The sequence below is a fragment of the Salvelinus sp. IW2-2015 genome, linkage group LG30 (assembly GCF_002910315.2).
Source record: "Salvelinus sp. IW2-2015 linkage group LG30, ASM291031v2, whole genome shotgun sequence".
NCBI lineage: Eukaryota > Metazoa > Chordata > Actinopteri > Salmoniformes > Salmonidae > Salvelinus > Salvelinus sp. IW2-2015.
In genome coordinates this window covers 24,145,219-24,204,769 of record NC_036869.1, presented here as the reverse complement: position 1 = coordinate 24,204,769, position 59,551 = coordinate 24,145,219, and the positions used below count along the sequence as shown (strand labels likewise).

Sequence of the window (59,551 nt, the reverse complement as noted above, 5' to 3'; positions counted from 1 at the left end):
CCCCCCTGAAAACCTGATTCCAATAAGTGGGTGTGATTGCTTTCAAATTGCACATTGATATTCAAGCAGTAATTGCCACCATCGAAAACAGCAATTAGATGTCTGGCCCCTTTGAATGTGTCACACTGTTCTGTGTGGCAGATAAGAGAATCCTCGCTGCAGTAAACTTAGGATACGTCCTTAGCATGGTATGTCTATTTCCAGAGCTTGGCATGAACAGGATCATGGCCCACACAACTCTAAAGCATGTAGAAACATATATATGACAGCATGTTAGTTCGATATTCTTGAGAAGAAAAACTATGGTTCCACGGATCGGTCTTCAAGCACAACTCGCCGCTATATTTAACTTGTGTATTTGTCTGCTGTGACCCACTACTGCATATGACTCATTATGGCTTTTTTAGTTTCTCCAGAGAGAAGAATATCATCCTGATCATGGGAACAGAAAGTGACGAGCAATAGACTGTGGATTGCCAAAGAAGGTCTTATCATCTTCGACTTATATGAGGAAAATAGACAACTACACATAGCGCAGAATAGTGGACATCCTGAGAGTAGCATGCATATATTGAGATTTGTTTTTTTCATTCTTCCTAACAGTGCTGTGAGATGGCTGTCCTCTGGAGGAAGTTGAAAACAAACCACGCGTGAGTCCTAATTACCCATATTGGTCTAACTGCACTGAATATGCCTTTTGAAGGCCATTTTCAATAGGTGGCAAATACTCAGGTAAAAATGGATCACTCCACTATTGTGCCATCGATGCTTTCTATCATGCTCTCTAACTCTGTGTTAACACGCAATAGGCACTATTGGCCTACAGGACCCCACTTTTTAACGCTGAATTGAATAATCAACGCTATTTTGATTTGTGTGTAGACCACTTGCAGCCATGAAAAAAACAGTCGAGAAAAACTATTGGTTCAGTTGTGTCTAGACATTATGGTCAACTTGCAACACATCAAAGGTTGTGGGTTTCGATATCCCCAATCGCGGGAGAACCAGTACAAAACAAAATATTTGAAAATGTATGTCACTATACATTATGTGCAATGCTCTGGCATAAGAGTGTCTATGTAAATGAGTTCAAATCCATTATTTTCTGCCACCTACACTACTGTCAGGAAAGGATGTTTCTCGGAAACACTGATCACATTGTTACTTTTTATTGTTATTGGATTAAAACAAGGAAGACTACAAAGGATTTTTCTCTTTTATTTTTTACTATGTCTACATTAGCTCAGAATAAATAGCAGAAGACTGGATCTCTCCCAGAAAATTGACAAAGCACAACAAACTATTACCACAGAGTGAATCTATTCCAATTAAAAATATTGACTGGTTTCGGGCTTTCACTTTATCATGAGAACTTAGGAATCTACTCATTTTGTTTTTCAATAGGAAAATCGACACCATACACACCTCCATTGCTGTTGTCCAAAGAGGTATTATTCCTAAGAAGAGGGAGAGGAGGAGTGTCAGCATTCAGATGAAACCTGTCATCTCCACACAGTCCTCCAACCTCAACCAAATTGTAGATGGTTTTGGGGATGAGTTGGACCGCAGAGTGAAGGAAAAGCATCCAACAAGTGCTCAGAATATGTGGGAAACTCCTTCAAGATTGTTGGAAAAGCATTCCAGGTGAGCTGGTGTGTTGAGAAGAATTGAAAGAGTGTGCAAAGCTGTCATCAAAGGCCAAAGGGTGGCTATTGTGAGAGAATCTCAAATCTCAAATATATTTTTGATTTGTTTGAACACTTTTTTGGTCTGACCTGATGATTCCAATGTGTTATTTCATCATTTTGATATCTTCACTATTATTCTAACACTGTAGAAAATAGTAAAAATACCGAAAAACCTTGAATGAGTAGGTATTCCTGAAACTTTTGACCGGAAGTAGTGTATATAACTCCAACGTGCACAGGAATATGCTCTAATTCAGGGTAACACGAGGTTAATCAATGTTGCTTTCCATTTTTTTTATCTCCATTCAGTTAACGAGTTCTAACAGGTTCATAGCAAGATAGATTGGGGTGCCTACTTGGATTGATGATAGTCGAGCTTCCCATCACACTATCTTGGCTCTGTCCTTCCGTTCAAATGTCTTCATGACTGGCTTATCGTCGGATACACCAACATTGGTCAGCAAGACATTCATCAGACCTGCAGGATAGTCTATAGGAGGTCTGAGCAGGAGGAGCTATCCCTTGTAGGATTTGTTTACTATCTAAGTATAAAATGAATGACATTACAAGTCAAAGGGGCCACCGTAAACGCTTAACCCCTCCAGGCTCACCTCATCCTTATTGGTTGGGGGGAGAAAGAAGAGTCATGGTCCACGTGATGGAGTAAGAGGAAAGCCAATAATTGAACCAAGTGAGAGAGGGTAGGTGGAAGAGAGAGCTGAGATGAGGGTGCTTGAAAACCCAGAATCCATGTCTTCCCTTCGACCCTTAGAAAGAAAAGAGAAGATTGGAGGGATGGACCGGAGGCGCGCAGATGAGTGCTTTCCTTCACCTCTGTTTCGCTATTCCGTCTGCTGATAGCCGCTGTATCGCATGGCAGAGGGGAATTTATGGGAGACTATTTTGGTAAAGTCTATTCTACGGACAGAGACGACAATGCAAGTACCTGACTAGAGCTCATCTTGCATAGAATGATACTAATGTGCTGTTTTACAATTTGACACATCTATACCATCTAGAATAGATAATTGAGTGCCGTCGTAGTGATTCTGAACGCTGCGGACAATTTCATTAGTAGCAGTCTCAAGTGGACAACATGATTGCCTGCGAGGCAAGAACCGGTAAGTGTCCTCCTCTCTTCTGCTAAAGAAGTCGGCATTCCCCATGATTACCGCCACAGGTTGCAGGTCATTCTGACGCTCATTCCCCTAGAGATTGGTCACTGCTTCGCAGCCATTCCCTATAGTAAGTGCACTACCCTTTATCGAGCACGGATAGTGACACTATTAAAGAATCTGGTCACAAGTGGTGCACTATTAATTGAATAGGGTGCCATTTGGGACGTAAGCTCTGTCTGCTTAAACCACCCATCCCCAGGCAGTAGCATCTGCTGGTTTCCATGGCTAACATCCTTTAATTTAAGTGACAGCCCCCCGTATCCAGCCTAGGTGCTTACTTCATACTGGATCGGCCAAACTGGGCTCAGAGAGAGGTGTGGCTCGACATGGTTAGAATGCAGTCACAAGAACAGAGGAAACAGGAATATAGACTCCGATAACATGTGAAGAGAAGCGTCGCCGATTTCCGAGTGGCATTATAAAGAGACATAGTATAAAATACTGCCGCGAGAAGTTGCTGGCTCACTTGCTAACTTCGGAATGGCTCGATGACAAGATGATGTCGCGAGCTCAATCTTTGGATCCACACTCTGCTGAACTGCTATCCCACATTTTGGTTGATCGTTTTTGTTGTTGGGATGGGGGTCTGCAGAGACAGACGCAGTTTGTACTTAGATCGTTTTCGCAGGTCTACCCACAAGGAGGCATCCTATGGTGGCTTGACCATCATGAGATTTAGCTAGGGGAAATACTATAATGGCATAGAGGAACGGCCCGCGAATAAGCAATATCTTGATCAAGGAATTTCTTCAAAATGCAGAAAGTTAAAGGACTCCCTTGGCAGAACTTGGTTCTGAGTCAAAACTCGCACGTCCTAGTAGATATGCGTTATATTATATAGATATCAAATTGGAAATTATTACCAGGACATGTCTTTTAAAGAAATATATGGTAAATGACATCTCGTATAGCAAATAACCCTAGCCGTAACCTCTGACTACCGTGTACAGCCCTAAAGAGCTGGGAGAATCTCTTCTCTACTTATTTCTTAAATGTTGTCTATAACTTATTATCATTATCCCATGGTTTATATCCATAACCCAGAGTAGATCGTTAAATAAGTGCAATTTATTCCCATTAGCACCTCTTATTCATTTGATTATTCCACCCTTCTTCGTTATTACTGCATTTGTAAGTCATAGAGATTCCCACGAACGAAGAGAACAGGTCTTTGTTTACGATTGCTTTCGTTCCGTTATTGTTAGATATTGATACCGTTGGATTATGATTAATGACATTATTAATTCTGTATTTAGTGTTAATTGTTTTTAGCGATTCCGATTGGAGTTTATCTTACTACTGGTTGATTTACAGTTTTTTGCACTGTAACTGATCTATCATAAGGCTCAAATATTTGATTTGAAACCGGACTCGAAAGGTCGCAACAGCAGACGTTGGTATGGTGGAACCCGTAACATTTCGCTTTAAATAATGTTTCCCAAGTCCAATCAAAAGGCAAACTTAGGCAAAAGCGTTGCACCAAAACATAGTAATCGGATACACCACAGCACAGCGGTGGCACGAACGTAAAGCTTCGTCGTGCAAAACATGCAACAAACAAAGACAAGATCCCACAAAACCCAAACGGAAACTACAACTTATATCTGATTCCCAATCAGAGACAACGATAGACAGCTGCCTCCGATTGGGAATCAAACACACGCACATAGAAACAGAAAACCTAGATGCCCCACCCTAATCAACCCTGACCTAACAAATAGAGAAATAAAAAGGCTCTCTAAGGTCAGGGTGTGACACAGGTGTTGCCTTAAGGCAGGGGTTCCGGTCTGATTCCTGTCCTTAACCGAAACAAATTGCTCATTTGCATGGCTGAATGCCTATTACTTTAAGAGGGTCGCAATATCAGAAGACCTGTTTCAAATGGCAAATGGCTTTCCGTCTTTAATTCCGTCAGCGGAACAGGGCCCCTAAAGCAGAGAGCTCTCAACCAAACCAGCTACGCTTGCTCTCCAGATGACCTCGTGAAATGAGCAGTGCGGATAATGCCAATCTATTTCGGTCCTATGCAGAATTAGATGTGTTCAATTAAAATTCATGAACTCAGAATTTCAAGAATTCAGATATCAAACAACAATACTAGGTAAACTGAAAAGTCAATTTGGGTTGTTGGAGATGGGCTGTATTTTTTGAAAAGGTCCATATGCTATTTTGGCTTCTCCCGCATAATAATGTAGAGCTTCTCTTGTGTTGATTTTCATATTTCTGGATGGGTCACATCAACTTGGCACAAAGCTTTCTTCTCCTATGAAAATAGAACTATGGAGCGGCACACTTTTATCATCTTTGTAGATTTCCTTTTTACTGGGACTTGGTTCTATATTTAGGGACCAAATGATTATAAAAGCTATGCGACAAACGAAATGGCAATCCATTCTATTTAGTTCCCTTTCGAACTTATTCCACTATTGTCCTATTTCTAGAATATTACTTGAGCTGGTACTTGGGCGTATGTAGTAGTACCACATCAGTTACAATGAAGCTCAGCTCTACTTCAGCTTGAAGCGCCGTCACAGAACCATGGTGGATGATGGCCTGTGATATAAATAGTATGAACCAAATGGTGTGTTGGTTTTGTGGTTAACTAAAAAACTTCCATAACCTTCCAAATATCATATACAATGAGATATAGAGTTGAACCTATTTGGTAGTAGGGGTTTAGAGCTGGGATTGTATCATTCTATTAATCGATATGATAATTCAGTCAACATATCATACATGTATTTTTGTCCATATCACCCTGCTGTTTGTAGGGGTGAGTGAATGTACAGTACAGGTTAAGGGTTTGTGGAGTGTTCAGATCCAGCTCCATTTTATCCTGGTAAATAATTAAGACCGTGCCATTGCCAACATCATTTCAGGTAGTAACAAGGACAGCTCATATAGATATATTTTAATTTAATATTAGAACAACAAATCACATTCATTCTTGTGCTCTGAAACTGTACATTATCAACGAGAGAGAAACCTAAAAAGTTGTATTCTAACAAAAGAAAACGAAGGGGAAGTGTAGATACAAATGGGTATTTGATACAAGTAACTCCGGGGGGTATGTATGGGCGGCTATGGCTAGGAAGGAAGAAATAGGGACAGACAGGAACGATTTTGGGCACATACTGTAGGGTAATATGACAAGATGTCCAAAACACTATTACAGAGAACATTGAGGTTCAGTTACTCCACTGTGAGGTATGGAGTCAAAACAGTTATCCTGAAGCACAGTTTTTAGATATATTCTTATAGGCTATTATAATTCTATATACATCTGTTTTTTAGAATTAGCAATAATCTAACCAATCATAGACCTCCAAAATAATTTGTAGTCTTACACTTCCACTTGAACAACAACCAAACCTCTTTTTGAATGAATGAGTTTCATTACCTATACAGATTTGTTATAACATAAAGTATCTAATATGCTCTGTAAATAGGAGGACACGTTATAAAAAGAGTATTGAAACGTCTTAAGAAAATCGGCCCTTATAATCCTGATATCAGTCCTGCTTGAGCATCAAGCGCCATCATATTGCACTAGTTTCACACTGATGGTTTTAAAAACACAAAGATGTTGTGTTGAAGTTCTTTAGTAGCTGCACTGCGGAAGTGAAGTCATGTCGTTGGCAAGTGCCTGACAGCTTCGAGTCCTGGGGTTCTTTCTGCAAGGCTGCGTGCGTAGCAGGATGGAAACGAGATCTAATGGTGGGGCTCTTGTTTTATGATGAACGGAGGAGCCTGCATTCTGCCACCGCTGAGGAGGAGTGGTGGGAATCGAATGGTCTTTGTCCGGCACTTCCTGATGATGCCGCCCAGCAGTTCCAGAATGTACTGGCTATTCCTGTAAAAGAGCTCGTTGTTCTTCACAGGTGCCTGTCATGTGCTTGCGGGAGGCAGGATGCTGGCAGAACCAGGGTTGTGTTCCCACCGCCACGCTGGCTGGCCCAACGCTTTGCAGTCCTTTTGGGTTTCCAATTCAATCAAATATTTGAGCCTTAATGATAGATCAAGTACAGTGCAAAAAACTGTAAATTCAACACAGTAGTAAGATAAACTCAAATCGATGCTAAATAACATAAAACATAATACAGATAATAATCATAATCATGAATAAATAACAATGATAATAATACAATAATAATAAGAATAAAATGATAATCATAATACTATAACAACATGATAATGATAATAATAACAATAATAGAAGAAGAATTCTCAGCTCTGTAAGCATGATCAAGCTTTGATTGATAAACCCCGCGTTGAGTCAGACCAAAGTCTGAAGGGAGTCCAGACCCGCTCCTCTTTGCCTTTGTCCTAGCTTAACTTTGGAAGATGCCTTGGCCGCAAACACAGCGTACAAATGTTAGGTTTGGTTGGGCTCCGGGTAAAGTGGTCCCCGGCGTTTTAAAACGAGTCAAGGCATGTTGACTGCATTTTAACCATGTCGACCACACCTCTCCTGAGCCCAGTCGGTAAGACCTCTGCAGTGGTCGGGCTGCGAACAGAACCAGAACGCAGTCCTTGGAATAATGGAACGCATCCGTCATAACTGACACTAACCGCAGGTCAGAATCACAGCGCTTCTCTAATGTTGCTCATTATCAAGGTCCTGGCCTGGAAACAAAATCCCTACAGCACAACACAGTAGCCTCCTCTTCATCCCTTCCATCTTTCTCTCTTCTAAGGGTTCGAAGACATGGATTCTGGGTTCAGCAACTCTCTCAGCTCTCTCTTCCACCTCCTCTTCACTTGTTCATTATTGGCTTCCTCTACTCTAATCGCACGTGGATCATGGTCTTCTTCTCCCCAACCAATAGGATAGGTGACTGAGGTTGAATTATAAGGAACAATCTCAGGCTCCTCCTCTCAGACCTCCGTCTGCAGGTCGATGATGTCTTGGCGCGACCATTGGGATGGTGGCAAAATCCAGCCTTCTCCCACTCACCTGCTGCCATATGCGAGGGCGACGGGCCAGGGGCTCCAGGTCTTCGCACCCAGGCGGGGGGCGAGTGCTGGGTCCTCTGGACACACTTCCCAGGAGATCTCTTCCACCTGGGTGGCACGCTGCTTGTTCCTGAAGAGGTGAACATAAAGCCATGAGTATTGGTATTCACATAGACCCAAATTGGATTCGGGATAGTTCAATGAAATACAGCTGACCTATTTGTAATGAAAATGTGATTTGGTTGATACGGATGCCAAGATCAATGGTCATCATTGTAGTCTTCCTTGTTTAATCCAAACAGCTTGTCATCGACTCGCCATTTAACTACCTTTAAGGTAACCTTAAAAATCATAATAATTGGTGTAAATGTGGACAAACTGGTTCCTCTAATACTGGGGGGGGCTAGTGGCAGCATTGTCAATGCTGGAGTATGCCCTATTTTAAAAATGCCTTAGAACAATATTCCAGTCAGTTAGACCATATACTGGGTAATAGGACTTGCAACGCTGTGGTTTGTTTTGTCCACTTCTCCAGAGGCACACGCTTCCATCTCACAGATCTGTGTTAGGGAAGAAATGAAAAAAACAACCATAATTATTTAAAACAATTCTAAAAGATGTTAAATGCAATTTCAAAACAGCTGAGGTCAATGATGGTTTGCTGAGGTCAAGTTTTCTTTCCATGACAATACTCTGAATTTAATAAAGACTCAGCATTCTGTACGACAAAGATGATTGAAGAATGCGCATTGCTTGGAATGGTCTTCTCTCATTCTTATTTAATGTTGTCTAGCCTAGCACTACCCGTTTATTTTCCCTGTCGGTATTTACAAAAAGACAATAACTGTTATGTGGAATCTGTATGTTACACTGTAAAATGCGTTCTCTATAGGATTCTTTTACCTTGCTGTCTGAAGCAGGACCTTTCTGTCTTGTTTTCTCTCAGCCGTGATGGTATTTCCTTTGAGGTCTCCTGGACATGTTTTGGTGACTCTTTTTTTTTGTTTCCTTGTTGTGCATGATTTCTACAGGGACATGGGAATAAGAAATAGTAGGTTCATCAATGGCAGCAAAAATGAACACCATTTTTAGACAAATTGTAATTTCCCTAGCCTGATTAATTCCTATCCCATATTATTGGTTATATACAATATGCCTTGAGAATTGCTTCATTCATTCAGCTTCTTTGAAGTTATTACTTTTATTACAAGTTTAACAGATGTGCTATTACATGATATACGTATTTGTTTATATAACACGTTGTCTTTGGTACTTTGAGTACATCTCGAATCTAATTCCGTAACGGGACTTCTGTCTCTCCAGGGCTCATGGACAGTGTGGAGATGTCTCTCGCTCTTGGACAGATATGGAGTTTCAGAGAGTCGAAGGTGTCTCCAGGTGTGTGCTGTGGGTGAATGTGAGACATCGCTGGGACATGTTGTGGATGTTCTGGACGGGAAGTCCCTCTTCCCGAGTAGGGACACCGCTGCCCGGTCGGACGGTAGGGTCTTGAGATCCGAAGGCGGCCTGGGCTCAAGCGAAGGGGCCCATGAGATGAAACCAGCCTGGTCTGTGGAAGCCTGCTCCCGCTGATGTTGTACTTGGACGGGTCCTCTTTGGCCTTGCGAAGAGTGGGAAGGGGTGGTGGCAGAGCAAAATAGCCGCTTAACCGCGTCGGTGCATTAGCTCCCTCCGCCTGGCACGCGCCCAGGTTGGCGTCCCATCCCATATGCTTTGGGCTTAGTGGAACTATCATTTGTTTTTCAATAGGAAAATGACCCAACACACCTCCATGCTGTGTAAGGGCTATTTTACCAAGAAGGGGAGAGATGGAGTGTAGCATCAGATGACCTGTCCTCCACAGTCCTCCAACCTCAACCAAATTGAGATGGTTTGGGATGAGTTGGACCGCAGAGTGAAGGAAAAGCATCCAACAAGTGCTCAGAATATGTGGGAACTCCTTCAAGATTGTTGGAAAAGCATTCCAGGTGAAGCTGGTTGAGAGAATGCCAAGAGTGTGCAAAGCTGTCATCAAGGCAAAGGGTGGCTATTTGAAGAATCTCAAATCTCAAATATATTTTGATTTGTTGAACACTTTTTTGGTTACTGCATGATTCCATGTGTTATTTCATCATTTTGATATCTTCACTATTATTCTACACTGTAGAAAATAGTAAAAAATAACRAAAAACCCTTGAATGAGTAGGTATTCTGAAACTTTTGACCGGTAGTGTATATCTCCAACGTGCACAGGAATATGCTCTAATTCAGGGTAACACGAGGTTAATCAATGTTGCTTTCCATTTTTTTATTCTCCTCTCAAGTTTACAGAGTTCATCAATAATGGGCCACACTTTGTTGTCAGCTTCATAACATCTTCATTCTTTGTTCAATGTTTATGAGCCCCCCGTATCCAGCTAGGTGCTACTTCATACTGGATCGCACAAGAACAGAGGTAAGGAATGAACAGAAGAGTGGCATCCGAGGGCTTTAGGATGTTATTAGCAGTGGGGCATTGATGGTGATGACAAGCATGATGTCGCATCTGGATCTCATTGCTGTTGTCACTTGTTTTTGTTGTTGGGTGGGGTCTCAGAGACGAGAGACAACCAATCTACACGGAGTCCTATGGGGACATTGATGGAAATATTTTACAATAAGCAAACAAGGAATTTCTTCAAAATGCAGAAAGTTAAAGGGSGCACGCCTACGCACTCCTAATAAAACAATTTATAGATAATTTGGAATTTCCACATGTCTTTTAAAGAATATATGGTAAAATACCTGAGAAAAACCCTAGCCCTAACCTAACCGTAGCCCTAAACCTATCTTCATGTCCACAACCCTAACCCGAAGCGTATAGCATTCCTAGCACCATGCTCCAACTGTACCAATTGAGTCACACAGGAACAGGTTGTTACGGCTCTCGTTGGTAGAATGACCGGACCAAGGTGCAGCGTGGTAGGCGTACATTTYCTTTAATAATGTTCCACCAAAAACAATAAACAATACAACGAACGTAAAGCTTCGTCGTGCAAAACATGCAACAAACAAAGACAAGATCCCACAAAACCCAAACGGAAACTAACAACTTATATCTGATTCCCAATCAGAGACAACGATAGACAGCTGCCTCCGATTGGGAATCAAACACACCAACATAGAAACAGAAAACCTAGAATGCCCACCCTAATCACACCCTGACCTAACCAAATAGAGAAATAAAAAGGCTCKCTAAGGTCAGGGYGTGACACAGGTGTTGCCTTAAGGCAGGGGGTTCCGGTCCTGATTCCTGTCCTWACACCRAAACAAATTGCTCATWTGCATGGCTGAATGCCTATTACTTTAAGAGGGTCGCAATATCAGAAGACCCTGTTTCAAATGGCAAATGGCTTTCGTCTTTAATTCCGTCAGCGGAACAGGGCCCCTAAAGCAGAGAGCTCTCAACCAAACCAGCTACGCTTGCTCTCCAGATGACCTCGTGAAAATGAGCAGTGCGGATAATGCAAATCTATTCGGTCYTATGCAGAATTAGATGTGTTCAATTAAAATTCATGAACTCAGAATTCARGAATTCAGATATCAAACAACAATACTTAGGTAAACTGGAAAGTCAATTTGGGTTGTTGGAGATGGGCTGTATTTTTGAAAAAGGTCCATATGCTATTTTGGCTTCTCCCGCATAATAATGTAGAGCTTCTCTGTGTTGATTTTCAYATTTCTGGAATGGGTCACATCAACTTGGCACAAAGCTTTCTTCTCCTATGAAAATAGAACTATGGAGCGGCACACTTTTATCATCTTGTAGATTTCCTTTTTACCTGGGACTTGGTTCTATATTTAGGGACCCAAATGATTATAAAAGCTATGGGACAAAACGAAATCGGCATCCATTCTATTTAGTTCCCTTTCGAACTTATTCCACTATTGTCCTATTTCTAGAATATTACTTGAGCTGGTACTTGGCGTATGTAGTAGTACCACATCAGTTACAATGAAGCTCAGCTCTACTTCAGCTTGAAGCGCCGTCACAGAACATGGTGGATGATGGCCCTGTGATATAAATAGTATGACCAAATGGTGTGTTGGTTTTGTGGTTAACTAAAAAACTTCCATAACCTTCCAAATATCATATACAAATGAGATATAGAGTTGAACTATTTGGTAGTAGGGGTTAGAGCTGGGATGTGTATCATTCTATTAATCGATATGATAATTCAGTCAACATATCATAACATGTATTTTTGTCCATATCACCCTGCTGTTGTAGGGGTGAGTGAATGTACAGTACAGGTTAAGGGTTGTGGAGTGTCAGATCCAGCTCCATTTATCCTGGTAAATAATTAAGACCGTGCCATTGCCAACATCATTTCAGGTAGTAACAAGGACAGCTCATATAGATATATTTTAATTTTATTAGAACAAAAATCACATTCATCTTGTGCTCTGAAAACTGTACATTTACAACAAGAGAAACCTAAAAAGTTGTATTCTAACAAAAAAAAACGAAGGGGAAGTGTAGATACAAATGGGTATTTGATACAAGTAACTCGGGGGGTATGTATTGGGCGCTATGGCTAGGAAGGAAGAAATAGGGGACAGACAGGAACGATTTTGGGCACATACTGTAGGGTAATATGACAAGATGATCCAAAACACTATTACAGAAGACATGAGGTTCAGTTACTCCACTGTGAGGTATGGAGTCAAAACAGTTATCCTGAAGCACAGTTTTTAGATATATTCTTATAGGCTATTATTAATTCTATATAACATCTGTTTTTTAGAATTACAATAATCTACCAATCATAGACCTCCAAATAATTTGTAGTCTTACACTTCCACTYGGAACACAACCAAACCTCTTTTGAATGAATGAGTTTCATTACCTAATACAGATTTGTTATACAATAAAGTATCTATATGCTCTGTAAATAGGAGGAACACGTTATAAAAGAGTATTGAAACGTCTTAAGAAAAATCGGCCTTATAATCCTGATATCAGTCCTGCTTGAGCATCAAGCACCCATCATATTGCACTAGTTTCACACTGATGGTTTTAAAAACACAAAGATGTTGTGTTGAAGTCTTTAGTAGCTGGCACTGCGGAAGTGAAGTCATGTCGTTGGCAAGTGCCTGACAGCTTCGAGTCCTGGGGTTCTTTCTGCAAGGCTGCGTGCGTAGCAGGATGGAAACGAGATCTAATGGTGGGGCTCTTGTTTATGATGAACCGGAGGAGCCTGCATTCTGCCACCAGCTGAGGAGGAGTGGTGGGAATCGAATGGTCTTTGTCCGGCACTTCCTGATGATGCCGCCCAGCAGTTCCCAGAATGTACTGCTATTCCTGTAAAAAGAGCTCGTTGTTCTTCCAGGTGYCTGTCATGTGCTGCGGAGGCAGRATGCTGGCAGAACCAGGGTTGTGTTCCCACCACCACGCTGGCTGGCCCAACGCTTTGCAGTCCTTTTGGGTTTCCAATTCAAATCAAATATTTGAGCCTAATGATAGATCAAGTACAGTGCAAAAAACTGTAAATTCACCAGTAGTAAGATAAACTCAAATCGATGCTAAAACAATAAAACATAATACAGATAATAATCATAATCATAATAATATAACAACATGATAATGATAATAATAACAATAATAATAAGAATAAGAATGATAATCATAATACTATAACAACATGATAATGATAATAATAACAATAAGAAGAAGAAGAATTCTCAGCTCTGTAAGCATGATCAAGCTTTGATTGATAAACCACCGCGTTGAGTCAGACCAAGTCTGAAGGGAGTCCAGACCGCTCCTCTTGCCTTTGTCCTAGCTAACTTGGAAGATGCCTTGGCCGCAAACACAAGCGTACAAATGTTAGGTTTGGTTGGAGCTCCCGGGTAAAGTGAGACCCGGCGTTTTAAAACGAGTCAAAGGGGCATGTTGACTGCATTTTAACCATGTCGACCACACCTCTCCTGAGCCCAGTCGGTAAGAAACCTCTCAGTGGTCGGGCTGCGAACAGAACCAGAACCAGTCCTTGGAATCATGGAACCATCCATCACTAACTGACACTAACTGCAGGTCAGAATCACAGCGCTTCTCTAATGTTGCTCATTATCAAGTCCCTGCTGGAAAACAAAATCCCTACAGCACAACACAGTAGCCTCCCTCCTTCCATCYCTCCATCTTTCTCTTTCTAAGGGTTCGAAGACATGGATTCTGGGTTCAGCACTCTCTCAGCTCTCTCTTCCACCTCCTCTCTTCACTTGTTCATTATTGGCTTCCTCTACTCTATCCACGTGGATCCATGGCTCTTCTTCTCCCCCCAACCAATAGRATAGGTGACTGAGGTTGAATTATAAGGAACAATCTCAGGCTCCTCCTCTCAGACCTCCGTCTGCAGGTCGATGATGTCTTGGCTGACCATTGGGATGGTGGCACCAGCCTTCTCCCACTCCACCTGCTGCATATGCAGGGGCGACGCGGCCAGGGGCTCCAGGTCCTTCCGCACCCAGGCAGGGGGCGAGTGCTGGGTCCTCTGGACACCTTCCCAGGGTCTCTCCACCTGTGGCAGCTGCTTGTCCTGAAGAGGTGAACATAAAGGCCATGAGTATTGGTATCATCAATAGACCCAAATTGGATTCGGGATAGTTCAATGAAATAAAGCTGGACCTATATTGTAATGAAAATTGTGAATTTGGTTGATAGGCAGATCAATGGTCAGTCATTGTAGTCTTCCTTGTTTAATCCAAACAGCTGTCAATCGACTCGCCATTAACTACCTTTAAGGTAACTTAAAAATCATAATATAATTGTGTAATGTGGACAAACTGTTCCTCTAATACTGGGGGGCTAGTGGAGCATTGCAATGCTGAGTATGCCCTATTTAAAATGCCTTAAAAGGCAYATTCAGTCAGTTAGACCAATATGGGTAATAGGACTCACGCTGTGGTTTGTTTTGTCACTTCCTCCAGAGGACACGCTCCATCTCACAGACTGTTAGGAAGAATGAAAAAAAAAAACATAATTATTTAAACATTCTTAAAAGACTGTTAAATGCAATTTCAAAAACAGCTGAGGTCAATATGGTTTGCTGAGGTCAAGTTTTCTTCCAGAACAATACTCTGATGTAAATAAAGACTCAGCATGTCTGTACGACAAAGATGATTGAAGATGTCGCATTGCTTGGAATGGTCTCTCTCATTCTCTATTAATGTTGTCTAGCCTAGCACTACCCGTTTATTTTCTGCGGTATTTAAACAAAAAGACAAAATAACTGTATGTGAATCTGTATGTACACTGTAAAATAGATTTCTATAGGATTATTTTACCTTGCTGTCTGAAGCAGGGGACTCTCTGTCTTGTTTCTCAGCGTGATGTAATTTCCTGTTGAGGTCCTGGAACATGTTTTGGTGACGTTTCCTTGTGTGCATGATCTTCTACAGGACACATGGGAATAAGAATAGTAGGTCAGCAAATGGCACAAAATGACCCCATTTTAGACAAATGTAATTTCCTACTGATTAATTCTATCCATATTATTGGTTAATATACAAATATRCACTTGAGATTGCTTACATTCATTCAGCTCTTTGAAGTTATTACATTTTTATTACAAGTTTACAGATGTGCTATTAACATGATAATACAGTATTTGTTATATAACAACGTTGTCTTGGTTACATATTGATACATACCTCGAAATCTAATTCAGCGTAACGGGACTTCTGTCTCTCCAGGGAGCTCATGGACAGTGTGGAGATGGTCTCGCTCTTGGACATCATGGAGTTCAGAGAGTCGAAGGTGTCTCCCAGGCTGCTGTGGGTGATGTGAGACTCGCTGGACATGTTGTGGATGTTCTGGACGGGAGAGTCCCTCTCCGAGTAGGACACGCTGACCCGGTCGGACGGTAGSGTCTTGAGTCCGAAGGCGGCCTGGGGCTCAGCGAAGGGCCCACTGAGATGAACCAGCCTGGTCTGTGGAAGCTGCTCCACGCTGATGTTGTACTTGGACGGGTCCTCTTTGGCCTTGCGAAGAGTGGAGGTGGTGTTGGGCAGGAGCAAATAGCCGCTACCGTCGGGGCAGCTCCCCTCCGCCTGGCCACGCGCCAGGTTGGCGTCCAGCTGCTGGAAGAGCTCGCCTTCGCACACGTAGACGGGTTTCCCGCAGGAGGACGGGTCCATGCCRCCATGCAGCCTGCTCTTCTCCCTCTTCAGGGTGAGGGTGTGGCTGGAGTACTCGGGCACGGCCTGCATGTGGGCCTTGGTGGTGTGGGAGGGCAGGGTGTGGAAGTTGGAGCTCATGGGGAGGGGYAGCTGAGGTGGGAGGGGCATCTTCTCCTCACAGGAGGAGTTCATGCCACCTGGAATAGAGAGGAGGGGTCGGGGCAAATAGGTAAGAGAGTGCATTGACAGTACAAATATGCTGGACATGTCTGTTGATTCACATCGATTGAAAGGATGGTCAAACGTAAATAAYAGATTTAGAAGTAATCAAAGTGCTGAGATGTTTCCCTTAAGTAGCAGCATGCCTCTAAAATATCTTCGTTCTAAAATGGACAAAACAAATGACCTCAACGAATGAAAGGGCATTTAAGTGAGTGAATGGGAAAATGGTTAGGAGAGTAATAAAAGGAAAGAGGCTCACCGGGTCTGTTGGAGTCAGCGTCCTTTTCGAAATCAGACTGCAAAACAAAATACAAAGAGATGGTTCCATTAGTACTGATCGAAAGTGTATTTACACAACACTTTCACATTGAAGACACAAGTTTCAGTCATTCACAACGATGTTAYTCCGACATTATAAGCATAAGCAAAGACACTCACCATGAGCTGGGTGTGGTGGCTATTTTGGAGGGAACTGCCAGAATCTCCATTGCCATCGTCCTTACGGTCAACAACTCTGCATTTCACTGCATCTTGAACCTATTAAAATAGTGGCGAAATGACCAAATAGTCAGCTACATTCYGAAACAACCTTCGAATACAAAACAAAAACGTAGGAAAATAACGTCCGAGGTGAAAACGTTGCGCTTGCCTCTCTGCGCAGGATGCAGTGCACCATGACGATTATGAACCCTTCCAGGGAGTCAAAGACCGCGAAGAGGATCTGGAAGAGAGCGGAGCGGCGGTCGGTCATGGCCAGGACAGCGGACATCCAGGTGAGGGCCAGCAGGGGCAGGATCACACAGGAGCTCCACAGTGACGCTCCCGCTCGCTCCTTCAGTTTGACATCGGTGATGCCGTCCTTGGACACCAGCTTGTTGAAGACCAGGATGCCAATTACCATGTTCACCTGTTCAAAAGACGTTAAAGACATGATGAGTGAGACAATTGTAGTGAGCAATGGGTTTAACTATGGTTAACAATATGGTTAGCAATGGTTAGAAATTGGTTTAACTACTATATGTCATAAGAGAATGTATGGTAAAGCATTCATTAATAAGTATTTTTATGCATTTCAAAATAATTTGAGATATACAGGGATATATACCAGAACAACAGCAGCAGCGGGTCCAACGAACGAGTAGAGGAGTCCACCCTCCAGAGAGAGCCAGCAGCTACAGGGAACAGACAGAACAAGAGCAATTATTACATGAGCTGGAGAAAGGGAGTTAGAGAGAAAGAGAGCGGGGGAAGAAAGAGATAGAGAGAGGTGGGGAGGAAGAAACCGATTTAGGTTCAACTTACTAGTTGACGGTGCCATATCCCTTAGCCTTGGTAAATCCAACAGACACAGCCACCACCAGAGCAGGGAGTCCTATAAGAGAGAGGGGGAGAGAAGGAACAGAGTTAGGATTGAACAATAAATAAATGGCAGAAATACAGGGAAACATACAGCTAGAATGTCCAAAGATGTTTGGAAGAGGAAAGACAGACACATAGACACAGTAACAGAGTCATAAACAAATGATTACTTTATTTACACTTTGAATGGGGATGCCCATTCTAGCAATTATATTTCTATGGACAGAAATACAGACACAGTGACAGACAGACAGAAAACCATTTATTAGGGTTACGTACCCCAGCCCAAGCAGAGGAAACGCTTGCGGATGATGCGGTTGCGCAGACGGCCCGTGACAGCCATGTAGGACTGCCATGCTTCCGTCAGCACCCAGCAGAAAGATGAGAGGAAGAAGAAGTGAAGGAGGGCGGCCACCATCCACACACCACCTAAAGGAAGGAGGGAAAGAGAGAAAGAGAGTGAGAGAAAAACGGTGTCAGTGGTGCGGTTAATCTCCAAGGTCTCAAGCCATAGAGAAGGTCAAGCCATAGGAAGTCAAAGCCATAGAGAAGGTCAAAGCCATAGAGAAGGTCAAAGCCACCGAGAAGATCAACGCCAGAGAAAACAAAGCCATATAGAAGGTCAAATCCATAGAGAAGGTCAAGCCATAGAGAAGGTCAAAGCCATAGAGAAGGTCAAATACACGAGACGGTGAAATGCATAGAGAAGGTCAAATACATAGAGAAGGTCAAATGCATAGAGAAGGTCAAGCCATAGAGAAGAAGAAAAAGAAGAGAGGGGATTGGTAGAATTGTACCATACTTTGTTTGGGCGAGCCTGGGTTTGTCCAACCAGAATGAGGGCATTGGAGCAGATAATGGAGAGGCAGAAGTTGATGAGGATCACTGAGCGCTCCGAGCGGATATACCTGGAGGACAAAATGGAGAGAGTGAGGACGGTGGGGAAGACAAAGCGTGTTGCGCACACAAAGACATATGAAATTTGCAATAGTGGTTTTGCTTCCAGGGGGCACTTACTTCCAGACGGAGACATAGATGATGATGAGGAGCAGTAGGGTGAGAGAGGAGACCCCACAGCCTACGATGAGCGTCACAGAGGGAAGCAGATTCTTATCCATGTTCTGTAGAGAGGAGACAAGACAACACAATACATTCCCTTACTACGCTGCACACCAGCAAACACACACACATGAAAAAGGCTAACACATGAAAACACACACACACATGCACACGCACACACTCACACACACAGGCAGTGAGTCTACTCTCTGCTGCGCTATCTGCAACAGCAGACGGCTCCCTGTGGGCAGACAGCTGAATGGCACAATTAGGCCACGGCTAAGGCAAGGTGACCCCAAGGTGAACGTGTCAGAAAGATGGAGCGGCGAGCCAAAGACTCGGCCCGAGGTCACTGCGTTTYCCCATTGAGCTTTTGAACCAGCAAACGAGGCATGGAGGATACAGAACATATATCTCCCACTACTAAGCAGAGGGTGAGCGAGAAAGAGAGAGAGAGAGAGAGAAAGAGAGGGAGAACTATCCCGGGCGATTCAGCTTCTACGTATCACCAGCCATCCTTACAAGCTGATATCTGCATAGATGTAAACGCCGCGGTGCCTTTCTTTGAGGGGATTTTTACTGTGTCTGTGTGTGTGTGTGTGTGTCTGTGTGTCTGTGTGTGTGTGTGCCCAGTGTCTTGTTACCCCTCCCTGTAGGAGTGGACAGGTTATCACCTCCCACGCCTCTGACAGCAGCTTAGTGCCCTACTAGTGCCCGCCTGTGTCTCAGACCTGGCACACTGAACCCTTAGCAGCGGGCACACGGGAGAGGATGTCGCGCACCCTGTTAGCCCTGATGCTGACTGACCTGTGGGGCTACGAGGGCATCAATACTGATGAGAGGGACCCATTGCCCCCCACCCACTCCCACCAGCTAATTGGCTGGGGGCTTCGTCCCCGTGCTTTGATAGACTTTGGAGGGGTTGAGTTCATTTAACACCATAGATTAACCCGCGTCACTGTGGTGCAAATGAGACACGGACAAATCATGTTCAGGCGCCCGAATGTGGAAGCCTTCATAKGCGAAGAATCTAATTAGACATTTGGATAGGGGTTGGGAATTGTGGCACTTATAAAGAGGTGGGAAAGGCTAAGGAGCGAGCTAAATGCAGAGGAAGAAAAACAAAAGCAAAAGAACGCTTCAAATGTGATAAACCTGAGGTGCGAGGAAAATGAAATTGGCTACGCCCTCCATTGGATTTGTATGATAAACCCATCAAAATGTTGTGTCTGTAGCATAGGAAATACCACAAGAGCCACATCGCTTTGGCATTGCAGATAATGTCCGAGAGGCTAAAATGGGGATGAATGCGGTGCCTTGGAGGGCTGTCTATATCGCTCGCTGCTCTCTGCGTGGACATACCTCATATCACAGCACAGCTGGCAAACCCGGGCCTACGGCAGCCAAATACTAAATTAGCACAGCAAATTTGTTTAGAAATCGATCCAACTACATCAGAGGCTCCCAAACCAGATGGCAGATAGCGGAGGGGTGAGCTGAACTGCCATTTGCTAATGCCAGGGAGAAAAAGAACTGTGGCAGCAGTATGCTAGCTTCACTGCCTCCCTCCCTATATGTCTGTCTATCTGGGTTGATRCTGCCTTTCGCCATGGGCTACTGAGTGAAACTGTAATTCAGCGCGTTTGATCTAAACATGAGCCATGTCTTGCTTTTGCCCTTGAAGGAATCCCAATGTTCCCATTTTCTCCTAAACCTAAAATCAGGACAGGAGAAAAAAAAAAGTCCTTTATGGTGCCTATTAAGTGTGCATTTTCATTTGTGGTAAGGGTTGATTACCCAGTGCGCACCGCTCTAATTGGGGTCCATTGGACAAGGTTATCTTCACTGACTAACTAGGTGGGCCACTCCTGCCTCTTTGACCATGTGTCCAAGACACGTTCTCATTGGTGCAGGGTCCAGGAAGCAGACCTTATCAAATGAGAGCTGAAACACTGCAGTGTCTGGCTGTTCTCTCCTCTCCCATACAGCTGGCAGGCGGAGGGACAGTACTGAAAATGTCTACAGCACACATCAAAGGATGGTGGGGCGGGTGGAACCATCAATGCACAACCAGACATCCGCTTCTCATTGGCCAGAGTCGTTGGCATTTTTCAGAGAGACTTGATGTGACCCATAGGGATGGGGTGGAAGGGAGGAGGATGGGAGGGGGGGTGTAATAGAGGATTCAGAGGTATTGGCAGGCGAAATGATTGGCGCAGCTGGCCGTCGACTATGGGGGGCAGGTAGGGGTGGCTGGTTTTGTTGTCTTCTCACAAACACAGGGGGCGCTGTAGCTGCCTTTCTCTTTTCCAGACCGRGCAACAGAGACAAAACAAATCGATGACAACAGGTCTGGAGACAAACAAAGCCCAGATTGCATCTCTTATGTTCAGGCCAGATTGCACCTCTTATGTTCAGATTGGCAGCATCTTTTGCAAGATGCAATAGAATCATGCAGTCCAAGCATACTGACTGAGTGACTGCGCATTTGTATAGGCTTAGACATGCTGTATATCGATTCTGCTGAGCCCACTACAGGTTAGTATCTGATCTTTGCAGTGGAATGGAAGGTAATCCTATGTGCAATTAAACCGATCTGAGACAAACATGCATTTCTCTGAATTGTAATAGCCTGTCCTATCTGTTGATTGTCAGTGTGGTTTTGTTCATGGTGGGGGTGTTTTTCCTCAATATCTCAGTTAGCAAAAATCACACAGACCAAGCTTGCGCTGCAGAAGTCGTTACCAGGGCAACTAAAGAGTGAACCGCTATGGAGGCACAATCTAAACTGGGGTAAATTACACTTTGCCTTTGCGCAATRGAGCTCTTTGCGTATTGATAGGATGAATACACTAATCAAAGTATATGTTCCACCAAGTCAATGCATGCTGTGAAAACTATGCAATGCAACCCCCTATGAATTTGAATACCCAAAAAGCATGAATAAATAATCTTGATCAAATGGAAAAATAGACACATTTCTGAYATGTAGAACAAATTCTGATATGATTTTTCAAGTGACGCTTGTAGCTATTTACTCTATTTGTAGGTTACAATGAAACCATTTAGTTTTATGTTTTTAAACATGAATTTATCAATTTCATTCAATTGATAAAAATGACACAGAATTGTCTCCGATTATTAATGCACACACGGGAATGTTAWTTGCACATATTTGAATAAGACAATGAGTCTAATTGAAAACCATCATTAAAATGTAACGATTCGGGCTATTATTAGCCTACCATTAATCGATCGTTATTTTGATAGAAATGGCATTCCGTATCGAATATCGACATGTTTGTTGCACAGTTCTTTATCTGACCATTAAAATCACCAGTCTATCAAACCTATCTATGGTCAATGGCACCTGCACAGAGACAAAGAGGGGGAGGCTGGCAGCGCGAAACCGAGCCATTCGAAAAACAACGCCTACGTTTACATTTAATTCTTCCATCACACACACATAACGAACATTAACATTGAAGAAACACAAGGTAAATAAGCGCAACACTTACCATAGCAGGGTTCAGCCGCGCTAAAATGGCGAAGGTGGAGAGCCTGTCACACACGCATTTGGTTCTGAAAGAATCAACGGCGACCGCTCTGCAGCTACGCGCAGACCAAGATCCAAGCAGCGAAGAACTGCACAGGGCGAGAGTGAAAGGGAACAGCGGGTTATGAGAGAGGAAACATTACCTGAGAAATGTCTCAAATAAACCATCCATCCCMAAAAAAGTCATTGTAGCCTAGTCTATAATAAGACCACATAAAATATGCCCAGCATATTTGTAATAGCAAATCACAGGTCTTYCAGTTTTGCATGGTAATTTGAAATGCAGAGGAATTCAYATATCTGATATGTGATTGATAAGATATGTGGTATGTGTGTGAGTTTTTATCCAAATCTAAGKTCTTATTACACAGAAATKATATTGMAATTAACCTGTTGCTTTCACAAGAAAAACAGTTTAACTATGAGTGTAATTGTAGTTCTAACACCTGAAATGGCAGCCCTGCTATGGGATGAACACTTGGGATGAAGTGCTATGGGATGAACACTATTGCTGCTAATACTTTACCAAAAACATAAACAAGAATCTGTCTAATTTATATTCTTGACCATCTTCCCCAAGAGGCATTAGATATGAGATGGTGGACACTGGTGATTCCCAACAAGCCTATAGTCAATATACTGAAAGAGGAGGTTGTACATGAGAATACATTTTTTCTTGCACCCTTTCTCAAAAGTATGAGTAAAATAAGAAATATGATGGAATTCACTGGTGCCCTTCTGCTAAACCATGCCTTATGGTGTGGGCATGGGAATCACWTCACCGCATGACCTCTAAGACTGCCATAGGGTATTCTCTAAACCATTTGAATATCTACTGTGTATCATTTTAACTCTCAGTTAAGATGGCCACTATGGATTTTCATCCCAGAATATCCAGTTGTAGGTATTGAGACAAAGGGCAAAGTCTTGTCATCAATGACCATTAAAAGACATTGTAATCAACAATCTTAGACAGCAACARTCCCTTTTCCTCATCATGAGTGAGTGATTATACAGTAGAGCGCTACATTTAGTTCTGGGACATCGTCCCTATTATGACACATGGGGATAAAGTTATCTGGCTGCACTGTGCGGCAGCAGATGCTGTCACCTCGCAGTGTTTCACATGACGCGAGTGTCAGGGGGGGGAGAGAAAAGGGAGCGAGAAAGGCAGCGAGGCATTGAACCGTGGCCCTGGGCACAAACTGGTGAGCCTGCCTGAGCAAAAGACTGTGATTACCACCACCAGCCAGCCCCCCTACCCAGACATTAGTCCACACACTGTCAAGCATCGCAGGGAGACTATGAGGAAATAGCAGTAGTCACTGCAGTCAACAGCAAAGTCAACTTGGAGAGGAGGCTTTGCTCTGCTGCCAGTACAGTTTAACGCCTGCTCGCCTGCTCGATTCCTCAGATCACTCAGATGGGTTAGAAGTTGCGAGGTGACGTGGAGGGTAGACTAGGCATTGCTCCTTGGTATGGTTTGTGTAACTATGTAATATCTGACTGTGTAGCTTTGAAAAGGGATCGGACAGAGCATGTTAGCTTGGAATGAGTCTAATGTCTAATATCTAATACTAATAGCATGTCACTGAGAGATGGACACTGACCCTAGAATAGCCTAGTTTAGCACTTGGCCTCAATCTGTGTGTCTGTAGCATAGCATAGCATAGCATAGCATAGACAGTTGGGCTTGAATGGACATGTAGAATAATGGCATTTCCCCAGTGAGCCTACCTAAAAACCAAACAAGTGCTGCTCCACAAAGTCAACTTTGACCCAAAACTCTGAYCCAGGGCTTCTCCCTCTCTACCATTTCCCCCTATCCTCCCTCCATCGAGGCATTAATCACATCGGCTGCCTAAAATGAAACTAATTTGGCTGGAGGCACGTATCCCCCTCCCTTCTCCTACCCCCCTCCCTTCTGAAAGTGTAGGAGTTAATTACAYTTTCWCCTCTTCCTCTTTTTWTCTTCTCTTTCGACTYGGGCTGCTTTTCTCAGGTGRGAAGGGAAGGGATGCRGATGTGRACGGGSCCTCAGCTGAATGCATTGCAGTGCTTATCTGAGCTCCACAAGTGTACAAATCTATCTAAATGCAAATGGCCCACCTGTGCTTCAGGAGGGCACAGTACGGCTGCCTCCAAAATGGCAACCTATTCCCTATGGGGCTCTGGTCAAAAGTAGTGTGCGATATAGGGGATAGGGTGCCATTTAGGATCCACCCAAAGYCCCACGGTGATAGATCCAGAGCTGGGGGTAAGTTGAACAGCGGGGGGTATTCATGATGCATTAAAATGCATCTAAACATCTTTTAAAAAGTCCATGTGTCACTTCCTGTTAACCTCTATTCACCTCTAAAATGACAAAATGGACACGGGAGAGATGGGAGAAGAAGAGTTGCCATTGTCTTTGGATGATTAGCTATACTCGGAATTAAACGTGACATAAATGTTGCCTCTGTGTTGTGTCCCTGTCTAGTTAGTGGGGTATGGATGGATCCAGATGACTTGTTGATCAGTGAAAGGTGTCACAGGGGGCTCTGAGGATAAGAGCGGCTGTTACCCTTAAAGCCCAGAGAGATGGGTCACGTCAACATGGTCTATTGATGCTCTGTCCCTGCTTGTCCAGATGATTGAAATTACAAGAGTTGCAACAATACTGCATCACAGTGACTTATATAGCTAGGGCGAATGCTCATATCAAGTGATAGAAGCAGTAGTGAATGGCCTTTGAGCTTTCTGGAATAATCAACTATCACCAAATGGGTTGACAGAATTATGAGAATATGGATATTTATGAATGGAAATACACAAACGGGATGTAAACAACATTAGTCACCACTTACGTTTCACTCTCATCCCAGGAGATGCAAGTTTCATTGATGGTGTCCTGGAAAAAATAGAAAAGGCGGGGTAAGGATCTAAGGAAAAGGAAATGMGTGGGATGCCCAATTGGACAATCTATTATCACACGCGTGAGACGCAACAGCATGGCGCTAACCACCATCCAACGTTTCTTTCACCCCAACCTCACCTACTGCACTAAAAACGTCCACTTCCCATTACCATAATGCTGCAGGTTTATTCATGCGACTTAACGTACTGCTACTTGTTTAAAACAACACCCTTAGGGGACTTGTAGTTCTAAAGGGCCATTAGGTGGGTATCCAATGGGAACTTACATTATGGAGGTGGGGGAACTCGATTTCCACTGGGGTGGAGAGCAGACCTGGGGTGGGCTTGACCACAACCGTAACTACCTTAGAGTTGAGTACGCTGCTGTTACTGAGGAGAGAAGAGACAGGACATTTGGTCAAACAAAAGCACAGTATTGGTCATGTGCTGTTGGAGCATTTCCAGTATTTGACGGGATAAATTGGCAATCAATGGCGAATACTTCAGGGGAATGCTAAAATGGTTTTAATGGGGTTTGTACAGTGAGTAACTATATGCCTGTAAATCAGTCCCGTGCCTGCCGGGTTTCAATGGAGGAAAGTCTACCTTCCCCAAGGTGTATCAAGAGGGCACTGTGAAAGTGTGCTAGTATAGAGTATGAGTCATTCAGTAGGAAAGTCTTACCTTTGGAAGGATAGGATAGAGCTGAGGTTTCTGTACAGAATGATCCCGGTCACAAATGCAGTGGTGCCCTCTGTAACAGACAAAATACACAATTATTATTATTATTCACTAGGAGAGAAGAAAATAGTGGGTGTCAACAAGAACAGACGAGAGCTTCAAGGTGTTTCGAGACTCCGTAGAATTGTTTGTTTTACTGTCTTCTATCGGTTTCTTCATACAAATACATACATGCATGTGTATCTGTAGGCTATCTGTACAATGTATGCATCGGTGGTTGTGAACGTACACTATTTAAATACAGTATGYATGCCATTCTCACCAGACTGGTCGATGGACAGAGCGTCGCGGGAGACAGTGATCTTCTCCTCTGAGGTCCTGACCCAGTCCATCATGCCTCTCCATCCTTTCACTGGGAAGGTGAAGTCGGTTGTCATGGCTGTGGGGCGCTTATGGATGCTCAACACTGGAAAGGAGTAAAAGAGATGGAAGGTGTTGCGTCAAAGAGTGTCCCTGGAATACATGGTGTGTATAGGACACTGCGACTCCCTTATGGTCTGGTAAGTGAAGAGCCAAGGACAGCTACGGTTTCATGCGTCACGCATCATTTCTTTAACTGTCTGGAGGAGTTGCTGCTGAATCCTGTGTGAACTGGGATTGTGAATGTCAGCTTTGCTATAGTCAAGACGGCATGGCAAGTAATAAGTGTGAGTTCTACAGTTTGGACAGTATGTGCCTTCTCTGAGAGCTTATGTGAAACCCAATCTGATTCTAGCTTCCTCCCACGTAATTGGTAACATGCAGGATGGGGTTTATCTTTGTATCTTTGCATCTAGCTCATCGACTCGGTATTGGTACTCCCTGTTGACAGCCATGTTATTTTCTGCTCCCAAATGTAGCCATGTTATTTTACTCATTCTTTTATTAGTTATTCACTGTATATTTATTCCTCGTGTCACTTTTTMATTTTTTTMATTTTTWAAAAATCTTTAATTCTGCTTTGTTGGAAAAGGACCCCTAAGTAAGCATTTCACTATTAGCCAACACCTGTTGTCTAAGCATGTGACAAATAAAATTGTATTTGATTTGATTTGACATATTTCCGCTGCTATAGTTTTGTGCTATCTTGAAGATGGATAGCTACTAACGGGCCTGCCAAAATGTCACAGTGATAACAGATACATTTTTTCCCTTGTTAATCTAGAACTTCTCTTCAGTGACATGATGAAGATCGATGCACTCTGTGGCCGGATAAAGGTAAAGACAAATCACCGTGGGATGTAAGAGCGGAGAGCTGCTGCCAGGAAAAATTAGGGGGCTCACCTAAATTCTCTGTGACTTCATAAATGTCCTGGAAGTCCTTCATCTGCATACCGATCATGTCCACAAAGTCCTCGACGAGCTGCAAGAACTCCTTGACATTAGCGCCCATCTAGAGAAGACATAAGTGGAGGGAGCGAGAAGGAAGAAAAGAGGAGGGGAGACCATACATTTATATAAAGGAAAATCAGAAACATCCAGGGATGGTTTCAAGTTGGTTGAATGAACGTCGTTACAACGAATTTACAACCAGAACTTGTTGTTTTCCGGTTGAAATTGCGTCATTATTACAATGGCGGTTTTGCACTATTTGTTTTTCATAGCATTGCTTATCTATGCTGGGCATAAAGAGGAACAATGGACGTATAGGCCTTATACCGCACTGTATATGTAATGCCTTTCATATTGTATCTTATTCTTTCACAATACTAATGTTCCTGAGCAGTGAAAAGCACTATCATCGACTGTGGAGCCTCCTAACTTCCGGAGGGACATATATGGGCATCAGGCAAGCAGGCTGTTGATTCACTCTCCTCTTTTTCTCGCTGTTCGATTCACTCTCCTCTTTCTCTCTCTGTTCTCTGTGGAYGGGAGGGAGAGCTCTTGCGTCTCTCTGACGCAGAACTGTAGCGATGTGGGCGAAAGGTGTGTGTATATCTGTGTAATACATATTGTACAGTGTCTGTGTATGTGTCCCTTCTTTACAACGACCATGGTCTGTGGGTTGGTATGGAGACGCACAGATTGGAGAGTGGGCGCTGTGATTCTCCCTGTCTGCCTTGCTCTTTCTCTCTGCTCCGAACTGGCACACGGCTAATTCATAATCAGTTMATCTCCAATTTGACAAGCAAATGGTTATTCCCTGAATGTGGCGCCTTTTGATTTGTGACTTGAGTTTTCCATACTAATATATGCGTTACTTTTATCGAACCAAGTAGGCTATTGAGAACACAATATCTATTACAATAATACCCGGACTAATCCTATCCATGAGGCTGGAGGTCAAAGTTAACTTGAACAGGTGTTCAAAGTAACAAAATCAACATGTAGCAAAATGTCATGACAAAWGAGATAAAACGCCAAGAGTCTTCTTTACAATTCTCAAGAGGCTCATCTGATTCAGAGCATAACATGTTAAAAACGAGTCACATGGATTTCTACTTATCTCTATGTGTAATAGTCCCTGTGAGGCACACATGAGACAGAGAGTACGGTGGTGTGCTATCCTAATTCGATTGAAAAAACATGCTCCTAACACCATCTTCAGTATGGGGCGGTGTGAGGGAAGTCAAGGGGTGAGGATTGAAATGAGACACGTTCTGTTCCTTTCTTAATCAATACTCTCACATTTTTGCCCATTCTTTCTCTGAGTGTCCTGTTTTTACTATGGAGTCTATTATTTCCATGGTAGGGAACTGAATGTTTTTTGTGGGGGAGTGATAATGAGTACCACCAGTTACCACTCACCCCCCCCCCCCACCCCCCCCCCACCCCCCCCCCCCCCATTCGCTCTCACACTTACAACACAGACCGCACTTTCCTCCTCCACTCCATCTCTCACACAAACCTGACAAAGGAAGAAAAACTTTCTCCGCCACTCTTTTTCCTCAGTGACACAGTCGTCCACTCACACCTATTAGTAGGTTGCGTAAGTCCACTGCTCTCAGAACTTGTCACTCACCAGCTGTGCCTCCTCCCATTKGTCATGATGTTCCTCCTTCAGTAAGTTGCTGATTGTCTGGGCATAGTTCTGCAGAAGAGGAGATATGAGCGACAGTGTTAGACTTGATCAAATAAAGCCCAAATCATACTTTGCTGGAGGAGTGTCAGAGCACACACATGGCAAAAGGAATAGCTTTACCATGTGTGAGTGACAATACACATTGCCATTTTATTTTCAATGCTTCATTCAAAAGCAACACAGTATCTCTGACTGACCTCCACATCAGCRTTGCTCAGGCTGTATCCAGCTCCTTTGTAGATCTCAGTGGTGTTCCTGAGGACATCCATGATGGACAGTAGGTCTCCGCTGTACTTGGTCCCCTCATCAGAGGTGGCCCTCAGTCGGGAGATCACCTCAGAAATCCCATCAGCCATCAAGCCCTTCTTAGCCTTATCAACACCATCCTGGGCCTATAGGACGGGAGGGTAAGTGGAGAGGTCACACTCTAGGTCAAGAGCATTCAACTCCTACCCTACGAGGTCCGGAGCATGCTGGTTTTCTGTTCTACCTGATATTTAATTGCAAGCACCTGGTGTCCCAGGTCTATATCAGTCCCTGGTTAGAGGGGAACTATGAAAAAATGCAGTGGAACTCGCTTTGAGTTCCAGAGTTGAGTTTGATACAACGTAGCTTGAGTACACTGCCGGGAAATCATAGGTTGTGGAGGTGTGTTTTCAACTATCTTCATATTAGGTATCTATCATTGTAGTGAGCCCCATCTTAAAGTATGACTTTAAGGGCAGCATCTTCAGAGTTTAAAGGATTGACTACTAATTGTGTGAGACAACAATAGACGATCATAACTAGCAGGGTTGTTGGAAGATACATCTCCAGACACTCCTTTCTGGTCTAGTCAACTTACCAATGTGGAAATATCCTGGTAGTCCTTGGAGATGCACTTGATGTAGGTCGGATTCTCCCAATAAGCAAGGCCTACAGCGCCAAGGGTGCATCGGCGCAAGGTCAAGCCTGTGTGTACGACAGAGTACTGGAGGTCAGCATGATCATACACAGGGATGATTACATTACTTAAACATGTGAAGTACATGTGTATATTTTCAGAAAAATGGGCAACATGTGTTAATGTACTGAACCTGTTGAATCTGTAGGGCAGGTCACGGCCGCCATATCTCCTGCTGGGGTTCTCTTCCACACAACATCACCGTCGGTCTCCTCCTGACAGATCTCATGGGGTTCTGAAGAGAAGAGAAGGAGACTTGGTTGCATATTTGGTTGCATTGAATCAAAGTATTGCTTGGTTGTCTTTGGTCAAGTTGTATTAGAAAACTTTTGTTTTGTGTTGAACCACTGAATTTGATTTCATCCCACATCAGCCATGTTGTTTCGACTCACTGACCTGGGCATCTTTTCTCGTTGCAGCGTCTCAGCTCTCCTCTCTCTCCAGGGCAAGGCTCCCCACCAAAGTAAGGTCCTTCACACATCCTCTGYCTCTGCTGGCTTCCTCCCCCACAGGTCTTACTGCAGCTTCCCCATGAGCTCCATGATAACCAGCGTCCATCAACTACAGAGAGAGACAAACAAACGTTATTCCCTGACCTTCAACAGACTGACCAGTAGCCATAGTACCCAGTACTGGCCTTTTACATGTAGACTACGCCTGGAACAGGGTACTTGACAAGTTATTATGACAAAAGAGGTCTCCATTACAAACTTGGTGGTGCTAGCTATCTACCTGGGCAATCTTTCAGGAAGCAGTTGTTGGTCTCGCGCCAGTCACCACGGCACTCCGAGCCTCCGTAGGACGGTCCGTTGCATTCACGTGTCCTCTGCTTGGTGCCATTGGAGCAAGAGGCGGAGCAGGTGGTCCAACCGGACCATTCGTTCCAGGCACCGTCCACTAGAGGGAACCAGAGAGGGAGGTGGAGAATTAKGACACCGTCAAGCCTCGGGCCAGTAATCATCATGGCACAGAGATGATATTAACATTTCAACATGTCCTACTTTGAGACCGAGTAGCAGTGAGAGCCCAAATTCTGTTCTCGTTTGTCCTTCATGCACCACTGCAGGTGTCTCTAACTCTAAATGCCTCCCCAACCAATTGCCTTCCTCAAACGACACACAAAACCCTCCAGTCGTTGGAGAGCCTCATCAAGTGTACTCTATTTAAAGGGAGAAAAATGTCTGCTCGCTCATTGGAGGTCAACATACGCCTACAACTATGTGTCGTATGGGAAGAAAGATGATGGGCCTATTTTTCGAATGGTTGCGTCTCAACTGGCACCTTATTCCCGACATAGTGCACTACTTTTGACCAGAGCCCTATAGCTATCCTATGGGCTCTGGTCAAAAGTAGTGCACTATATAGGGAATAGGGTGCCATTTAAGATAGCGGTCAATGTTTCCCAACACGGGATGGCAGGCCTAATTAGGAGTCTCTGGAGGACATCGGATTCCATCGCTCCCCGAGTTTCACCTCATTAAGGGATCCCTTCAGCCTACATGGATGAAGTAGTAGCCTTTTTTTCTCACTACCAAGTCCAGTGTTAGAAATGTGATTTTCCCAAAGTAATGACAGTCATTTACAGCGGTCATCTCTTGGTGGTGCATATTGCCATCTGCTGTCCACAGTATGAAACTACATGGCCAGGCAGATAGAATGAATTAACTGAGTAGTATTGAGGAACGGCAGAAAATCAGTTACGGGCTAAGTGAATAACGGAATTGCAAATATAAAGCCATAGTTATTATAGTTAAAAAACGTCTAAGTATCAGACTGACTAAACATTCAGGTGAGAGAGAAGAGGACTAACCATTCACTGCCAGTGGGCGGTGTGTATGTATCATGTATCACGGTGTGTGTGTGTGTGTGTGTGTGAGAGAGTGAGAGTGGTGAGGATGACCATGAGGAGTGTATGACTCACTGCCTGTATAGCCCATGACTAAGCCCTGCAGGCATTTGTTCTGCAGATACAGTACGTCAGATGTGATGCCAAACCTGCACTTTACTCCCCACGATAACCACCATTACTAACGGATTTTAGAGTTAGAACGGGTAGGAAGTCAGGAAGGAGGAAGGAGGAAAGAGAAAAGCCTTGAAAGTGAACGTATCTTAGTCAGTCAGAGTTCTTCCCACAGGGGTCAGTGACRAAGCCAACCCATTGACAAAGACATGCTCATTAAGATGAGTGAGTAAGTGGTCCTGTGTGGCTGAGTTAGGGTTGTGAGTTCAATTCCCGCTAGGTTCACATATACTTAAATGTATGCACTCACTGTTGTAAGTTGCTTTGGATAAAAGAGTCAGCTAAGTGGCATATATCATAATTAAGTAAGCAATAAGGCTAACCTGGGCAGACTGCGATGTTGCAGAACTTGGTCTGTTTGATGGGTCCCTTGCAGGGTTCTCCTCCGTTCTGGGGCTGCTTGCAGGTGCGGATGCGGTCACGGTAACCACGGCCGCAGGTGGACGAGCACAGGCTCCATGGGGACCACTCGTCCCAAGCTCCATCAACTGAAAACAAGAGGAAAAATTCAGACCATGTCACCAAACATACCTTTTTACATGATGGTTTTGCCCTCAAAAGTAATATGATTTATTCATAGGTAACYGAGTTGGAGGGTCTTTGGATATTGACGGTGAGTTCAAGGAGGGGACCATTTCATGAGCTATCCACTAGGTGGAGTTGTGATTTTTACACACACCCTAAACACCACCCCAAACACGGCCCCCGGTAAATGAGCCACCACTTACCGGGGCAGACCATGGTGTTGTTGCAGGGCCGGTTCTCGCGGAGGGGGCCGGTGCATTGGGTGCTGTAGGAGGAGGTAACACAGAAACGGGAGCGGGCCTGCCAGCCCTCTCCACAGCTCACTGAACACACACTCCAGGGGGACCACTCATCTGCAACCGCAGCAGCGTCCACTACAAAAAGTCAGGGGTCAAAGAGTCAGCGCTAAAGGTCTGGCAGCCGTAACACGACTTATATGGTAGAGCTAAGCTGTACATGACATACAGCAAATGATCTACCGGTCTCTTAAATGTATTATACTATTGTAAACACCTCTCCAACTATATCCAAAAATTGATTTTTTTATCCTTTATCACCAAAATGTGTGTCTCACCTGTTTGAGGGGCCACGACTCCAGTACTAGCAACATCAACGTTCTCTCTTTTCAGGCCAACAATGGAAGCTAGGGCTTGGCTACGGCTGCGCACTTGACCTGTGGAGGTAAAGGATGGTTAGTGAGCTGAAACTCAAGCTGCTTCCAAACAGATCAACACAAAGRCAGACAGTAGGTTAGACATTACAGACTTCCAAGAAAACAGAGAGACAGCTCGATTGACAGGTAGACTCACCAATGCAGGGCTGAGGGTTGCAGGCCCGCCCCTCTTCGACCACGCCTTCACACACACTATCCTCTGGATGACAGGCTCGGCTGCGCACCTGGACTCCACCCCCGCACTCCATACTGCACTCAGACCAGCGGCCCCACCCATTCCAGCCCTCTGCAGAAGAGAAAAACAAGAGACACATTGGCATGACACACAAGTCCAGAGACATCCTTCTTGAAGATGGTATATAGATGTGGATGGAGCTTAACTCTTTCTTAAAAAGCCCTACCGCTCAGAAATGTAAATATAGAAATTGCTACAGTTCAGTAAGAATGTAAATGTTTTTTCAGGTAGTGTTCTCAAGGATTTCGATGTAAAAAAATGTAACTGGCAGTTACTGTGCCTGTCAGGGAGCTAAGGAGAAACGCACAAGGACAGCTCTTTGTGAGAAACCATACTAGATAAAAGTTTTTCATTTGAAATGATTGTTTGCTTTCCAGCGCCCTGGAAAGCACGGTGTGCAAGGCTGGCGTGTTGCTATGGTTACTGCAACTGATTGGCTTCGATTTCCTRTGCCAGCTAACTGTGAGGGCTTTGTGTACACTGTGTGTGTGCCTTTTGCATCCCTCAATCCCCCAGCAAAGAGCCAGCAAACATGTCCGCCTTCCATGAAAACAAAATGGCGAGCTAACACTCTGTGCAGTGGGAGCAATCTGACCACTTAGACCTTAAGGAGGCACACAGTCTCTTCCTAACACCCTTCATTTATGCCTTATGATACTGGGGCAGCAAAGGRCACATCTTCATCAGAACCTCACGTTCTCTATACCTCTAGAATTTAGATCATTAACGGGGGGGGGGAGGGTTGATTAGTTTGAGTCAGCATGGGGAGGCTGTGCTTCCAAGGGAACATGATTCCTATCAGTCAGACAGAGATCTAGTCTAGACTCTATTGGATGGGATAACAAAAACAGACAAGTGGATTCGTGGACATTGAGCATTACACAGTAAGCCAGTTAGGTGGTGGTAACTCTACTCACTTATGATTTCGATGTCACGTACAATGTCACGTCCAATGTCTCGGGGGGTTGGGATGCACTGTTCCAGGTAGACGCCTCCACGGTAGCAGCCGCCGGGCTTCCTGACGGGGGTCTCCCAGCACTGGCAGGGGGTGTTCATGATGCCGCAGGGGTTGGGATGGGTGCTGGTGGACAAACAATTCTCCAGCCACTGGCACAGCTTCTGACAGGCTGGCATACTGGGGTTCCTCTTGCCCACCACCAGGAACTCGGCCTTGAACTCACCGCTGCTCTCTCCCTCCACAATCTCCAGGCCGYGTCTTGGYGCCACCTTGCGKAGCTGCAGGAACTGCTTGCTGGACTCCAGGTAGGTKACAGAYGTTGAAGCRTCGCACAATCKGACGACTTCATCAAAGCTCTCCATACCCAGGTAGGTGCGAGAGGTCTCGATGAAGGAGTCGAACTGGAAGGTCTTGACCTGGCGGGGCAGGCAGGAGTCGGTGGGCTTGGTGATCTTCATGTAGACGGTGTAGCGGCGAGGGTCTGGGTTCTGCAGKGTCCAGGAGCACGGCGTGGAGGGCAGGTTGGCGGTCGAAGAGAACAGCCCGAAGAAGCGGCTCTGCTCCAGGGTGGCGCAGGTATCAGAGGCCGGGCCAGACGGGATGCTGGAAGTCAAACCGAGGAAAAGGAGGGCCACAAGGGCCACTAAGGGCCCCGACCGGGAAGGTGACCACGCCATTCTGTGGTCGCTTCGAGAGGACGTTTCAARGGGACTCAAATCGATTTCACTCTTTTCTCTCTCCTCTATTTATGTAATTTGTTGCGATGTGACTTCAGTTGCTTGGAACTTGYTGGTTTGCTCTCTGAGGAACGGGATGGGGTTYAAAGGCTTCMGTGGGACAGACAGACAGCCATATGTCAAAGATGTGTCTGTTGGATAAAGGGAAGAGAAAAAAACGAAACATGACAGGTCACTAAGTGTAACAATTCTCTGATCAGAACCAACCAAGAGGTACCTCGGCCCTATGGTGAATTCAGGAATTCTTCAGAACTAACTTATAATATACATATACGCATTGCAACCTGCACAGGTCATCATTGTTAGTCAGAATTTGGTCTTAATTGAGGTAATTGACATACCTGTATAAATAAAGGTGAAAAATAATTCCCAGTCTCCTGATTACATCTATCTCCACTTGAGTGTTGAGCCTGTGATTAGCAATACTGTGCAGCAGCAGATCTCTCCAGTGAACAAATGCACTGAGGGTCCAGAGTATAATAACAGTGTGTGGACCTGCAATTACAGTCCTTTGCAGCCGGCTAGCYTCCGCTCTCTCTCAATTTCTCTCTCTTTCTTTCTCTCTCGCTCTTTCCTCCCACACACGGGAATGTGCCGCTAAATGCTAACCGAAGTGCGTCAGGCTGACGTCTGTGCTGGCGCGTTGCCAGTGTGAACCGCAGACAACCCTTATAGTCAATTACACTCTACAATGCCCAGGAATCTGAGAAGCAAGGGCAACATGGTAAAGTTAAGTCATCGATCTCACTTACAGCTCCACAAGTTGCATGAACTTTGTTTGACCCTTGCCTATTACGTTCCCTCAAAAATGAAGAAGCCTTGGTTATCAGGAGCCCCATTCAGGGCAGACTGAAGGGAGGGTCTATTTGATTGCCAGTTCCCACACTAGAATATGCAGCTGTGGGGTGCATTGGGATGACACTCATGCAACATTGCTTTTCGCACCCTAAATGTGTTTAGATGTAAACCAACATATACAGTATGTAGTTGCTGYACTACAATGCCCTGTGGAGATAGGTACAGATGCAAGATCTGAATTKGATCACATTTAAAACTTGTAGTGTATTTGAGGTTTGTTATTCTCATTTAATAGCTTCAGACTTTATTTTCTTTTACGAAAAATGTATCAACCCCTACAAAAATCTCCATTAATTATCATCCACATAATAATAATAAAATTAAAATGRCATGTTGCTGCAGGATTATTTTCCTGCAGTAGCAAACTGGCTCAAATGAAGATCCTACATCTGTATCTGTCAAGTCATATATATGAATAACCCTATCTGGCCCTGGAACAAAGAGCACACAAGATCAGTAGCCCTGTACTGGACTCTCCATTTGGCACCTTATACTTGATGAGGTTGCACATTGTCTAGGTGTTATGGTRACTTAGGTTCGGGGGCGTTCCCTGGGCCTGAGGGGGAATAAGGAGAGAAGAAGACTGTTGCTCAGCAACAACTTTCTCATGCATGCAGGGCAAGGCTATTCTTCCTGCTACATGTCCCTATGGCAGCCCAGTCTTCTTGAGCTAGTGACTAATGTCGGAAGAAGCCCTAAAACACTATTAACCCACCAACTGATGCCGAGTAATTCACAAATAATTAAACATTACAATTAAGTCTGTAAAGGGATTCAAAGCCTTGGCTAAGTTATTGGGTGAGTGGAGTAGCAGGAGGTACAACCAGGTGCAGAATGATATACAAAAAAAAACTTGAAATACAACTTCAGCGTTGCCTCCTCCTTCCTTCTCTCAGCAGCGGTGCACCTGCATCCTTCAAAGCGAGACCATATCATTAATTTGCCCATCCCGAGCTCTGCACCAGCCTCCTTCCTATACTCTCCYTCTGAGGTAGACCTATGCTTGTGTGGGAGTATGTCTCTCACTCTCTCTTCTCCCTCCGCCACCCAGTAACCAKCCGGAAGCTCCATAAATGGGCTTTAAATGGGGTGAGGACTGAGGAGAGATTTTTTTTTATGGCTGTCACATTTACAGCCCCTTTCTCCCTCCCTCCTCCCTCTCTCTCTCTCTGTCTTCATCGCTCCATCTCTACCTCTCTCCCTCTCCCTAGCTCGCTGTCGTCAACAACATTTCGACAAAAGCAGGCAGCCTACGCGTAATCAGTTGGTAGTTATGGAAACAGCTGTTATGAATTTTTTGTGCAGATTGGTGTAAAATTCAGAAGAGGGGAAAGAGCTAAATTACCATCAGGTGCTCTCTGTCTGTTTGTGCTGTGATGCACAGCTTTCAAGTGGCATTTGTCATCAGAGAGCTAATGCTGTGCTTTGCATAACACCACGCACCCATCAGCACTAACACCCCGGTAAACAAACACTCCTGTTTCTCTCCGGCGATGTGGACTTAGGAATGTGTACAACATATCTATGTTGAAGTAMAATGATTCAAGACTTCACAGGAGATCTGCAGAGATAGAAGAATCGCTTTAAGCCAGAAGGGCCATGGGTTTGCATGACTAATGAAAATGGAGAGCTGTGAGAAAGTACTGGGTGTGTGTGCGGGGTGAGTTCTATTGCTGCCACAGAAACCATTACCCCTTGTACGTATGTGGTTGTTTTGAAGGCAATCACAGATCAGTTGACAAGTATTCTGCCAGCAGGATATATATATTCCTGTGGCTGTCAAGTCCTGACTACTCTAATCAGAGTCAAATCATAGTACATTGCCACACAGCTCGCTCTATTCTACACTGCCTGTAATATGTATATGAAGTGTTTGAACACAGAAAAGATCACATGCAGCAAATTAAGTCCACAGCTGTCGCAGGTGACCAAACAAATCTCCAGATCTTCTATCACTGTGTATCTTTTTGTGCAGAGGTTGGAGAAGGGAGAGATGAGAGTAAGCAAGCGGCAACTGAACCATCTGTGATGGAAACACTAGGGGGGGGGGGGGGGGGGGGGGGGGGAAGGAGGGGGGGAGGTCATTTCTACTTCGCGTCCCCATTTTCCCTTTCTCTGCAAGATTGCTCTCTTTCTGCTGACTTTCACAGCAAAAGCAAAAACATGAAAAAGAAAAAATAACACTTTCTCGGCAGCCATCAAGTCAAATAAATGGCTCAAGCTGTTTCTTTTCATTTGCGTGCCATGTGCAAGCCAAGACAGCTTTTGGCAACCTTTAATTAAATATGCTTGTTTCATTCCAAGTTTACACCCTTTGTGGCTTTCTATGAGATCTGACTTGTTTGTTAGCACTGAAACAAAACCGTCCTAATTATTCACATTATAAAAGCACTACTGCCTCTAACAGCCCCCCTTTGTTTTGGAGACCTGTGGTAAGAGTCAGATCAGTTGCTGTGGCAACTGTGTGCGCGTGTTTTCCAAATGCACTTTTGGTGAATGTTGTGCAATGGCAGCAGGCAGCAAGTTAGCAACTTAAAATCTTGTTTTGAAAACAAGTCGACCGTATGTGCTCCTGTGTCTTAAGTCCCGAAGCACTGAGTCAAACACTGAGTCAAAGAACACTGAGTCAAAGAAATGCCAAAACAACATACATGCACTGATATCATGCATTAGGAAGGTCATCAAAGCMGGGAAGACACTTTCTGATGACTATTAAGTGTTTTTCTAGTTTCGTAGTCATAGAATAAACTAAAACTGAAATGGTAAACATGAAACCATTGGTATGTGCTATTCTCTATTTAAGCAATATGAATAGCAAATGTTGCATGATCAAATAATAGGTTCTTAACAGACGTTATTAAATCAAATCAAATTCAGAGATTAATCAGAGTTCAGCAGGGTATAATTGTGATAGTCGGGAATATTGGACAGTTAAAAGAAACCATCACTGCACACTGAGAAACTTCGGCAGAGCAACCTGTTGATGAATGCGATGCATGCGTATTTCTGCTGCTTTTCCATGTGACAATATATCACCAGTCCCACGGCAGAAATGTTCATAACATTCRTTATAAACATGATGAAAATTCACGCTGTCATCAAAATCACTTCCAATTTACAAGCTCATTGCAACACGGTTTCTTATGATGTCTGTCTGTGTCCGTGTCTGTATGAAATTACATATAGCGCACAGGGACATTGAAAAATATTGCCYGGCTGAGTGCAAACTTACAAAAGAGTCATCAAGTTGATATCTCCAAGGGTAAAGCAATTGCATCATATCATTAATACGTGGACGATTTTTCCGCGATCAGACAATGCAACATATACCGTTCAGATCCGTGTAGCCCAAATGGATCTGGACGGCTATTCTCAAGGTGGAATGATAGTTCCTTTGCTCCCACAAAATACCTTAAAGGCGATTTGGAGGGAGAGAAGGAACATGTGGAGCAGTACGTGAGAGACCTGTTGAAGTGATTTGCATTTGCATGCTTGATCCACATGCATAAAGCTTGTCATTTCGTGTGGTGTTGTTGCGGGCTAATCGTGAATCCCTTGTGCAGGTTGCGGCAATAATGTTCTCTGAAGTCACAATATTGCAACAATAAGACGATTGCAAACAAACGGAAATACTTTGACAGGGTTTTGGACAGCGACTGAACCCGACTCTCATTGTTCAGCACCGTGGACAGCGACCGAGTCAGAATGTCGTTGTTCAGCACCATGGACAGCGACCGAGTCAGAATGTCGTTGTTCAGCACCATGTATAGCGACTGAGTCTTAACGCGTGCTCCGTTACACTGACTGTAGTCATGCTAAGATTCCAGTACCTAAACTCTCCAAAAGTCTGGCAGGTTTTTCACATACGAAGAGACAACTTTCTCACATAAGCTTCCATGTAAACACATCAAGAAAAAAAAAAAAAACATTGCAATACCAACTATTTGACCAAGCACTACTAGGACAAAGCACACGATTGAACTGTCAAAAAGACAAAGCAACAAAACACGTAAAACATGAATCAACCAATTGAATCGGATACTACTGTACCTTGAGAATGTTTTTTTAGTGTACACTCTCCATCCAAAAGTCCACAATTCTTCGAGCTGGATTCAGGAAGCAACTTTCGGAGTCTTCACGTTGTCATCGCAGAATGTTCGGACATAAACGTTCAGCAAGGGGCGACGGCAGAAACTGTAAATKGCAAGTCCAGACACGACTGTATCGGATCGATCCCAAGTTCTAGAGCAGTGTCCACTTCCACAAGCAAAAGTCAAATAAAACGACTCTGACCAAACTCCAAAGAGTGTACTACCAACTTTTCTTGGTTGCTATATCCAGGTAAACTGACTATAGCCAAATATCGAATTGATTGTATATCGGAGCTTCAAAAAGTCCTAAAAGCAAAAGATGTGTTCTTGTCTTTTCTTTATGAGCTCCAATATATCGTTGGTACTTTTACTCCCGGCTTCGGAGTCCTGCTTGTGGGTCTTGCACTGCAAAGTGGGTTTCAGTCTCAGTGTGCCTTGTGGCCTCTTCTCAATAGTATTTATCCTACCCCGCCCCCCCCTGCTCTGAGTCGGAGTCTCTGCGTGGATAACACATTGAAGTGAGTGAGACAACGCAAAGGTGGGGGGGGGGGGGCGGGGCGGGGGAGAAGTATGTACATGTGCGTGTGAGTGTGTAGAAGGGAGGGCGGGAGAGACAGGAGAAGGAGGGAGAGAGATAGACGATGTGAGCACCAAACTACGCAGAGATGGACGCAGGAGCATGGGCACCGGAAAGGGGAGCTGTCGTCTACATAGCCTATGTCTATACTGCAGGCTATCATCAGTGCTTGACTTGGTGRCTTGGATTGAAATAGGTGCCGGTACTCATTTTGGGTGCCGGTACAGYTACTATTTAGGTGCAGGAGCTCCACAATACTTTTGAGCTAATATTCTGAAAGAGGAACAAGAGCTCAAGCAGTAGAACAGTTGAGRTGCCGGTACTCAACTCTGGAGAACTCCTGCACCAAGTCAAGCATTGGCTATCATTGGAAATAATGGTATAAGCGCCTTAAGTTAACATAATATTATGACACACACCATATCTGCGAAGTAGCCTATAGGGCAGGCTAATATGTGATGCACCATTGTACAAGATGCGATAATTACATGATAAATACCTTGAAGAATAAAAAAATCTTCATAATTTGGGGATATTATATGGTTATGGGCTACAGGTGCATGCAATAAAGCTTCTATTGACAGAGCAGCTGCTAGTTACTTGGCAGTTGAAGTTTCATGGGCAGAGATTAATAAAAGCTTTAGTAGGGGATTTTTAGATGCCAACCTGGTCTCAGAGCATTTCGTATTCTTCTGTACATAAATCTGGGATTTTYCATTTATTATGATATGTTATGTTTGGTATGGTTACATAAGACAGATGGCAGATGGCAAAAACTAATTGATGGTGGGTGGATGGGCGTATATTGCGAATGCAGAATCTGATCATGGTCACTTTTCAACTACTTACWMATTTTTAGCTACTGTACTTTGCGACTATTTAGCATGTTAGCTAATTTTCCCCCTAACGCTAACCTTAACCCTTTTAGCGAACCCTTCCCCTAACCTAAACCTTAACCATTTAACCTAACTCCTAAACGTAACCCTAAACCTAACCCCTAACCCCTAGCCTAGCTAATGTTATTGAGCTAGCTAACGTTAGCACCTAGCCTTCTAGCTAGAATTCATAACATATCATATGTTTAGCAAATTTATAACATATTGTACTCTTTGGAAATTCATAACATATTGTACATTTAGCAAATTCATAACATATAWTATTAATTGTAATTTGTAACATATCRTACTAAATRGRGTATCCTCGGATTTACGTACAGAATAATACGAAATGCTCTGAGACCAGGTTGTGGATGCAGTGAAAAGAAAACCCAGTTCAATATGCTGTGTAGTCTAATAGTGAATGCATGACTTTTCCAATGATTCTGATATGGCGCAGCAAAATCTGAAACACGTCAATCAAAAACTGTGGTAGGGATAGACTGAAGCAATGTCGTAATTAATGTCGGAAAGAGGGAAAACACGTTGCMGCAGCCCATACACTCCCCCGCTTCTGGGGAGTAGATGACTCTGAATGGGCTTTYGGAATGCGAGCGTCCCTCCATGTGAGCTGCTGGGAAGGAGAGCACCAATGGGGGCGTCAGGTTGGTGGATTTATTGGCTCCAACTGCGCTATAGGCAAGCCTACCTACAACTATTTAAGAGGGCGACTGTGCGTGATTTAGACCCAAAACTCGGACAACATGACTCAGCATTATATAAACAACAAGAAACACGAGTTGTAGCTCCTAACTGATCCTACCTTTTTCTTAATGCATATGCTTTAATGGCAACATCATGATGTCCCCAAAAGGACAGACACGTGGCTGAATGCTCATAGGGGAGYAGTAAAGAGTCGTAGAAGATTGGGGGCTTAAAGCCCACGTGCACTATGGAAGTAATGATGTCATACAGTATGTGGCATGTGTGGTATCCCCTGGAGAAAGAGGCAAAMATACAGTAATGAAGTGCAGACCTACTCACTAGTGGCAGTGGCGACCCTAGAGCACACAACATGGTCTGTAAGTATTACTACAACAGACTCACTTGAGTTGAGGGATGAGATKAGTCATGGCATCTGAGCATTGCAGCACTGACATCCTTTATGAGGTCTGAAATGCACCTTAAGGACAATTAAGGGGCATGCAGGCAATGACATAGAGGTATGCTCTTACACAACCCGGTCTCAGGGCATTTCAAAATGATTCTGTAYGTAAATCTCAGATGTAAATCTGCGACACTCCATTTAATATGATATGTTACGTTTGTAGATGCCTATCATCCTATGTTGTGAATTTACAAAACATACAATATATTACGAATTAGAAAAACTTACAATATGTTACAAGTTTGCTAAACAAATTATATATTGCGAATTCCAATTTGTTGTGGCTAATGTTAGCTAGGGGTTAGGGTTAAGGTTAGGGTTAAGGTTAGGAGTTAGGTTAAAGGGTTAAGGTTAGGGTTAGGGTTAGGGGAATGGTTAGCTAAAAGTGTTAAGGTAAGGGTTAGGGTTAGAGGAAGGGTTAGCTAACATGCTAAGTAGTTGCAAAGTAGCTAAAAAGTAGTAAGTAGTTGAAATGTTGCTAATTAGATTTTTWWWWAAGTTGTCTGTGATGAGATTCGAACACGCAATCATTGGGTTGCTAGACGTTCACGTTATAAACCCAACCAGGGCCCAGACTTGACTTTGACCAGGGCCCAGACTTGACTTGGTATACCAGTGGGCCCTGATCAAAAGTAGTGCACTATATAGGGAATAGGGTGCCATTTGGGACACAGCCTTCGAGTTACATTCATTTACAGAACTCATGGAGATACCAAGTCAAGTCCACTAATTGTGTAATCAGATCAGTCATTAGACACTCAGCAGTGGAGAGCGGATTTCACCCGCTGTTCAGGAAAACAGGGCAGACAGAGGAAACCTGAGGAGAGCTCTAACACTGTTAATTTGGATCTAAGAAGGCAAGAGGAGCACGAGCCACCAATGTCTGCTGAGGGATGATAGCTGGGCACCATACAGTTACAAAAGCAAACCATCCAACTGACATACTAGCATGTCAATCAATCCAAGATGGCATAGCAGTAAGACGTGTTTGTTTTTGTCCCGTGTAAATATTCATTTTTTTTCTCGTTTTTTTTTTATTTTTTATATACACTTCAATATATTTCAATCTCTTTTTTCCATTTTCTGATTAAATATACCTTCCTGCAACCTGCCTCACCCACTGTGGTATGGATCTGCTATTTATTTAGACCTTAAAACTGGAACCTCCATCAGAAGCTAGCCATCAGAAGCTAGCCAGATAATTAGCTACTAGCTATTTAGTCATTGTTAGCCACTGCTAGCGGTCTTTACCTTTAGCTCAAACACCAGCCGCTTTAGCCCGGATAGCCCGGATAATACCTGCCAGTCTGCACAGCGCGATATCAGCCCTGAGCATATCGGACTGCTTTTTTCCACTACATTACCGGATTCCTGCCGCAAGCTCTGGGGCATCACACCGGATCATCGCAGCTAGCTAGCTGTTACCGATKGGCTATTGTGACTAACACCCTTGTCCAGAAGCAAGCACCAGTTAACCTCGAGCTAGCCTCGAGCTAGGCCCATCTCCCGGCTAGCAAACGAAGAACACCAACTACAATACCTCTCTTGCCAATTGGCCTGGACCATTTGTTGACACGGARCCCCGCCRATCCATCATGACTGGTCTGCTGGTCTGCTGACGTAATTTGTCCRATGTGCTCTCAACCGGCCTCTGCGTCGTGGATGTCGGTGAAGACCCATCTGCTAGTCCCGGCCCGCTTACTTTCTGAACGCCGTGTCTCCCGCTCGCCTAKYGTAGTAATGACGACCGAACGGCTCCCTATTTCATCTATTGCTGCTCATTGGACTCTATGATCACTCAGCTACACAGCTGATGCCTGCTGGACTGTTCATTAACACGGTACTTCATTTTGTTTATCTGCCGGCCCCAGCCTCGAACTCAGACTCTGTGTGTAGCTAGCTGACCCTCTCTGCCCATTCATCGCCATTTACCCGTTGTTGTTGTTGTCTTAGCTGTTAACCCATTATTGTCTTACCCGTTGTTGTCTTAGCTCTCCCAATCAACACCTGTGATTGCTTTATGCCTCTCTCTAATGTCAATATGCCTTGTATACTGTTGTTAAGGGTAGCTCTCATTGTTTTATTTTACTGCGGAGCCCCTAGTCCCGCTCAACATGCCTCAGATAGCTCCTTTGTCCCACCCCCCCACACATGCGGAGACCGCACCTAGCTTAACTGGCACCTCCAGAGATGCAATCTCTCTCGTCACTCAATGCCAAGGTTTACCTCCACTGTACTTGCACCCTACCATACCCTTGTCTGTACATTATTCCCTGAATCTATCCTACCACGCCCAGAAATCTGCTCCTTTTATTCTCTTTTCCSAACGCACTAGACGACCAGTTCTTATAGCCTTTAGCCGTACCCTCATCCTACTCCTCCTCTGTTCCTCTGGTGATGTAGAGGTTAACCCAGGCCCTGTGTGTCCACAGGCGCTCTCATTTGTTGACTTCTGTAAAAAAAAAAAAAGCCTTGGGTTCATGCATGTTAACATCAGAAACCTTCTCCCTAAGTTTGCTTTATTCACTGCTTTAACACACTCCGCCAACCCTGATGTCCTAGCCGTGTCTGAATCCTGGCTTAGGAAGGCCACCAAAAATGATGACATTTCCATTCCTAATTACAATATTTTCCCTCAAGATAGAACTGCTAAAGGGGGCGGAGTTGCAATCTACTGAACAAACAGATCACCGACCATTTTGAATCCCACTGTACCTTCTCAACTATGCAATCCGGTTTCCGAGCTGGTCACGGGTGTACCTCAGTCACGCTCAAGGTCCTAAACGATATCATAACCGCCATAGATAAAAGACAGTACTGTGCAGCCGTCTTCATCGACCTGTCCACGGCTTTTGACTCTGTCAATCACCCTATTCTTATCGGCAGACTCAACAGCCTTGGTTTCTCTAGTGAACCAGGCGAGGCAGTCATTAACTACTTCTCAGATAGAGTTCAGTGTGTCAAATCGGAGGGCCTGTTGTCCGGACCTCTGGCAGTCTCTATGGGGGTGCCACAGGGTTCAATTCTGGGGGCGACTCTTTTCTCTTGTATTATGATCAATGATGTCGCTCTTGCTGCGGGTGATTCTTTGATTCACCTCTACGCAGACGACACCATTCTGTATACTTCTGGCCCTTCTTGGACACTGTGTTAACAAACCTCCAAACGAGCTTAAGTGCCATACAACACTTCCTTCCGTGGCCTCCACTGCTCAAATGCTAGTAAAATGAAATCGCCTTCCAGACTCATATTAGCATCTCCAATCCAAAATTAATATTAGAATCGGCTTCCTATTTCGCAACAAAGCCTCCTTCACTCATGCTGCCAAACTACCCTCGTAAACTGACTACCTACTGTGCCTGAACTTCGGCGATGGCATCTACAAATAGCCTTCACACTCTACTCAGCAATTGGATGCAGTCTATACCAGTGCATCCGTTTTGGCACCTTCTAACTACCCACCATTGCGACCTGTAGTTCCTTGCTACATATTCGTCGCCAACCCACTGGCTCCAGGTCATCTTAAGTCTTTGCTAGGTAAAGCTCCGCCTATTCTCAGCTCACTGGTCACCCATAGCACACCACCCGTGCACGTGCTCCAGCAGTATACTTTCACTGGTCATCCCAAAGCCAACACGTCCTTTTGGCGCCTTTCCTTCCAGTTCTCTGCTGCTAATGACGGACGATTGCAAAAATCACTGAAGTTGGATCTTATATCTCCCTCTCACAACATTAAGCATCAGCTGTCCAGAAGCAGCTTACCGATCGCTGCAGCTGTACAACAGCCAGACCAATCAACTACCTACCTCATCCCATATTTGTTTTGTTCTGTTGCACACCGTATTTTCTACTGTGCACATCCTCATTTGCACATCTATCACTCTGGTGTTAATTGCTAAATTGTAATTACTTCACCACTATGGCCTATTTATTGCCTTACCTCCTTACTTCTTTTGCTCACACTGTATATAGATTTTTCTATTGTGTTATTGACTGTACGTTTGTTTGTCCCATGCGTAACTCTGTGTTGTTGTTTTTGTCGCACTGCTTTGCTTTATCTTGGCCAGGTCGCAGTTGCAAATGAGAACTCGTTCTCAACTGGCCTACCTGGTTAAATAAAGGTGAAATAAAAAAAATGACAAAATTAACTGTGTATTYTTCTGGGCGTTTACAACTTCCAATATCCTGTATGCCCAAACATCATCCTACTGCTACCGGTGTGTACACAGATGCCCATAACAGTGGGAGGGGAAAGTTGTGAGGAATCACCACCACTGCAACCACTGCTGCCTCCGCATAAGCCATCCCACATGGCCCGGGCCAGCCCTTAACTATGCTATTTCAGAGTCTGCTTGAAACACTTCCACCCGGTAGCAGAGTCAGCGTCGTGTCCAAACAGAGGCAACCCCTGCATCATTGACAATAGCAAGCTACACATACCATGCACTACAATGTAACAATGTACTAGTAGTATACAGAGAGAGCATGCTGCATGTAGACATGTTAACCGTGACAATAATCTGGGTCTGTGGGAAACTATGATGGTTACTACAATATAGTTGTTTAACTAAATAGTGCTTCATCTACTACTGCTGCTACTACTAGTACTACTGCTACTACTACTGCTACTACTACTACTACTACAACTATCTTTATCATCAGCATGAGCAACATTGTTGGCAATATCATTCATCATCATACCGCCCTGCTCCCACTGCTGGCTTGGTTCTGAAGCTAAACAGGGTCGGTCCTGTTCGGTCCCTGGATCATGAGACCCAGGCTGTATCACAACCGGCCATGATTGGGGTTTGGTCGGTGTTGGCCATCGTTGTAAATAAGAATATGTACTTAACTAACTTGCCAAGTTAAATAGAGGTTAAATAAAAAATAAATGAGAGACCAGATGCTGCTGGAAGTGTTGTTGGAGGTCCAGTAGGGGACACTCGTCCCATTGACCCAGGGCAGTGAAGGGAACATTGCCCTGCATAGGGTTCTGACACTCTGCGGTCGCTAAAGATCCCATGGCACTTATCATAAAAGTAGGAGTGTCAAATTCACAATCTGGACCTCATACCATCATGGCCCCCTAATCATCCCCAGCTTCCAATTGGCTCATTCATCCCCTCTCCTTCCCCCTGTAACTCTTCCCCAGGTCGTTGATGTAAAATATAATATGTTCTCAGTAGTCTTACCTGTTAAAATAAGGGCCAATAAATAAGCAGCCTCCATGGGTAATTGTTTTACTTAGAGTTTGCACTTTATGTCTAAATGAACTCCATCAGTCACAATACTTGTCACAACCTGCTAGATGTGCAGCACTTGCTCTTATTTCTCTCAGCAGCAGGCTGCATCTCGGGCTTCTCTCCTGCTCAAGTGGTTGTGATGCGATCTCTACTCTAGAGGGCGCTGCTTTCTATAGTCCATGGACAAGAGACCTCACAGTGAAGAGAGGTGGTGTGTATGCTAAAACTCAGAAAGCTCTGGAAACTGTGTAATGGCTGATGAGAAAYGTGTTTTTGATGTTTTTCTTTGATCTGTAAAGTGTAGCAAATGAAGACAACGTGGGACATATACAGGTGTGCCATATCACGTTGATGCTTAATGTTGGAGAGATACACAGATAGTTAAAATCCCACTGGCTCTAATGTACATCTGTTTTTTTAGCACGTCATCTTCAAGAGGTGTAAAGTCCACACCTGCTCTTTCGATGACAAATTCAATTTAATTGGTAACATGCGCCGAATACAACAGGTGTAGACTTTACAGTGAAATGCTTGCTTAAGAGCCCATTCCCAACAATGCAGAGTTAAACAAGACAAATATTAGCTAAATAAAAAAGGAAATAGTAACACAATTAAAAACAATAACGAGGCGATATACTAGGAGTACCAACACCGAGTCAATGTGTAGGGGTACGAGGTCGTTGAGGTAATTGATGTAACACAGTGTGTGCATGTGGGTCGGGGTAAAAGTGACTAGGCAATCAGGATATATAACAAACAGAGTAGCAGCAGCGTACATGATGTGTGCAATTGTGTCTATGTGTAAGTGTGTGTGGCGTCCATATGCATGTGTGTGTGTGTTTTGTCTGTGTGAGCATAGGTAGTGTGTGTGTGTGTGTGGGTAGAGTCTAGTGAGTATGCGTAGAGTCAGTGCTAAACAATTAAGATACATACATGATAATAAAGGAAGTCAATGTAAATTGTCCATTTGATGAACTGTTCAGCAGTCTTATGGCTTGGGGGTAGGAGCTGTTCAGGAGCTTTTTGGTAAATGAAAGGCGAGCCGCACACTCTAGGAGCTCGGATGCAATCGTTGAATAACCTAATAACCAACATTTCAACAGACAAGCTGTCTTCATCAGGGTATAATGACAAACACTACGGGGTGACGACTTTATATAGTGACAAAGGACACACACMGGTGTCTGTAATCATGGCCGGGTGTGGCCTGATATCATTGGTTAATTCTCAGATATAAAAAGAACATACCAAAAACATGAATGAGAGCATACGATCATGGATACAATTTGGCTACATAGGCCTACGATGAATATCAAAATCACAAGAATGGCTTCAGATAAAAGTCTATGTTGAGTTTGAAGGGAGCAAGGGTCTTTAAATTAACTTTTAACAATAAATTGTCGAGGTCACCCTCTCTCCTAGGGAGGGTGACCACACTGCCAGGTCTCTGACCTCCTCCCTATAGGCTGTCTCATCGTCGTCAGTGATTAGGCCTACCACCGTTGTGTTGTCGGCAAACTTAATGATGGTGTTGGAGTCGCGCGCTGCCACGCATTCGTTGGTGAACAGGGGGTAAAATTAATTTTATTTTACCTTTATTTAACTAGGCAAGTCAGTTAAGAACAAATTCTTATTTTATATGACGCCTAGGAACAGTGGGTTAACTACCTTGTTCAGGGGTAGAAAAACAGATTTTGTACCTTGTCAGCTCGGGGATTCAATCTTGCAACCTTTCGGTTACTAGTCCAACGCTCTAACCACTAGGCTACGCTGCCACCCCACATGAGGGGACTGAGCACGCACCTCTGAGGGGCCCCATGTTGAGGGTCAGTGTGACGGATGTGTTGTTGCCTACCCTCATCACCTGGARGTGGCCCGTAAGGAAGTCCACRATCCAGTTGCAGAGGGAGGTGTTTAGTCCCAGGGTCCTTAGCTTAGTGATGAGATTGGAGGGCACTATGGTGTTGAACGCTGAGCTGTAGTCATTTAACAGCATTCTCAAGTATGTGTTCCTTTTGTCCTGGTGGGAAAGGGCAATGTGGACTGCAATAGAGATTGCATCATCTGTGGATCTGTTGGAGCAGTATAAGAATTGGAGTGGGTCTGGGATAATGGTGTTGACGTGAGTCATGACCAGCCTTTCAAAGTKTTTCATGGCTACAAATGTGAGTGCTACGGCATGGTAGTCATTTAAACAGGTTACCTTGGCGTTCTTAGGCACAGAGACTGTGCTTGAAACTTGTAGGTATTACAGACTGGGTCAGAGAGAGGTTGAAAATGGCAGTGAAGACCCTTGCCAGCTGGTCCATGCATGCTCTGTGTACGCATCCTGGTAATCCGTCTGGCCCTGCGGCCTTGTGAATGTCAACCTGTTTAACGGTCTCACTCACACTGGCTATGGAGAGCGTGATCAGACAGTCGTCCGGAACAGCTGGTGCTCTCACGCATTGTTCAGTGTTGCTTGTCTCCAAGCAAGCAGAAGGCATTTAGCACTTCTGGTAGGATCGCGTCACTGGGCAGCTCTCGGCTAGGTTTCCCTTTGTAATCTGTGATATAGACATAGACTGACCAGGTGAATACAGATGAAGGATATTATCACTTATTGATGTCGCTTGTAGATGTCGCTTGTTGCTTCAATCAGTGTAGATCAGGCCTGGGCAATTATTTTCCACTGAGGGCCATATTAGAATATATTTTTGCCATCGCGGACCAGAATCACATTACAGGATTATACATCATGTGTATAACTGTGTTGACAGATATATCTACTGTAAATCACGTCCAGATATGCTACTTATTTAACTTGTTTAACATGCACAGAAATTAACCACATCCATGTTCTCCTTTTGGTTGGTATTTTCATTATTATACATGCAATGAACTACACGGACGGAAAAGTACACTGTGCATTCATTCAGCACCACGGACAGAACTCTTGTTAATGGGKATGCACAAAAACACAAGAAAGAGAGAGAGTTCAACATTACATTTAAACTATTCAATCAGTGTGAGCAGTGAAGTCTCAGATGGGCATTGACTAGAGCWGTGAAGTCAGGTATAGTTTCTGACATCGCTATGCTGACTGGAACGAATTGCAACAGTCACTGAAGCTGGAGTCTTATATCTCCCTCTCTAACTTTAAGCATCAGCTGTCAGAGCAGCGGTAAGATCACTGTACCTGTACACAGCCAATCTGTAAATAGCACACCCAACTACCTCATCCCCATATTGTTATTTATCCTCTTGCTCTTTTGCACTCCAGTACCTCTACTTGCACATCATCATCTGCACATCTATCACTCTGGTGTTAAGGCTAAATTGTAATTATTTCGCATCTATGGCCTATTTATTCCCTCACCTCYCTACTCTTCTACATTTGCACACACTGTACATAGATTTTTCTATTGTGTTATTGACTGTACGTTTGTTTATGTGTAACTCTGTGTTGTTGTTTTTGTCGCATTGCTTGCTTTATCTTGGCCAGGTCGCAGTTGTAAATGAGAACTTGTTCTCAACTGGGCTACCTGGTTAAATAAAGGTGAAATAAAATAAAAATAAATAAAAAACATTTCTTTGCGCAGGATTGCTGAGAGGTGAGAGTCAGTAAGAGATGATCTGTGCCTTGACTTGTTATATTTCATCACTGAAAATGTCTGTTCACATACATAGGTTGAACCAAACAGTACAAACATCTTCTGAGCATGACTCCTAATCTTTGGAAAATTTTGTTCATCGAGAGATGCATGGAACCTCGTCAGAGACATTGTTTGGAATAGTTCTCCAATCACTGCATCAGACTGAAGATTGATAAGCTCAAGTTGCAGGTCAGTGGGAGCGTTATCCACATTGAAGGTGAAAGGAGAGGAAACCAACAGCATGTCATTTTCCAACACTTTGAAATCCTCAAAACGACGAGAAAACTCACCGTTCAAAGCATGCAGCAGCGGTCTATACTTCTCCTGCTGGTCATCTGATAGGGAACAGACTAGTAGTGTCAGAAGGTGGGTGAGATTGTTGGCTTCTACTTGGCGGGTCAAGAGGAGTAATTTTCCCTTGAAGGCTTTGACAAGGCTGTACATCTGATGTGCAAAAATGGCCCTTCCCTTGTAGTTTGGAATTCAATCTCCGGCTTCAGGTCCCACACCCTTTTAAGCACCTTCCCCAAACTCAGCCATCTCACGTTTGTGTGGTAGGGGAGATCTACGTGACCCGACTCTGTATCTTCCAACAGTGAGTCAAACTGCCTGTGGTTGAAAGATTTTGCTCTTATGAAGTTTACCACTTTAGTGTCTGTATCCACAACATAGCTCATTTTCAGAACACATTTACAGAGCACCTCCTGATGAATAATGCAATGCAGGAAAATAATTTTCTAATCTGGGTTCAGCTCAGCTACAAGATCTTGTATCCTTTTCAATCAATCAATCAAGTTTATTTTATATAGCCCTTCGTACATCAGCTAATATCTCGAAGTGCTGTACAGAAACCCAGCCTAAAACCCCAAACAGCAAGCAATGCAGGTGTAGAAGCACGGTGGCTAGGAAAAACTCCCTAGAAAGGCCAAAAACCTAGGAAGAAACCTAGAGAGGAACCAGGCTATGAGGGGTGGCCAGTCCTCTCTGGCTGTGTCGGGTGGAGATTATAACAGAACATGTTCAAAATGTTCATAAATGACAAGCATGGTCAAATAATAATCAGGAATAAATGTCAGTTGGCTTTTTCATAGCCGATAATTAAGAGTTGAAAACAGCAGGTCTGGGACAGGTAGGGGTTAACCGCAGGCAGAACAGTTGAAACTGGGACAGCAGCAAGGCCAGGTGGACTGGGGACAGCAAGGAGTCATCATGCCCGGTAGTCCTGACGTATGGTCCTAGGGCTCAGGTCCTCCGAGAGAGAGAAAGAAAAGAGAGAAGGAGAGAATTAGAGGAGGCATACTTAAGTTCACACAGGACACTGGATAAGACAGGAGAAGTACTCCAGATATAACCAACTGGCCCTAGCCCCCCGACACAAACTACTGCAGCATAAATACTGGAGTGCTGACAGGAGGGGTCAGGAGACACTGTGGCCCCATCCGATGATACCCCGGACAGGTCCAAACAGGAAGGATATAACCCCCACCCACTTTGCCAAAGCACAGCCCCCGCACCACTAGAGGGATATCTTCAACCACCAACTTACAATCCTGAGACAAGGCCGAGTATAGCCCACAAAGATCTCCACCACCAGCACAAACCAAGGGGGCGCCAACCCAGACAGGAAGATCACTCAGTAACTCAACCCACTCAAGTGACGCACCCCTCCTAGGGACGGCCATGAAAGAGCACCAGTAAGCCAGTGGACTCAGCCCGTAATAGGGTTAGAGGTAGAGAATACCCAGTGGAGGGAATTACCTTGAGGTAATTGAGACATGGATTGTGTATGTGTGGCATCAGAGGGTGAATGTGCAAGACAAAAATTGAAGTGCCCTTTGAACAGGGGGTATGGTATAGGTGCCAGGCGCCTGGTTTGAGTGTGTCAAGAACTGCAAAGCTGCTGGGTTTTTCACGCTCAACAGTTTATCAAGAATGGTCACCACCCAGAGGACAGTTCCTGACTGAATTCTCGCCCTTGGTCTCCATTTGTCTCCCCCCCCCCCCCCCCCCCCCCCCCCCCCCCCCCCCCCCCCCCCCCCCCCCCCCCCCCCCCCCCCCCCCCCCCCCCCCCCCCCCCCCCCCCCCCCCCCCCCCCCCCCCCCCCCCCCCCCCCCCCCCCCCCCCCCCCCCCCTCCCCCCCCCCCCCCCCCCCCCTCCCCCCCCCCCCCCCCCCCCCCCCCCCCCCCGCCCCCCCCCCCCCCCCCCCCCCCCCCCCCCCCCCCCCTTTCCTATTAATTTAAAGACCCTCTCATTCCGTGGTCTGGTTTCAAACTAAAGCCCTTTATACTTAAAAATACCCCCTGTACTGTAAGATCCATCACCTTATTTCTCCTGTACAAACAAACACATAATTGTTAACCAGGATCTATTCTTTCTCCCACACATGATGGGGTGACCCATGACCGTGTCTAACGTAAACTCAGGTCTCTTTCTTTGTCTTTGTAACAGGGTGTGGTTTAATCTCTGGGCACCTGTTGTGGTGACAGAGTGGCCCTGGTCTACATACTCAATAACATCAGACCTTTGTAAGAGGGCCGGGGTGCGAGGAACAAAGAAGTGAAAGAAGAAGGGAAGGTCCACTGAAAGGAAGAAGGGTAAGGTACTGAAAGGAAGAGGGAAGGTCACTGAAAAAGAAGAATAGAAAGGAGAGAAGTCACCTGCAAAGAAGGGAGTGTTACTGAAAAGAAGAAGTTATGGAGCAAGGGAGGTCACTGAAAAGAAGGAGGGGAGGTCACTGAAAGGAAGGAGGGAAGGTCACTGAAGGAGGAGGGAAGGCCCTGAAAGGAGGAGGGAAGGTCACTGAAAGGAAGAAGGGAAGGTCACTGAAAAGGAAGGCAGGGACGGTCAACGGAAAGGAGAAGGAGGTCACTGGGAAAGAAGAGGGAAGGCCACTGAAAGGAAGGATGGAAAGGTCACTGAAAGGAAGAAGGGAAGGTCACTGAAAAGGAAGAAGGGATGGTCACTGAAAGGAATAAGGGAATGTCACTGAAAAGAAGAAGGGGAGGTCACTGAAAGGAAGAAGGGAAGGTCGCTGAAAGGAAGAAGGGAAGGTCACTGAAAAGGAAGAAGGGGCGGTCACTGAAAGGAATAAGGGAAGGTCACTGAAAAGAAGAAGGGGAGGTCACTGAAAGGAAGAAGGGAAGGTCACTGAAAAGAAGAATGGAAGTTCACTGAAAGGAAGAAGGGAAAGTCACTACAAGGAGAATTGCCATTTAGTAGAACGTTTTTCCTCTTTGTTGTAAGATAAGAACAAAACCTCAAATATTTCAACTAAGCCATTATATTAATTGTCTGCCTGCAGACCGTAAAAATGGTAGTTTGTAAAATACTTAGTGGGTCTAAACAGGACGTTTTAATAATTTTGCGAATATAATAGCGAATATAATAGAATATAGTTCAAAGAGAACACAATACATGTGCCTGTCATTCTCAATYATATAATGACACCTATTACAAACCACCTGAGTGTGCACATGCAGACACAGTATTTAGTATTTATTAGGATCCCATTAGCTGTTGCCAAGGCAGCCACTACTCTTGCTGGAGTTCAAGCAGGTCTCCAAACAGTCTCACTGCTTTGTCCCTGCCCAGACGCCCGCTCTCACCTCCTCTCATCCCCAGCATCTCTGATGCCTTCTATCCATATACCTTACCTTCACTCCTCCTCTGTGCTGTTCTCCCTTTTGTGATGGCRGCCAAGTGAGTGCAGACACTTTTGTCATCAGCAAGATTTAGACTAGTAAGACTTAGACCCCCCCCCTCCTGGAGCCCTATAAGCCCTGAGCAAGAGTAGCACACTACAAAGGGAAAATGGTGCCATTTGGGACCATGACCATGGCTTGGATCAATGACCCCATGGGAGTTMACCTAGAAGTCATGGTGAACTCTGGGGCCATTGTCCAAGAGCTCAAGAAATGATTGACTGCACTGAATGTCAACGTTGGTTAGATAATACATGGGAATTGGGATCAATATGAACATGTAGCGTTGAGCATTTGGGCTGAAAGACTTTGCCGTTTGAAATGACAACAAGAGATCGACTGTTGGAAAATGACTTYGGCTAATGCAATACCCAGCAGTGTTTGCAAACTCCAGACCATGTCTAAATCAAATCAAATCAAATGTATTTGTCACATGCGTCGAWKACAACAGGTRTAGACCTAACTGTGAAATTCTTACTTACAAGCCCTTAACCAACAATGCAGTTCAAGAAATAGAGTTAAGAAAATATTTATTAAATAAAATAAAGTACAAAATAAAAAAATAAAAAAATAGCACAGTAAAATAACAACATCGAGGCTATATACAGAGGGTACCGGTACAGAGTCAATATGCGGGGGAACAGGTTAGTTAAGGTAATTTGTACATGTAGGTTGGGGTAAAGTGACTATGCATAGATAATAAACAGCGAGAAGCAGCAGTATAAAAACAAAGGGGGGAGGGGTCTTGGGGGTAAAAGCAGTTAGGGAGCCTTTTGGATTTAGACTTGGTGCTCTGGTACCGCTTGCCGTGCAGTAGCAGAGAGAACAGTCTATGACTTGGGTGACTGGAGTCTTTGACAATTTTTTAGGCCTTCCTCTGACACCACCTAGTATATACAGTTGAAGTCGGAAGTTTACATACACCTTAGCCAAATACATTTAAACTCAGTTTTTCACAATTCCTGACATTTAATACTAGTAAAAATTCCCTGACTTAGGTCAGTTAGGATCACCATTTTATTTTAAGAATGTGAAATGTCATAATAATAGTAGAGAGAATTATTTATTTCAGCTTTTATTTCTCTCATCACATTCCCAGTGGGTCAGAAGCGATTTACATACACTCAATTAGTATTGGTTAGGGCATGGCCTTTAAATTGTTTAACTTGGGTCAAATGTTTTGGTAGCCTTCACAAGCTTCCCACAATAAGTTGGGTCAATTTGGCCCATTCCTCCTGACAGAGCTGGTGTACTGATCAGATTTGTAGGCCTCCTTGCTCGCACACGCTTTTTCAGTTCTGCTCACAAAGTTTCTATAGGATTGAGTCAGGGCTTTGTGATGGCGCACTCCAATACCTTGACTTTGTTGTCCTTAAGTCACTTTTGCTACAAAGTTGGAAGTATGCTTGGGGTCAATGTCCATTTGAAGACCATTTGCGACCAAGCTTTACTTCCTGACTGATGTCTTGAGATGTTATTCAATATATCCACATAATTATCCTGCGTCATGAAGCCATCTATTTTGTGAAGTACACCAGTCCCTCCTGCAGCAAAGCACCCCACAACAGGATGCTGCCACCCCTGTGCTTCACGGTTGGGATGCTGTTCTTCTGCTGCAAGCCTCCCCCTTTTTCTCCAAACATAACAATGGTCATTATGGCCAACAGTTCTATTTTTGTTTCATCAGACAGAGACATTTTCTCCAAAAGTAGATCTTGTCCCAACATGCAGTTGCAAACCCGGAATCTGGGTTTTTTATGGCGGTTTTTGGAGCAGTTAGCTTCTTCCTTGCTGAGTGGCCTTTCAGGTTATGTCGATATAGGACTAATTTTACTGTGGATTAATACATTTACATTTAAGTCATGTAGCAGACGCTCTTATCCAGACGCGACTTACAATTGGTGCATTCACCTTATGATTATCCAGTGGAACAACCACTTTACAATTATGTCTACTCTTTTAGGGGGAGGGGGTTAGAAGGTTACATCATCCTTATCCTAAGTTTCCTAAAGAGGTGGGTTTCAGTGTCCTCCGGAAGGTGGTGATTGACTCCGCTTGACCCTGGCGCGTGAGCGGGAGTTTGTTTCCACCATTGGGGTGCAGGGAGCGAACAGTTTTGACTGGCTGAGCGGGAACAGTACTTCCTCAGATGTAGGGAGGCGAGGCAGGCCAGAGGATGGATGGAACGCAGGCCGTGTTTGGGTGTAGGGCCTGAATCAGAGCCATGAAGGTAGCGGAGGATGACGTCCCCTCACAGCTCCGTAGGGCAAGCACCATGGTTCTTGTACGGATGCGAGCCTTCAACTGGAAGCCAGATGGAGAGAGCGGAGGAGCGGAGGTGAGTGAGAGAACTTGGGAAGTTAACACCAGACGGCTGCGGCGTTCTGGTGAGTTGTAGGGGTTTATAGCCACAGGCCAGGGGAGCCCACCAACCAGCGGTTTGCAGTAATCCAGACGGGAAGATGACAAGTGCCCTGATAGACCTGGCCGCTTCTGTGTGAGGCAGGGCGTACTCTGCGATGTTTTAGAGCAGAACCTACAGAACGGGTCCACCGCCTGATGGAGTTGAGAACGACAGGGTGTTGTCCAGGATCACGCAAGGTTCTAGCACTCTGGGAGGAGGACACAATGGAGTTGTCAACCGTGATTGGCGCAGGATCATGGAACGGGCAGTCTTCCCGGGAGAAGAGCAGCTTGCCGTCTTTGCCGAGTTCAGCTTGAGGTGGGATCCGTTCATCCACAAAAACAAGATATGTCTCCAGACATGCAGAGATGCGATTCGCCACCTGGTTATCAGCAGGGGAAGGAGAAGATTAATTGTGTGTCGTCTGCATAGCAATGATTAGGAGAGACCATGTGAGATATGACAGAGCCAAGTGGACATTGGTGTATAGCCGAGAATAGGAGAGGGCCTAGAACGAGCCCATGGGGGAACCAGTGGTGAGAGCACATGGTGCGGAGACAGATTCTCGCCACGCCCACCTGGTAGAGCGACCTCCTGTCAGGTAGACGCAATCCAAGCGTGGGCCCCGCCGGATGAACTGCCCAAACTCGAGAAGAGGGTGGAGAGGAGGATCTATGGTTTCACAGTATCAAAGCAGCGATAGGGTCTAGAAGGATGACGAGCAGAGGAGAGAGAGTTAGCGTTGCAGTGCGGAGCTGCCTCCATGACACAGAGAAGAGCAGTCTCAGTTGATGACTTGTCTCTGAACGCTGACTGATTTGGATCAGACAGCGTCATTTCTGAGAGAGGATAGCAGCGGAGAGCTGGCCAAGGACGGCACGTTCAAGAGTTTTGGAGAGAAAAGAAAGAAGGGATTACTGGTCTGAGTTTGTTGACATCGGAGGGATCGAGTGATTAGTTTTTTCAGGAAGGCGGTGCAACTCTCGCTCTCTTGAAGACGGAAGGACGTAGCCAGCGTCAAGGCATGAGTTGAATGAGCGAGTAGCGTAACGGAGAAGGGTTCTCCGGAATCGTCTGGAGAAGAGGGAGGGGATAGGTTCAAGCGGGCAGGTTGTTGGGCGGCGGCCGTCACAAGACGCGAGATTTATCTGAGAGAGAGAGGGAGAAAGAGGTCAAAGCACAGGGTGAGGCAGTTGAGCAGAACCAGCGGTGTCGTTGACTTAGCAAACGAGAGATCGGATGTCGTCGACCTTCTTTGCAAAATGGTTGACGAAGTTCATCCGCAGGAAGAGGGGAGGAGGGGGGGAGGGGGAGGGAGGATAAGAGGGAGGAGGAGGTGGCAAAGAGCTTCCTAGGTTAGAGGCAGATGCTTGGGAAGTTAGGTGGTAGAGAAAGTGGCTTTAGCGCGGAGACAGAAAGAGGAGAACTGTAGAGAGGAGGGGAGTGAAAGGATGCAGGGTCCGCAGGGAGGGAGTTTTTCCTCCATTTTCCGCTCGGCTGCCCGGAGCCCTGTTCTTGTAGCAGCTCGCAATGAGTCGTCGAGCCATGGAAGCAGGAGGGGAGGACCGAGCCGGCCGTGGAGGATAGGGACATAGAATGTCCAAAGGATGCAAAAGGGAGGAGGGAGGGGTTGAAGGAGGCCAGAATCAGGAGATAGGTTGGAGAAGGTTTGAGCAGAGGGAAAGAGAATGATAGATGGAAGAGGAGCAGGAGTAGCGGGGGGATAGAGAGCGAACGTTGGACGGCGCGATTACCATCCGAGTAAAGGGGCAGGTGTGGGAAGTGTTTGGTTGGAGAGCCGAGAGGGAAAAGGATTTACAGGTACGTGGTCGGAGACTTGGAGGGAGTTGCAATGAGATTAGTGGAAGAACCAGCATATAGCTAAAGATGAGGTTCAAGCGTATTGCCTGCCTTTGTCTGTTTGAAGAGGGTAGGGCAGGTGAGAGCTGGTGAGAGTCAAAAGGAGGGAGAGGAGTGGAAAGAAGGATGGAGGCAGAGAGGAATTTAGTCTCTATAAGGTAGATCGTTCGGGAGGTTAAGGCAACCCATGAACTGTGAGCAGTGAGCCATCCTCAGGAAGGAACTTATCTTCT

The 59,551-nt window shown here is 44.7% G+C and overlaps 1 protein-coding gene across 1 annotated transcript; it reads right to left on the bottom strand.

Annotated features, from left to right (window-relative positions):
- Nucleotides 1-12,238: 12,238 nt before the first annotated feature.
- Nucleotides 12,239-34,846, bottom strand: LOC111954867 (adhesion G protein-coupled receptor B1-like). The gene is made up of 29 exons (XM_070436109.1): nt 34,129-34,846; nt 33,113-33,262; nt 32,878-32,976; nt 32,507-32,677; nt 32,102-32,266; nt 30,491-30,655; nt 30,155-30,319; nt 29,892-29,993; nt 29,660-29,766; nt 29,013-29,207; nt 28,756-28,824; nt 27,078-27,186; nt 26,077-26,220; nt 25,758-25,827; nt 25,361-25,463; nt 25,025-25,068; nt 22,141-22,267; nt 18,581-18,684; nt 18,353-18,471; nt 17,843-17,980; nt 17,507-17,576; nt 17,310-17,376; nt 16,854-17,111; nt 16,643-16,741; nt 16,464-16,500; nt 15,515-16,179; nt 15,149-15,256; nt 14,763-14,813; nt 12,239-14,400 (listed from the first exon to the last, which is right to left on the bottom strand). The coding sequence occupies exons 1-29, from the start codon at nt 34,844-34,846 to the stop codon at nt 14,203-14,205; spliced, it is 4,617 nt and encodes a 1,538-aa protein (XP_070292210.1). The 3' UTR covers nt 12,239-14,202.
- Between the last annotated feature and the right edge of the window lie 24,705 nt (nt 34,847-59,551).